Genomic DNA, 71,247 nt, shown 5'->3' with positions numbered 1-71,247 from the left:
ACTTGCAGAAGCTAACGAGAGCTACTCCAATATGTACGCTGATAACTTCATGAAGTATGGAAACGTACAAATTATAAAGTATAAGTCAGAATGTTTGAAAGGTTCAAACAAAGTACAAACCGAAGTAAAGAATCATTTTGACAAGAGAGTTTAAGTCATCCGATTAGATTGGAGTGGTAAAAACTTGAGTCAAACATTTGATAACCATCAAAGGAGTTGAGAAGCCGATTCCCAACTCGCTCCATGGAACACATCTATGGGATGGTGGATTCAGTGGGAGTAATCGAACATTTCTATGCATGATTCGATCAAAGATGGGTTCAAGCCAGTCTTCCGAATATTTTGGGATATAGTCTAGAAACGATTGTTTTCACACTTACCAAAGTCCGTCTAACAGCTAAGCTTGTAAACGCATTACAAAAACTAGCTAATATCTGACGCAATTTCTTTTAGAAGAAATTTAGGATTCTTCCACAACCAATCAAGAGAACAAAGTGTTTGTTGCTCATGATAGTATTCTTCTAATAATTAGCACACCTAGTAGTCTGGGAGAAAAGCACTAATTGTTACAAGAATAAGTGGGAGAAAAGTACAAGTCAATTTAATTTGGTCATGAGAAGAATCATGAAGAACAATCATGAAACTTGTACAAGACGATTAAATTCGACCAAGAGCAACAAACTGCGGCTCCTCGGAAAAGGAAAGGTTAAAGATATGATCTTGTAAACCCACCGCACAAAAGCGAATGTCATTCGCAGGAGAACTCTCAAAGCGAGTGAAAGTGTCTCTAAGGGAATATATCAAAATAGTTGAGAAAATTCCAAATTGTTGTTCAAAAGCCCTAGAAAGGTCAAAATAAAATCTTAAAGACTCAGAAAATAAAGGTTATTCCTGAAGAGATAAAAGACCTGCGCAGAAACGGAAACTGACTCTAGATTTTGGCTAGAAGCCAAAATCATCGTGGAATCCATATCTCGTCAAGACATGAAGCTTGATAATTTAAGTCAACAGAAGACCTAAATTGGTTTTCCAAAATAGAAAACTGAGAAGGATGGAAACATTCATGTTTCCCGAAACTAGACAAGAAGAATGAGATTCTTCCAATCAAGTTATGTCCATAAGCATGCTTCAGAAATCCATCGACGGATTAAAAGCACTCAAGAGTTAGAATCTTCGATTCAAAAGGCAATCAGAGAAATTTGATTCCTGGAGAATGAAGAAAAATCTTGAATCGCGAGTTTCAAGAAGGTAAGTGGGAGAAACAAACCTTCCGGGTCTGTATGCTGAGTACATACAAAAGATTGAGTACGACATAAGATGTTGTGTAACAGTAAACACACTGACTCAATAAAAGGACCACACACAAGGATGAAATGTCATTTTGGGCATCTGAAGATCTATAAGCATAGATCAAAAGGATGATAGGATTGGAGAGACTCAGTACGCTGAGATGCTTGAGATCCGAAATAGAAAATCTAAGACTCGGAAAGTCTAAAAGAATTTCGACCCAAAACTCATGACTAAGAGCGTTGCTAAATCGGAGTTTGAAAAGACACCGATGTAGCAAACAAGCATGAGAGAGAGATTTATGTTCGAATACATAAAGTCAATCATATTGGATATGATTAGCATTTGAATATCCAAATTCGGATTTGAAAACCAAAACACTACTTAGAAACATCCTAGAAGGCTAAAGGATGAAGTAGTACAAAAGTTAAACATGTCATCGTAGCAAACTTCCAGACATGGAAGGAAAGTGGGCTGAAAGTGTTTTAAGTCGGGAACTGTTGCAAATACTACATAAAGAATTAAAAGCCTTAACTCTAGTAAAAGTTACTAGGAATTATCAAGGTTGAAGATAACGGTCTTCAAATTAATTGATAATTAGCAAAGTTTAAACGGATTACATCCGTAGTCAAACTAAACTGTCACCTAAGACAAAGTATGAGAGTCATACACGAGTCTAAGGCATGAGGTATAATTTTAAACCTCGACAAGTAAAACTGAGTGAGTAAAAAGAGTTTTACGGAAGAGGCTCAGATTTACAACTCTCGTTATCAGAAATAATAGAGTTATTTCACAAGTCGTCTAAATTTGGTTTAGTGTTTAAACGACAGTCCATTGATGATAAAACATTCCGAATAGGTTTGTCAGATACGTGATCTGATGAATGAAACCCTATTAAGTGAACTTGGAATATTTATTATCGAATCCCTGGTCCAGGTCATTGCATGGACAACAATGACTCACGAAGACTAGCACGGGAGTCGATGGGATAGCGCAGTTTCATGGGCTATAGGAATAGTATATTCTATTCGACTACGTGGGTGTGTAAAAGGTTTATACACTGGATAACCCTCAAATGAGAAGTACATCACTCGTGATGAACGTCAATACTTCTCATAAAGACAATTGGAGAGATTCCTCAAAACATGAGTGCTCCACTCATCTTATGAAAGGAATGTCCGACTTTGGTTCCGTCAAACGCCGCGCCGTAAAAGGAGGTTATAAAGACGGATACTGGGAAGGACAGGATAGACATGAAGTTAAGTGGGAGCGCAAGAATGGATTGTGTCACCTAATCACATTAGGTACAAAGTGTCTCAAGGCCACTTGATGAGTAGCAATGAAAATGCGTGGCCGCGCTCAAACGGATTAAAAGTTAATCGTTTGTCTTTTACAGTTGTACTCGGATATCAAGAAAGTCTGAATGACGTGACGTATCAGATGGAATACTAAATTGACACGGGAATCGAGGCATTGCACTTGTTCTAAGTCCAAGTGGGAGTCTGAAGGAGTTGAAGGAGATGTCCTTCGACCAAGGTGACAATGCGAACAATTTGTCGGATAGGACAATTGATGTGGAAGATCATCAAGTCCGATTGATTTAGGGATCGTAGAGTTGTAGCTAGAGACCAACTACGATCGTCGAATTACGAAGTAATTCGCGGCTAACTTCGATCGGATCCTACAACGGGTTACACATAAGAGTGACAAATTGATCTAGGATATGAGTAGTGGGAGTGAGATATAATCATGGGAGTGTCCCATAAACATATCTCATAGGCCTAAAAAGGAATTAGGCAAAGATAGTACAAAAGGCCAAAAACAGGGTTTTTGGGCCTAGACCGGTTCGGGTACTTCTAGGACTCGGATTGGGCTGATTTTTGGAGGGACGTTTCCTTATGTTATGAACATTAAATCTGCCAATTTTGGCTGGGTTTGGACGTCATCTCCTTAGGGAATTGAGAAAATATCAATAGTTGCTATTTTCGACTATTTCCATAAATCTTATTCTAAAGGGTGTTTTAGGAAACCTAAAAGGAGGTGGATTCTCATTAGGGTTCTATATAAACACTCTTAGGGCAGAGAATAAGTGTGGAATTTCTCTCTAAGCTTTCTTACTCTACCACATCAAGTAGAGAGGAGAAAGTGAGCTAATTCCCATTACTATCAATCTAGTCAAAGAAGAAGGTGTTCTTCTATCCAACCACCATTGGTGTGCTAGCTATAAAACAAGGTGGGAGATCAAATTGATTGCTCGTGTCCCAAGTAGAGGAGCTACACTTGAAGCTCTTGATCTTCTCATAAGCAATTGGAAAGGTTCGAGGGAAAAGCGATTAAGGTAATCTACTATCTCCATTAGTTTAATTACTAGTTTTGCATGATGATCTTGGGGATACTAGTGTTAGACATTAGATGTCATTATCCGCTATAAACACTAGTATAAGGGTTTAAATCCCTATAAGAAATGCGTCTACATCGGAGAAATATCTGGGGGCGCAGCTTTTCATTGGTGCTAATAAAACTAATGCGTTCAAGGATATTCTTCAACAGATCCGGAAAAAACTAGAGAGTTAGAATCACTCATTCCTCTCTCAAGCTGGGCGCACTATCGTTATAGCGACGATAGTTGCTGCTGTACCCCGATACCAAATGCAATGCTTCGCCATTCCTAAAGGTGTAAGCAAACGCATTATGACTTTACAAAAGTCATTCTGGTGGGGTAAGTCCAGAGGCATTTGCACGAAAGCGTGGTCGTCCATTTGCCTTCCCAAAGACCTGGGAGGGCTGGGAATTCATCTTCCCGAGCTTGATAACAAAGCTATGCTAAGTAAACTAGCTTGGAGGGTTAAGGCTGAGCCTAATGCGATGTGGGTGCGGTTCTTAAAAGCAAAATATTTTCCGCTTACAGATACACCGGGCCCAGTCAAACCCTACCACTCTTGGACTTGGAATAGTATTAGGAAGCACATGTATCATATAGAGGACCTTCTGACTTTGGAGGTTCATAATGGTAATAATATTAATATTTGGAAAGATAGTTGGATTCCGGAGATTAATACCCCCCTGAATCATAGCAATGAAGCTAACATAACGAGAGTAGCACAACTCATTCATAATAATGATTGGAATGAGGAGGTTCTTTCCAGAATCTTCGACTCCCAGACTCAAAACTTAATTAAAGCAATACCTATAGATGCAGAAGGGGAAGATGTGAGGAAATGGACGCTTAATAAATCGGGTAGGTTTACGGTCAACTCTATGTATAGATACTTGTCCACCAGTATGAATTCTCCTCCTATCCTCAACCCAAACTGGAAATTCATCTGGAAGCTCCCGACTATCCCGAGAATCCAAACCTTTATATGGAAAATTTGTACTAAAACCCTTCCAGTTAGGAAAAGAATAGGAAAATTTATAGATGGTAATCTGAACTGTCCCAATTGTGTGGAAATTGAATCTATTGAGCATGCTCTCTTACAATGTCCTTTAGCTAAAAATATTTGGTTCTATTTTAACATAATCTCTGAAAATATCATTAATGTGGCGGATTGGATCTTTTCTTGGGAGAACACAACCCCTCTTAACGACCGGAAGAACCAGAACCTTTTAGCTACGATCCTTTGGATCATTTGGAAAATTAGATGTGATCATTGTTTTCAACATGAAATAAATGATCTATCCCATATAATTAAGATGATTCAAAACTTCCCAAAAAATGATCCCATGAATGTTAATAAGAATAAACCAGAGGAAACTAAATGGATTCCACCAAAACAAGGTTGGTTGAAAATTAATGTAGATGCTTCATTTTTGAATGTTCATGAAATAACTGGTACGAGTCTGATTATTCATGACTCAGACTCTAAATTTATAGAAGCTCACACTTCCATTGCGAGGAACAGAAATAGCGAAGAAGGTGAGGCAATAGCTATACTAAATGGCCTGGTTTGGGCGGTTGAACATAACTATAAACATATTATCATTGAAAGTGATAATATCAATATCATCCAGAACATCAAAAACAGTAAACATGTAATACAATGGCAATCCTGCATTCACATTCAGAAAATTAATGAAATCAAACGTAAGTTAGATAGGGTCACTTTCAATTTCACTTGCAGGAAATTTAATGCTGCGGCGGATAAGCTCGCTAAGAGGGCTCGAAAGAAGCATAAATCAGAATCTTGGAGTAGAATTCCGTATTTTATTTCAAAGTTGTATTGTAATGACACTCTTATCACTTAATAATAGTATACCCTTTAACAAAAAAAAAAAAAAAAACATTCTATAACCATCACCAACAAAAAAAATACATTTTTTTTTTTCATCTTACTGAAACAGATCATAGATCTGTTTGATCAAACGGATCAAAGGTTGGATTCGTCTGATCAAACAGATCTGACTCAAGCGAGTGAAAGATCTGTTTTAGAAAGTCTACCTCCCTGAGAGCTCCTTGAAGCATAGGAGGCACAAACCACTTATCATTATCAATACACACCTTGACTTTAGTTGCACCATGAAGCCTACTATCAAATCTGAAAAAGCGACTCAAATAGTGATAGAGAACTCCCATAGGATGTCAAACATCAAACCATAAATCAATGGTAGCACCATTACCCACCAAGACCTTAGCCATCTAAACCATGTTCCCTACATTTCAAAATGCATCTCCAACTCCAAGAAGCTTCTTGAGGAATCCCCATGGTCCAAAAGCTCTTATCTTTAATCTGGTTGGTCTTAACCTAAGACACTCAGAGAGTATCTTTTCCAATAAACAACTCCCAAACATGCCTAAGGTTAGCAACAGTATTTAAAACTACTAAACCCTTCAAATTAAGCCCCCCTCTTCATGAGGAAGATAAAGAACTTCTCTTCTAAAAACAACTCTCGTAGAGTTAATCTCATTACCAGCCCATAAGAAGTTTTTGATAATGGAGCCAAGCTTTCTAAACACCCTCATAGGCAGAACAAATGAACTGATCCAAAACAAAATCATACCATTTACCATAGAACCAATAAGGGTGACTTTACCAGCATAAGAGAGAACCAATAAGGGTGACTCTACCAGCATAAGGGGGACACCCAAGTAAATAACTGGTAGAGCAGCAACATCACACCCCAGCTGGGCCTTAATCAGGTTCAAAGTATTCTCATCAATCCCAGCAGCAAAGATGGACTTCTTCATTTTGTTAGCTTTCAGGTCAGTGCAAGTAGAAAACTGCTCCAAAGCCTCAGCCAAGGCAGCAGCAGACTCCACATCTCCCTTTAAGAAAATCAAAAGATCATCTGCAAAACTAAGATGAGTAATAACAAGGTTAGCACATTTAGGATGCAAGTGCAACCTGCCCTCATGGACCATATGAAGCAAGAAAACATTTAGAACCTCCATAACCATCACAAAGAGGTATGGAGACATAGGACACCCTTGCCTCAAACCTCTCTTCCCCTTGAAGTAACCATAAGAGCTACCATTCACCATGATAGAGAATCTGGGAGTAGACACACACATCTTAACCCAATGGACAAACCTTTCAGGAAAATAAAAAAGCTGCATAATCTTGAAAAGAGTATCTCATTCAATTGTATCATAAGCCTTCTGGAGATCAATCTTAATAGCACATCTAGGAGGTCCTCTATACCTATGATAGTTCTTAATAAGCTCGTGTGACAAGAGAATATTATCCTAGATAACCCTCTATGCAATGAAAGCAGACTGACAAGGACTAATCAAACCAAAAATAACCCTCTTCATTCTTAAGGTCAAAATCTTAATAATGCATTTATATATGACATTACAACAAGAGATTGGCCTAAAATCAGTAACCCTAGAGGCATTAGGAATCTTAAGAACCAAGGTAATCAAAGTGGAGTTAACTTCACCTAACAATATGCAAGAGGAGAAAAATCTGGACTCGGTATCACAAAAATCATCCCCCACTATATCCTAACAGAACTTGAAAAAGTAAGAAGGAAACCCATCAGGTCCAGGTGCTTTGTCAGAACCAATATTAGACAGAGCAAACACTATCTCTTCTCTAGTAACTTTGCATCTACTCCTCCGCCTGCTCCTCAGATAAAACCTGAGCAAAACAAACCTCTTCAAGCCTACTAGAAAACTCACCATCTGCAGAACAACCAAACATGTTCTGAAAAAAAACCAACACATTTCTTAGCCACCTCTTGACAATTCACCACTTTTGCACGATCCTCATTATAGAGAAATGGTATGTTATTCCTGGATCTCCACTCCTTCAGGGAATAGTGAAAAAACGTGGTATAACCATCCCCAAGATGAATTTCTTGACTCTAAACTTCTGCTTAAGCATAGCCTCTTCAGTCCTAGCCAATCTCACATACTTATCCACTGCCTCTCTCTCAGCCTCCCTCATATAGGAATACCTTGGTTCAGAGTAAAGTATTGTCTGAAACAAGTCCATAGATTCCTTGGCCTCCTGCACTTTTCATAGAGAAGTTATGAAATCTATCTCTCTACCAAACATTGAAAGAGCCCTTCCTCTTTTTTAACTTACTCACCGATCTGTACATGGAATTCCCCCATAACCTCCAAACCCAAGCTTCTTTCACCAGCTTAAGAAAACCTTCCTCCTCACTCCAACAATTAAAGAACTTGAAAGGTCTAGGGAAAGCTCCACCATTCTCAAAGAAAGATACCACACAAGGGCAGTGGTCAGACATACCATGATTCAGAAATTCAACCGTAGCATTAGGGAAACTAGAAATCCATTCAATATTAGTCAGAGCTCTATCTAGTTTCTCACCTATAAAACCTTCACATCGCTGTCCATTAGACCATGGAAGAAAATGGCCAGAATAAGTGCAATCAAACAAGTGAGCATCCCACAAACAATCTCTAAAATCCACCACATCACAAGGCCTAACAGCATTCCCATCCACCTTCTCTTCAGATTCTAAAACAGTGTTAAAATCCCCCAAGACCAATCAGGCTCTATCATAATTCACAGCCACCATGCTCATTTCATTCCACAATCTTCTCCTAGATACCCCATCATTATGAGCATAAACAAAACTCAAAAGAAAATCTTACCATCCTTCAACTTAACATAGCAGTAACCATCTGGTCTGACATAGAGAACACAAAAACTGAGCTGAAAGCTGTCCCACATCAACCAAATCCTACCAAATCTGTGCAACTCATGATCGGTCACCCAATCCCAAGTTGGCATCAACTTCCTTCTTATTACATCCTTATTCTCCATAGAAACATGAGTTTCTACAATCCCACACACACACACACATTAAACTTCCTTACTAACTCAATGATTTCTTTAGCTTTGAGGGTATCATTCAACCCCCTTATGTTCCAACAAGCTATATTATCCATATGAACCACTAGTAAAGGAAGACTTACCCTTACCTCTATTGGCTCTCTTACCCGAAACGGAGTTTTTCTTGAAGTTGATTTTAGAAATCATAAAAGATAAAGGAACGCACCATTAGTCGAATTCTTCGAATTTAGACTTAAGGTTCGTAATAGGACATGTGATGTCGACAAAAGTGCCTCCCAAGATAATCATGCATATATAATTCTTAGCCTTAATATATTATATGGGTGCATATTTGTAATTAATTGTAATTTCTAGTTTATACGATATGCGAATCGTTAAAGTCTTGTAATTAGAGTTTAGGGTCTATGAGTCCATTGAAGAAACTCAAGGAAGGAATCCAAAGGCGAGTGGGAGAAATCAATGGAGGTTCAAAGATTGATATCTAGACGAACCAAAAGGCGAAACAAGAAGCAAACCAAAGGAGATTAGATCTTCTAGGTCAGGGGCCATACTAGGATCCATGTCTGCTTGATTTATTTTCTCACGCGCATTTACTTATTTTTTTACGCTTTATGTCGTGGATGTTAGTTAGGCTAAATTGTTCGCTATAACAAACGCCAGACTAGCGTAAAAGTCCACAAAACGTAATCTTGAGTAATCGCCTATCCAGATTAAGACACTCGTTGCGCCCTTGTTCGAGGAAGGTAGGTCGGCCTTCGCAGAGTGGCTCCTCTACCTTGGGATAATGCGGGTAGGTCTATAGAAGAGGCCTACACGTCTAAATGGTTCTACTCAACGAGATCAGCAAGAGAGTCTTGGATACTCGAGGCAAAAGGATAGATTAGTCATTCATTAATGAAATCTATCAAGCAAGAGTCATAAGGTATGATCAGTGAAGTAGTTCACTCACCCGGAACGACGGAGTCAAAGGGTAGGGCCTTCGTCCGCTTTACCCTGAAGAACTGGGATCTTGGAAGCACTTATTCAATCGGGGACGATTTTTATTGAATAATGTGGGAAAACTAAGTTTTTCAAAACGATAACGAGTTTTAAAACTTTGCCATTTCTTTTATGTAGTTTAAAGATGACAAAAGATATTTCCAACTTCCGCTCACTTCTCGACAAGGAAAAGCTGAATGAGCACAACTTCCTCGACTGGGAGAGGAACCTAGGAATAGTTCTCAGGATGGAAGGCAAGCAATATGTACTAGAAACTCCAATTCCTGTATTGGATGATACTTCGACTAAAGAAGAAACAGATGAAGAAAGGAGTGTGCGGAAAAAGGCAGAACCTGTAACTTGCTTAATGCTAGCAACCATGGAACCGACTCTGCAAGAGCAGTTCATAGACATGGATGCTTACTCCATGATGCGACAACTTCGAGAAATGTTCCAGAAACAGTCGAGATTGGAGAGGTTTGAAACCTCTAAAGCAATTATGAACATGCGCCTTGAAAAGAGAAAACCAGTTGGGCCTCATGTTCGTCAAATGGTCAGGCTCATGGGCAAGCTGGTTAAACTAGGTTTCCCTTATAGCCAACAGACGGCTACCGACACTATCCTTCACTCCCTCCTTAGTGGTTTTAATCAGTTTAAGATGAACTACAACATGAATGGATGGGAAAAAACGTTGGAGGAACTTCATTATATGCTTCTAACAGCCGAAAAGGACGTCGTTATAGTGGAGACTAAAAAGGACGTTCTTATGGTACAAAAGGACAAAGGGTTCAAGAAAGGTGGAAAACAGAAGAAGAAAACCGCGTCAAACGGAAAAGGCAAGCGGGTTGCCAAACCTAAAGACAAAGGTTTTCCTCCTGACACAAAATGTTTATACTGTGATGGCAAGGGCCACTGGAAAAGAAACTGCCCTAAGTTCTTGGAGGACAAAAAGAATGGAACAGTGGCTTCCAATTCAGGTATAAACAGTTAACTTATAAAATACTACAAAATTCCCAAACTTTGGTATATGATACCTAAAATTGCCCTGTCATTGTGAATGTACAGGTGCAGCTGGGAACTGAGTATTTGGCTAAGGAAGACAAGATCCAAGAGGGAGCAGAAGCCTCAACTGCTAAGGATGCTGAAAGAGATCGAAGTCTACTTTAGGCACTAATCTAGATTAAGCGATTTTCTAGTTTTTAACATCATCTCTGTACTAAGTATTATAGAGAATCAATAAAGAACTTTATTTCTAAATTGAGATGTTATTAAAAGTGCTAAATTAAACAATCTATACCTAAGGATTCTAAACTTGGTTAAACACCTACAAGATAGGTTCAAATAACCAAAACATGAATCAACTGACAAGAAAGAAAGTCTTGAGTCAGAAACAGAGATTGAGCATCAAACGTACTTCTAACCTATCCATATTTGGAGTGTCCAAAAGGAATAAGATGAAGAACACGAATCAAACTCTATCCTCCAAAATCCACTAGTCTAGACATAGCTTCCCACAGAACTATCAAAATTTCGTCTAAAGCTAAAACTTGTAAAAAGCGTTAGAAAACTAGCTAATATCTGACGCAATTTCTTTTTGAAAGAAATTTGGGCTTCTTCCACAACCAATCAAGAGAACAAAGTGTTTGTTGCTCATGATAGTATTCTTCTAGTAATTAGCACACCTAGTAGTTTGGGAGAAAAGTACTAATTATTACAACAATAAGGGGAGAAAAGTACAAGTCGATTTAATTCGATCATAAGAAAAATCATGAAGAGTCATGAAGAACAATAATGAAACTTGTACAAGACGATTAAATTCTACCAAGAGCAACAAACTGCGGCTCCTCGGAAAAGGAAAGGTTAAAGATATGATCTTATAAACCCACCGCACAAAAGCGAATGTCATTCGCAGGAGAACTCTCAAAGCAAGTGAAAGTGTCTCTAAAGGAATATCTCAAAGTAGTTGAGAAAATTCCAAATTGTTGTTCAAAAGTCCTAAAAGGTCAAAAGTAAAATCTCAAAGACTCAGAAAATAAAGGTTATTTCTGAAGAGATAAAAGACCTGCGCAGAAACGGAAACTGACTCTAGATTTTGGCTAGAAGCCAAAATCATCATGGAATCCATATCTCGTCAAGACATGAAGCTTGATAATTTAAGTCAACGGAAGACCTAAATTGGTTTTCCAAAGTAGAAAACTGAGAAAGATGGAAACATTCATGTTTCTCGAAACTAGACAAGAAGAATAAGATTCTTCCAATCAAGTTATGTCCATAGACATGCTTCAGAAATCCTTCGACGGATTAAAAGCACGCAAGAGTTAGAATCTTCGATTCAAAGAGGCATTCAAAGAAGTTTGATTCCTGAGGAATGAAGAAAAATCTTGAATCACGAGTTTCAAGAAGGTAAGTGGGAGAAACAAACCTTCCGGGTCCGTATGCAGAGTACATACAAAAGATTGAGTACGACATAAGATGTTGTGTAACAGTGAACACACTGACTCAATAAAAGGACCACACACAAGGATGAAATGCCATTTTGGGCATCTGAAGATCTATAAGCATAGATCAAAAAGACGATAGGATTAAAGAGACTCAGTATGCTGAGATGCTTGAGATCCGAAACAGAAAATCTAAGACTCGGAAAAGTCTAAAAGAATTTCGACCCAAAACTCATGACAAAGAGCGTTGCCAAATCGGAGTTTGAAAAGACACCGATGAGCAAGCACGCATGAGAGAGACGTTTATGTTTGAAAACATAAAGTCAAGTCATGTTGAACGTGATTAGCATTTAGTATGCACACAAAATTTCGTGGTGTTTGGACACCTCCTCCTTAGGGAATTGAGAAAATATCATTAATTGCTATTTTCGACTATTTCCCCTAAATCTTATTCTAAAGGGTGTTTTGGGAAACCTTTGAGGAGGTGTATTCTCATTAGGGTTCTATATAAACACTCTTAGGGCAGAAAATAAGGTGTGGAATTTCTCTCTAAACTTTCTTACTCTACCACATCAAGTAGAGAGGAGAAAGTGAGCTAATTCTCAAGCTATCTTCTAGTCAAGCAAGAAGAAGGTCTTCTTATTATCAGACCACCATTGGAGTGCTAGCGAGCTTTCAAGGAGGGAGATTTAATACCCCGTTCGGTGTCCTAAGTAGAGAAGCTACGTTTGAAGCTCTTGGTCTTCTTTAATCTATTCAACTAGCTCGAGGGAAATAACGATTAAGGTAATCTACTATCTTCCTATTAGTTAATTACTAGTTTTGCATGATGATCTTGGGGATACTAGTGTTAGACATTAGATGTCGTTATCCGCTATAAACACTAGTATAAGGGTATAATACCCTACAGGAGGGCTCCCTCTAGACTACCTCACGGCAGTTTGGAGGATTGCAAACTGCCTTACGGCAGTCTGGAGGGGTTTCCCTCCTAACTGTCGTGAGGGAGTTTGGAGGGAAATCCGAACTAACTTACGACATCCTGGAGGGGTTTTCCCTCCGAGCTACCGTGTAGCTCGGAGGGCGTCTCCATTTTTCCGTGAGGAGGTTTCCGAGGGCGTTAAATTTTTTTTTTACCATAGTCTCGTGGATGGGTCGATCTTGTATTCGACCTCTTAAATTCGAAGGACCATTTTTTTTAAAGGTCTAAAACCAATGTGTGAAACAAATACCTTTTTTCTGGGGTAGTACACTTGTCGAAATCCGTGTTTTTGTAGTTGATGGAATTTTGGTCATGAAGTTGCCTAAAGTAGTCTAGGTTGACTAAGTGTCAGCTCGCTCTGTAGGCGTTATGGTAGCGTTAGACGCCTAACCATTTTTAGTTTAGAGGGATTTTAGTTACTCTAGAGAAACCAAACATAGTCAGGTGGACTAAGTGTCGGCTCGCTCCATTCGATGAAATGGTGGTATTTCTAAATCTTTAGACTTCATATATGTTGACCAGACCTACCAGAGATTGTATTTGTCACCTTGGAGACTTGAAATGATCATATCCTCCACAATTTTAATCTTAAATGTTTATGGAGTTAACTACAAAGTCTATACGGACTTAGTGTCGGCTCGATCCATTTAAGGGATATGAAAATACTTTTAAAGCTTTAGACTTCACAAATGCCACCTCATTCGAACTGAAGGAAGTCAGTTTCATAGCTCAAAGATGTATAAATGCGTAATAGATTTATTTAGTCAGGTGATTGACATACCTCTTTGTGTTAGTGTAGGTTGTATCTCAGAATTTCCATGCTTAAAAGGTCATCTTTGACTATAAGAAGTAGATTGTTGAGATGAAGGCTCGAGTTGAAGATCGCCAATGCAGGGTTCAAGGCAGAGCATAGCACATCCAAGGTGGAAAAAATGGGATGTAGAAGGAGAGTTGACACTCTAGAGAGTGTGGCAAAGGACCCATGGGGATTATACTTTATTTCATTTTCTAGACATATATTGAACGCGTTCGAGGTATGTATGACTTCCGACGCCCATGGGGCTTTTGTAGTGTTTTGTTGTTGTTCTAATCACACTTTGTTTATATTCCTTTAATAGAAGTGTAGTGTTGAACTTCTGAATATTTCAAAAGATGGTACTCTTCCATGAAATTCATGCGTGAAATTACATAGTTTGAGCATGTTGAGTAAGAAAATATTACAAGCAAGTGATTCAGACTCGAGGTTTTTCGTCTCGAGCCTAGTCACCAGAAATTTGAGGGTACTCTTTTCGAGGTTGAACTTCGAGTCTCCTCTGTCATCTACTAAGTTGGACCTGGAGATACCATTCTTGAATAAGGCCATTTGGGATGGCAGACTTTCGGCACCATAGTTGACTTTCAGAGAGCTCGAGGGTGAATTCTTTCAAGAAGAGAGTGAGATCTTGAAGCCGTTGTGTTATTTTGATGACTTTGATGTCTCGAGCTTTCCTTCTCTTTTGGTAACACCCGAGGTATTTATATTCCCCAGGATGTGTCTATCTCGAACCTTCCTTAAGCCGGGTGGAGTCTCGGAGACGTCTCGACCCGCTACATTGTGTAGAATGAGTTGTAAAAGAGTATTAGAGGAAGGGAGACTAATGGCGCCTTGTGTGGATCATGTGGGGGTACAAAAAGGTATGTAGTATTGTAGTGCTCCCTTTAAAGCCAATTGGAGTTCGAGCGTGAACCTCGTTGCTTCTTTTGAAGCGACAGTAAGCTTCTTAGAATTTTTCTTTTTTCGTCGAAGTCTTATGTTCTTCATCTGAAGTATGAGGTTGATAGCTCTAGTGTTCTGTGTGGCTATGTTGGAAGTTTAAGCTTGCATTTCATGGTATTATTTGCCCCCTGTTAGGCCAGTTGGAGCTCGAGCGTGAACCTTGCTGCTTCGTCGAAGCGACAATAAGCTTCTAGAATTTTTTTGTTTTTCGTTGAAGGCTTATGTTCCTCGTCTGAAGTTTAAGGTTGATAGCTTTAGTCTCCATTTAGCTTTGAGGGAATTCGAGCTCGCATTTTAGGCACCATTTGTCCCCCCAGCCTAAGTGTAGAACATTGTTTTTCTGGACTTAGGTTGATTATTTGTCGGCTAGCTTCGGTGGATGGGTGAAGGTTGTGTTTCTCCTGTTTGTCCACGAGCTTTGACCGAGCTGCACACACAAAAGCGAAGGTCGATAGCAACGCCATCGGCCCTCCGACGCACAAATTAGTAATTTTCTATCAACAAGGAATGATAGAAATAATGGGTGAAGACATTCAATACTTCCTGTTACCTGTTATCAGTATGAGAGTCGAGATGAACATCGTTTAACCATGTGTGGAGTCCAGAATAGTGCAAGATTCAAGTCTGGTTCCAGTTAGGTTGTGCTCCCAAGGGGTTATTTGATGTAGGTGTAGAATGTTTCGTGCCATTTAGCCTAGAAGTTGAATCAACTTTTCCAGACTGTTGTCTCTAGAGTCGACTAAAGTTGGTGGATGATGGAGGTGTTTTTTCAGCCATGTTTATCCCCCAGTCGGTTTGTAGTCGCTCTGCAATTAGAGAGAAAGAGGAGACCAACAGTGGAGCTATATGGCCCTCCGTTGCTACAATTGATTAGTAGGGTTCCGAGACAGTGTAAGCTTGAGTTAGAGTTTTAGAAGGTTAGAGATACACCTCTGGCGAGTCGTCTGGTTGTCTAGGTGAGATGCTCTAACCTGCAAAAATTCGAGCTAAAGGGTTAGTCGATGGCATAGCCACCGACTCTCCGATGCTTAAGTTAGTAAAGTATTTGAGGTGAAATTTAAACAAAAATTTTAGAGTTTAGAAATGATACAACTTTAGATGTGTTGCCTTTCAGCGGTTATTAATGTTGAGTCCATTTTTGACTTGTAATTCGCATGCACCTGGCTCTACTATTCAGATGGTTCGATGTTCATGTTGTATTATGGAACTCTGGTGCGAACTGGTCCGTTCGGCAGTTAGACCTGGTGGATCAAGTAGTTTTCTGTCGTCTCGGGCTTGATGTCTCCTTGATGTAGTGTAGGGCTCTAACGTCTATCATCTGACCTACGATATGTTCGTCTCAAGCGATGTTCTCGAGACCGCTCGTGGCTAGGGTAGTGTCTGCTTTGATGGTACTCGTCTTCTTCCCAACTTATTTCTACCTAAGCTCGAGCGAGGACATCCTCCATGGTGATGCAGTTGAACTTGGTGAGTTCTTTATAGAGTTCACTGTCTGGAAGTAACCCTTTTCGAAATGCATCCACTGTCGTCTCTTGGTTGCAATAGGGTATCGAGACTTTTTCTCTGTTGAACCTCCCTACATAATCTCTAAGCGGTTCACCTCTCCTCTGGCTAAGTCGGTAGAGGTCTCTAGAGAGTTTCTCTAACTTCTTACTACTCGCGAACTGTTCAACGAACGTGTCTGTCAGCTGGGCAAATGAGGCAATGGAGTTGTTCGGCAGGTTGGTGTACCACTGGAGAGCTGGGCCAATGCGGCTCGACCCAAAGCTTTTGCACATGCAAGCCTCTCTAAGGTCCCTGGGTATGGTTGCAGTGAACATCCTTTGCTTGTAGGATGCAATATGGTCGTCTGGATCTGAGGTGCCATCATACATTCTAATACTTGGGAATGAGAAATTCTTCGGCATCTTCACTAAGGCGATGGCGTCGACGAAAGGGGAGTCTGCATAACTCTGTGGCAGACTCTTTCTAAGGGGGATTGGGACTCCTGGAATGGGAGTGATCAGAGCCTCCATCTCCGCCAATTTTTTAGCCATCGCCTGCTCCAAGGGGGTTCCTGCAAAGCCAGAGTTCAGACCATCAGTCAACAGACTAAAGGGTACACCAGTAGGTAGTAGAGTAGGAGTAGTAAATGAGGATGAGAAAAAAGGGGCGTCATCGACTGCGATTGTTGATTGATTTGAGCTGAGCTTTGGAAAGACGATAACAACGTCGTTGCTGGGATCGTAGTATTAGTCACTGGATTCAAAATCGAGACGCCAATGGTGACAGACTGGACGGTTGGATGGCTGGAGGAGTTTCCTGCTCCAAGGGTCACCAAAGATTGCATCGAGTTGACTGGAGTTCGGAACCTGGGTCCTGTTGGATACACCATGGCGAGTTCGGTAACTTTTTCTTGGAGTAGTTGATTCTCTGCTCGAACCAGAGCATTCTCCTCCTCCAAGGCCTTAAATTTTTTGGCATTTTCTTGGATCTGAGCTATGAGTTCAGCGATCTGGGTCGAGACATCGTTTGGTGAGGCTACCATTCCTTCTTCCACTGATGAGGTCCTTTGAGATGTTAGTTGAAGGGGCCCCACGGTGGGCGCCAAACTGTTAACGGTAGAAAATCACATAATTAATAGATCGTCGATTGGTGGGCTACCGACAACTTGGGCTCTAGACCTCGAGACGGACGAAGTTCCGGTTGGACCTGTAGACAGACAAAAACGAGCAGAAACCGTGAAGTCTTGGGGACACCGGGATGGTGTCTTGCCAAGGGCACTCCGACGGTCAAGTCAGCAAACTATAAGTGAAATAAATATAAGTCGATTGAATGTTGAGGGTGTCACCGTGTTGTATCACCGGAGGATGGCTCGACTCGTAGAGTGGTCGGAGCTTCGACTCTACGGGATATTTGGTCGAATTGGTCTCCTGGAGTAGGTCGAGAGGTCGTCTCGATCGGAGATTCTGTGTAATGTAGTAAGATGCAACAGAGACTTTAGGAGGACTTCCAGAGTGATGGACCTTGAAGGGTATTCAGTAATTTTCAAGTAGGTATTCGATGCCTTTCGAAGTCTGAGTCTCCTTCTATTTATAGGCGAATGACAGACTCGTGGAGTCTATCAGATCTGAAATGCTTGGTATCGAGGGTGACCCCGAACCCTAAGGGAGACTCGTTCTTGGTCGTCGATCTGTCGTCTAAAGTAACTCGATCGTATGATTACGCCTCCTCGACTGTAGACCCTTCATAGTCAGAGATGACTTCGAGATATTTGTGGTGACATGGGGTCTTTGACTTACCTAGTCAAGTGGCATGTGGCGAGATCTTCTGAGTTGAGGTTGAATCGACAACTCGCCGGCTCGGTTGAGGGCAGCCAAGGGGTGCTTCGAGCATTATTACTTTTGATGGGTTATTGTTTGACTAGATGGACGTTTACATGGGCTTGGACCTTCAGGCTTCTAATGGGTCGAATTCTTAGTTGGAGAGTGTCCAACCTGTAGACGAGTGGGCTAGGCCCAAGTGACATTTATTCGAAGAAGGTTGGGTCTAGGCGGCATTTAGACGAAGTAGGCCTAGTACGATTTTTTGCCACTACACTATGGTCTGATGAAATAAACATTTCTATTAATTACTCAGATTCGCGTATTATACACTCTACTATCCAAGAAACGCAGTTGAGTCACCTTGGGACCTATTCACTATTTATGGCCCCCTAGAATTCAAGAACATAATTATTTTTGGAGTAATATGCTTTCAACTATTTCTCTTACCACTAACCCGTTATGTTGTATATATGACATGAATGTGATAGGTTCACTCTCATAGAAAAGGGCAAGATCATCTACAGTGTCTTTTATGAACCATTTTCGTAATTTCATTCAGCAAGGTAGACTCATAGACCTCGGTTTCAACGATCCTGCATTCACATGGACAAACAATAGAGATAGGTTTCATCTCACATAAGAAAGACTTGACAGGGATTTGTGTTCAGCTGATTGGATACTCTAATACCCAGATGCAGTGGTATTTCATCTTCCCAGATATGCAAGTGACCATGCCCCCATTTTATTGAAATTGGATGCGTTTTTCCGAAGCTTGAGTACGGAGCGAATGTAACAATCGTAAAAGAACAGATAGGAAGATCTGGATCGCCACACTTTGATGAAATTGCCACCACAAAGTGATAAAGAAACCGGTTGAGCTAACACCACACCTGGATTAAGTTGCCAGCACCGGATGATAAAGACGCTCGAAATCCACCACCCATGGCTCTTCCAAAACCAAAGGATACAGGAATTGATCTAAACAGATCCAAAGTCAGAAAAGACTCTTTAAATTCTCAAATTCGTTTTCTGATTTTTCCATTGATAATAAGCCTCATTATATAAAGAATAATACAATAAAAGGCAATAAAGGCCAACCTACATGCATAATAACTAGATACACTGTAAACAGATTAGTTGAATGCATGAATGTAGAAATAAGAGACTAAACTTAATGCACCTTTGACTAAAATGAAAATGACTCTTTAAGTCCCTCTAAATGCCTCCTCATTTGTCTTTGTTTAATTCTAGGCCCACGTCAGCATAGTAACACTCAGACCACGGGTGGGAGTGTTGTCGTATTCCAGCGCTGCTTGTTCCAGCCCCGTTTCATGTTCCAGAGTTGTTCAGGTCAACACCGGTTGATCCAACTTCGTTGCTCCCGCATCAGACTCTTCGGGTTGGAAAGGATTTGCCCTCAAATCTGGCAAATCCTCGTCTTCAAAATATGGAGAAAGATCACCTACATTAAATGTAGCTGAAACACCATAGTCCCGTAGAAGCTCAAGTTTGTAAGCGTTATCACCAAACTTCTCAAGTATCTTAAAAGGACCTTCTGCCTTTGGCATTAGCTTCGACTTGCGCTTGCATGGAGACCTGTCCTTCCTCAGGTGTAACCAGACCAGATTACCTGGCTTAAAAGACTTAGCACGTCTATTTTTGTTAGCCTTTTTCTTGTACCTCTTATTAGCCCTTTCAATCTCTGCCTGAACATTCTCATGCACCTTCTTCATTGTGTTTACCCTTTCTTTTGCTTCAAAATCTACCCTAAACCCCAAAAGTATTGAAATCAGGTCAATGGGAGTAAGTGGATTAAGACCATACCCAATCTCAAAAGGCGAACGTCTAGTAGTGTAACTTATGGACCGATTATAAGCAAAATCAGCTTAAGCTAGCTTTAAATCCCATTCCTTCAGGTTCTTTCTTATCAAGCCTCTCAAAAGAGTAGTTAATATTCTATTTGTTACCTCTGTTTGATCATCAATTTGTGGATGACAAGAAGTACTAAAAAGGAGCTCAGTACCAAGTAATCGCCACAAAGTCTTCCAAAAGCAGCTCAAAAACTTGGAATCGCGATCAGACACAATACTTTTGCGAATCTCATGAAGGCGTACAACTTCCTTAAAATACAATTCAACAACCATCAGTCTTGTGGCAAGAAATAAAATGTGTCATTTTGCTGAATCTATCGACTATCACTATGACAGAGTCTTTTCCCCTCTGAGTTCTTGGTAGTCCCACAATAAAGTCCATGCTCACATCATCCCATGGTTGAATTGGAACAGGTAAAGGTGTGTAAAGACCTGGTTAGAAATGACTTTTCATCCTTTGACACGTTGCACATCTTTCTACGATCGAATGAACATCTCTTACCACCATGGGGCAAAAGAAATGCTCCTGAAGCGTGCCTAATGCTTTATTAATTCCAAAATGACCAGATAGACCTCCTCCATGTGCTTCACGAATCAGCAACTCCCTCACAGAACTCCTTGAAACACACAACCTGTTTTCTTTAAAAAGAAATGCATCTTGCAAATGGTACCGATTTATAACTCCCTTTGTGCACTCATTATAGACTTCAGCAAAGTCTAATTCTTCCTTATATAGATTCTTCAAAATATCAAATCCCATAATTCGAGAATCTAGAATAGAGATTAAAGCATACCTCCTTGAGAATGCATCAGCAACAATATTTTTTTTCCAGCCTTGTACTTTGACAAAAATGAGAAGAATTGTAGAAATTCTACCCATTTAGCATGTCGGTTGTTTAACTTGTGCTGGTTGTTTATGAACTTCAACGCCTCATGATCAGAATGCAAAACGAACTGACCTGGCCTCAAATAATTCTCCCAATGAGTTAGAGCTCTCATAATTGCATAAAACTCCTTATCATAGGTTGAGTAGTTTTTCTGTGCTCATGTAAGCTTCTCAGAGAAATAAGCAATGGAGCGTTGTCCTTGGATAAGAACAACTCCTATACCAACTCCACTAGCATCACACTCAACTTCAAACACCTGATTAAAATCAGGAATTGTTAAAATAGGTGTTTCGCACAAAATTGTAAGTCTAATGGGGTAAACTTAATTAAAAATTATTGAGGGGGATAACGCACTCAATTACCAATTAGCGTTGAGAGAGTAAAGTAAAAAAACTCATAACTCGTCAGAAAAAGAATTGAACAGTGGGCCACTCTCCACCGAGTACTTTGGAGCTCCACCCCTCCAAGTTTAGTACAATTTGGAGGGATGGAGCTTCCCTTAGAGATGATCTTCTAGTGGTTTATGGAATAAATTGATAGAAGATGAGAGGGGGGGGAAAAATAATTTGGTTTGCGACAAGTTAGTTAAAGAGAAAAAAAAGTGAGAGAACAATATTAGAAAAAGAGAAATATGTGGAAAAATGAAAATTTACATAAATGATACCTCGAAAAATTTATCAACCATGACAAAAATGAGAAGGCAAAACAGTAAACAATGTAATAAATTTGTCGGAGTTTAGGTCTCTTTCATGTTGTAGGGCTTTAGGCCTATTTCATTTATGGTTAAAATTAGGCGGTTATCGTGCGTATCACATCTTCATGATGTATCAATGCCTTGTAAAGACTAACGTAGGTCGCAGTCGAATTCTAAAACAAATAAACAAATTGGAGTTTAAATTGGAATTACCCATATTATAGTGGAATAAATAACCAAAAAAGCATACCTTCGGTAATACTAATAAAAATGCTATTTACTCTGAAAAATAAAATCGACCATGGGCAATAGGCTTATGTAGGTGGCATCGATTAAGCCGGCCATGGAGAGAGAAATGACCTCCCCAACTAGTGTGGTCCACATTAACCTTTGGCATGTGGAAGTCTTCAATTTTGGGCCCAAATAACATTACTCTACCAACAAAAGTTTACAAGGTAGTAGCGCTGACACAAGGTCGACATGGCAGGGACGCGCTAGACAAGTACAACCCAGAATCCAAGACCAAGGTTGGACATGGCGCGGTCATGGGCCAGGCAAGAAGCTCGAGGCAAGGCACCCCGACTGAAGATACACTAAAAGCATCTCCAATGCAAAACTCAAGAAACCTCTATCTATCCTATGTGTCAAGGAGATTCTCACTCCTAAGTGGCAAAAATAGAGATCCTCAGTTTTTTTGTGTCTGCAATGCAAAATTTTAACTTATCTTATTTACTTACGTGGTGAAGTTATTTTTGTACAGAAATATTAATTATTTAGAATATATAAAAAAACTCGATTTCTATTGGTTGAAAATCAAATGTTGATGAGTTGGACAATTAGAGATATCTCAAGGGGACACTCTAGAAAGGGTGTCCTCTTGAGCTATCTCTAGTCCACTCTCGACACGTCATCTTAGAGATCCAAATAGAGTGTTGCATTGGACAAAGTTGTTGAGAGAAATATGGACAAATTGAGAAAGATGGTCGTTGGGAAAGAGATTCTTAGGGGGGAGGAGGGTCAACACTTTCCCCTATTTAAGGGAAAATTCGGAAATATTTGTAATGTGAGTGAAATTTTATGATCCCAAAAAGCTTAACAAACACATGAAAATCTAAAATTTTAGAGAAACTATTTCTATTTTCTCCAAGAATCTCCCAATCAAACACACCCTTCGAGTTTTTAAGATTGGATGTTGCATTGGAGATGCTCTAAACTAACCTGAAAAAATTATAAACTCTATGAACTTTCTCTTTGATCTTTTATTTCATTAAAAAGTAAGTACAATTAGTGATTCGATCACTTTATATAGCTAATACAAGTATTTAGAGAGAGAGAGAGAGAGTTAGTTATTTCTAGAGAGAGAGAGAGAAACATAAAAACTAACTCCTAACTACTTTAACAGAATCTCAAAGTGTTAGTTATAATCTAAGTCTTAACAGACTTGATTATACTTACACCACTATTACGCTAATGTCTATAGGCACCTACAAGGCTTGAAACTTCACATAAGTCTTCATAAGCTATCCTTTCTCTAATATTCCCCCTCAAGCTGAGCTTTCCTCAAAATGCATCAGCTTGTTCTTCAAGAGAGTAAAGGCAGGAGAGGGAAGACCCTTGGTGAGTATATCAGCTAGATATTGATGAGTTGATATATACTGAATTTGGAGAGAATCATTGCTGACAAGATCCCTAATGAAATGATAATCAACCTCTATATGCTTAGTCCTAGCATGAAAAATAGGATTGGAAGCTATATGTTTAGCTCCTTGATTATCACATAATAGAATAAAAGGTTTGGCAAGAGACAAATGCAACTCATCCATTAAGTAGCTAATCCATAGAATTTCTGTGGTAGCAACACTCAAGGCTTTATAATCAGCTTCTGTTGAAGATCTAGCAACAGTAGGTTGTTTCTTAGAAGACCAGGAAAGAAGTGTTGAACCAAGAAAAATACAATATTCATTGGTAGACCTTCTAGTATCTGGGCATCCTGCCCAATCTGAATCAGAATAAGCTTTGAGAGAAGATAGACTACCTGGATTGATAGTAATCCGTGAGCCAACAGAGCCCTTCAAATACCTCAAAATCTTCTTGACTACAGAGAAATGAGAATCCCTTGGTTCATGCATAAATTGAGTAGCATAATTGACTGCAAATGTGATATCAGGCCTAATAAGAGTCAAGTATTGTAATGCCCCAACTGTGCTCCTAAATATGTAGGAGTCATGAAGTATATCACCATCAAGCTTAGACACCCTTGAACCACTAGCAACTGGAGTCTTGCTTGGTTTGCATTCCAACATTTCCAACTTCTCAAGCACTTGAAGAGTGTACTTCTTCTGAGTAAGTAACAAAGAACCAGAACCATTTCTAGTTACCTCAATACCCAAAAAATAGTGCAATGATCCTAGGTCTTTCATTGCAAATTCAGTGCTTAATGTCTTGATAAGAGAAGAGATTAGAACACTTGAAGAACTAGTAAGAATTATATCATCAACATACAGTAAGAGAATAAGAGATTCACCATGTTGAAGCAAGAAGAACATGGAGTGATCTGTTGAGCTCTTGACAAAACCTAATTGCAGAATAAAATTTGCAAACCTATTGAACCAAGCTCTTGGAGCTTGTTTTAGTCCATATAATGACTTATGAAGTAAACAGACATGAGATCTCTTATCTGAGCATATAAAACCAGGAGGTTGGGACATGTATACCTTCTCATCCAAAACACCATGGAGGAAGGCATTTGAGACATCAAGTTGTTTTATTTCCCAAGCTTTAGTGACACCAATAGCAAGTATTAACCTTATTGTAGTAGACTTAACCACTGGACTAAAGGTGTCATTGTAATCAATTCCATCCTGTTGGTGAAAACCTTTAGCCACTAGCCTAGCTTTAAACAGGCTCCCATCAAACCTAAGCTTGACTTTATAAACCCATTTACATCCTAACACATTCATAGACTTGTCATAAGGAACCAGAGACCAAGTCTTGTTTCTTTCAAGAGCTGAAAACTCTTCATTCATAGTTGTCATCCACTGAGGTGACTTTGAGGCTTCCTTGAAAGTTGTGGGTTCAGGATAAGTGTTTAGTAAGGCCATAAAAGCTGATGAAATAGGATGACAAACTGTGTAATTTGCTACAAAGTCAGGAATAGACTTAGGTTTATGAATACCATTTCTTAGTCTAGTAAGCATAGGATGTGTCCTATGAGAAGCATCTAAAACAATGGGTCTAGATGGACATTGAGAAGAGATAGCAGTTGACTGAATGGTAGGTGGAGCAGAAGAATTACTAGTAGTAGGATGAGTTGGTTGTTGTGAGTGAGTGATTGGTAATACATGTGGACTGAGTTGTAAGGATAAAGGAAGTACCACAGTGGACACAGGCTTGGGTAAAGAGTTGTCACTAGCACAATTCTGAAATGGAAACCTAAGTTCATCAAAGATAACATTTGTAGAGATATGTAATCTCTTTGACTGAACTTCATAGCATTTGTACCCTTTATGTAGAGAACTATAGCCTAGGAAAACACATTTTGCAGATTTTGGACTCAATTTGTCCTTTCTAGAATGTGCAAAGTAAGGATAACACAAGGATCCAAAGACTTTCAAATAAGAGTAGTCTGGACTTTTGCTAAAAAGACACTCGTATGGTGACTTGTTATTCAAAATAACAGTAGGTAACCTATTTATAGTGAAGGTTGCAGCAGAAAATGCATCAAACAAATAAAATTTAGGTAAAGAGGCTTGGATGAGAAAAGTATTACCCATTTCAGTGACATGTCTGTTCTTCCTCTCAGCCTTCCCATTTTGTTGAGGAGTGTAAGGGCATGAGCACCTAAAAATAATCCCATTTTCATCAAGGAACAACTTGAAATCTCCTTTAGAAAGTTCAAGAGCACCATCACTTTGAAATTTCTTTATCTTAACATTGAGAAGATTCTCATTTGAAGTCTTGAAATGTTTAAAGCAATATAAGCTATCAGACCTTGAGACCAATGGATATATCCAGGAGAATCAGCTATAGTCATCAATGAATAGTATATAATATCAAAAACCATTTGAAGTAGGAATAGGTGCAGGTCCCCAGATGTCACAGTGTACTAATTCAAGTGGACAAGTTGATTTTAAAGTAGAGATAGGAAAGGGAAGACATTTACTCTTACCAAGCTGACAAGAATGACAAAGCTTCTCAAGATTATGAGAGTTGAATTGAATTTTATTTTCCTGCTTGAGTTGCATTAGAGCTGTCTTTGTTGGATGTCCTAATCTCAAGTGCCAAAGTGTTGGCTCTTCTCTTTTTGTAGCTGTGTTTGCCTCAAAAGAAGATTCTGACTTAGAGAAGTTAATGGGATATAAATCATTAACCATTGGACCCTCTGCTAGGATCTTATTAGAACATAGATCCTTGATGTTATATCCCCAAGGTAGAAATTTCACTGAACATACATTTTCTTTTGTAAACTTAGAAATGGATAAGAGATTCCTCTTTATATGTGGAACATGAAGAACATTATTTAGTTACAACTGTTGAGAAGAAGTAGAAAGAAGAGTGTTACCAGTTTCTTTGATTGGAAGAAATTTGCCACTTCCAACCATAACACCTTCTTTGCCATTATACCCTTTTGGATTGCTAATGACAGACTGATTATTTGTCATATGACTTGAGGCACCAGTGTCTGCAAGTCATGGAATAGTTTCAGCTAGAAGACATTGCTCATTTGACTTTATCATCATCATCATCCTCTGCTTGGAGTGAAGAATCACCAAGAACAACAAGATTACATTCAGCAACAACAATGTCTTCCTCATCTTCTTCAACAAAATGTTGTGATTCTGTCTCATCTATACCTTCTTCTTCATCTTCTATATGAAGACCAGCAAATTTTTGCTGAGAATTTGAAATATCATTTGGGGGAGCATACCTAAAGAAACAATTAGGTGCTAGATGACCCCATCTTCTACAAAGTCCACAAGGAACATTTGTGAAATCGAAATTTTCTGCCTGTTGACCCAATTTGGATCTATCTATCTGCGTTTTGCCTTTATTGGAGGAAGAAGTCCCCAATTTGACATATCTGTTGAATAATGACCATTTGTGATCTTATCCTTGTAATTTTGATATGATTTAGCATGAGCTTTCTGTCTATCTTGTTGAGATCTATGTTTGTATTGTGCTCTATTTCCAAAGAATGCAATTTCTGGCTCATCTTGTGATTCATTTAAAAGCCATTGTTCATGATGTAACAGTTTGGATCGAAGTTCAGGAAAGGTAATCCTTCCTTCTCTATTAGTAATTGAAATCACAAACTGGCGAAAATCTTTGCCTAATCCTAATAAGGTAATTCGACAAAGTTCTTTATCACTAACCTTATCATTGACATCCGATAAAGCATCTGCAAGAGACTTGATCTTCCTTAGATATTCACTAATGGAAGACTTTCCTTTCTTTATAGAATGAATCTAAGCACGAAGAAGATCCTTCTTGGCCTTAAATTCCTCTGTGTAAATAAGATCAAGATAAGACCAAATCTGAGCTGAGGATTTTAAACCTAACACATCTGACTTGACTTCTTGTGAGAATGTCGCCTTCAAACAGGATTGAACTATACTATCTTGTTTCTTCCATAACAAAAACTCAGGATTCATAACCTCTCGATCATTTTCTGTTATAAACTTCTGTGGTTCTTCAATCGATCCATCAACATAGGAAATAAGATCAGCTCCATAAAGAATCATCTCAACCTGATCTTTCCAAACAAGATAGTTAGATCCATCTAAGAGCATCTCCAATGCAAAACTCAAAAAAAACTCTAATTAACTTATGTGTTGAGTCTCAATTGAGATTCTCTTTCCTATGTGGCTAACTTGAGTGTCTCTAATTCGAGTCCTTCTCCAATGCAACACTCTAAAAAACTCTAATAGATACACATGTCATACATACATTTAATAGGAAAAAGTGGTTGAGAAAGAAAGGTTTTCTATTGGTCCAAAAATTAAATTTGATGACTAGGACACTTAAGACTCTCAAAAGAGATCTCAAAAATAGAGTTTCTAGTTGAGACATCTTAAAACTTAATGCTTCCACATCATCTTAAGATCACAATTGAGTTTTGCATTGGAGAGGTTTTTTCTCAAAAAAAACTCTAAAGTCCTAGGTGGCACTTAATATTTTAAGATTGAGTCTTGCATTGGAGATGCTCTAACTGATCAGAACAAAATTAGAAATATGAGAGATTGATTGATTGATTATGGCGATTAAACGAAGAGGAAGCTAAATTCGAAGCTTGATTCATTTTGAAACTCTGAAATGTGATACCATGAAAGAATTATAAACTCTATGAACTTTCTCTTTGATCTTTTATTTCATTAATAAGTAAGTACAATTAGTGATTCAATCACATTATATAGCTAATACAAGTATTTAGAGAGAGAGTTAGTTAGTTATTTCTAGAGAGAGAGAGAAACAGAAAAACTAACTCCTAACTACTTTAACAGAATCTCAAGACTTGATTATACTTACACCACTATTACACTACTGTCTATAGGCACCTACAAGGCTTGAAACTTCACATAAGTCTTCATAAGCTATCCTTTCTCTAATATGAAAGAATTATAAACTCTATGAACTTTCTCTTTGATCTTTTATTTCATTAAAAAGTAAGTACAATTAGTGATTCAATCACTTTATATAGCTAATACAAGTATTTAGAGGGAGAGAGAGAGAGAGAGAGAGACAAAGTTAGTTATTTCTAGAGAGAGAGAAACAGAAAAACTAACTCCTAACTACTTTAACAGAATCTCAAAGTGTTAGTTATAATCTAAGAGGGTGTTTGATTTTTTAGCACTTCTAAGTGCTACCACTTACTAAATAATCACTTAGAGGGTGTTTGATTTTTGCACTTATTAAGTGATTTTCACTTAATAAGTGCGGGCCGGCAATTTTAGGCCGTTTGTTTTTTCACTTAATAAGTGAATATCACTTGTAAGTGGGGTCAAAGTAAGTGCAAAAAAGTAAGCTCCAACTTGGAGCTTATTTTTTTGCACTTACTTTCTAAGTGCTAAAAAAGACATTTCTATCCCTACCGAATATAATAATTACCAATGTAATTATAACTAAAAAGAAAATCTTAAACAATTTATAAGTAAAAAAAAAAATCTTTTTATGACTTTATCAATGACCCTTTTCCTTCTTCACTCATCCTTCACCTAAGATTTTCTCTTAAATTTTTTTCGCATCTCTTCCTTCATTAATCACGGAACCACACAAACTCCATGATGCAACGTAAGTTATTTCTCCTTCATAATTTTTAATTACTTGAGGTTAATATTTTCGACATAAAGCATTCATAAATCGTAATACTCTTGTATCCAAACTCGCGAGCATAATAAATAGTATGAAATGCTAATATGTAAATACTTTAAGGTCAAAATAGACAATTTCTCATTTTTATTACGTTTAGAGTTAATATAAAAACAAAAATCAAGCACTTACAAGTGATAGAAAACAAACGCCATATCACTTACAAGTGATATCACTTACTAAGCTCCAAGTTGGAGCTTACTTTTTTGCACTTACTTTGACCCCACTTACAAGTGATATTCACTTATTAAGTGAAAAAACAAACGGCCTAAAATTGCCGGCCCGCACTTATTAAGTGAAAATCACTTAATAAGTGCAAAAATCAAACACCCTCTAAGTCTTAACAGACTTGATTACAGACTTGATTATACTTACACCACTATTACACTAATGTCTATAGGCACCTACAAGCTTCAAACTTCACATAAGTCTTCATAAGTTATCCTTTCTCTACTATAACCCATACGAGAATTGAAACCCCAATCGGGATAATCTATCTACACGGGTTCAGTACGATTCCGAAACTTTAATCGTACAACTTGATAATTAACCCAAATCTACTTTTACTAATAAACAATTATATGTTAACCGAATTGCCCTGTTTAACTAACAAACACCCATTTTTACCTGGTTCATATCTTCAATCCTACTTCACTCTCTCTCTCTACCTTTCTCGCTGTTCTGTTAGATCTGCAACAAAATAAAGCTCAAACTCAAACAATTGCTTCGCTCGAATTTCATTAAATCAATTTTAGCAAGATGGGTTATTCGTCCTGGCCTTCTCCAGACGAGGTAATATCTGATTCACTGGATTCCTTTAATGTTCAAATCTATTGGGTTTTTGTCTTTACTCACCAATTTGAATTTGTTCTAAGAAATGACTGTGATTAGGGATTTCTTTCTCTGGGTTTTACTCCTGTTATTTCTCAATTATTATTCATTTTGGGATTTCAATGTATAATATGGGCATTGTATCTATTTTGCTTGGGAAATGGTGGATTATAGTGGGATGAACTTCACATTTTTTCTTACTTCATAGATATAGAACTCAGCATTGTGTCAGATCTGCTTGTCCAGTCTCACATTTTTTTTATTGTGGCGGATTTATTTATAATCCAATTGAAATAAACACCAAGTGATAATTGAAAGTGCAGATTGGACTTTATCTCAGTTGTTGTCCACCTCCTTTAAAATCGAAGAGGTTGTCGATTTCACTCTTGAGACAGTGCAGTTTACCCACTTGAATTATCCCATATAATCTATAGGTGTAAATAAAGTATAAGATAGTTGGTTCAGTGACCTGTCTAGGGTTAGTTTTCATGCCATGTCTAGTGTTTTTTCTCTTGAAGTCAAGAAGAACACTTTGTACGAAAAGAAGTCCTATTTTGAAGGTGCCATTGTTATACATTTGATTTTTTTTTTTTTATGTTTAGTTATTTTTGGATGGTAATTTTGGTTGAATTTAGTGATTAAGTTGTTTGATTATTGATAAGGGTTTAGATGTAAATAGGTTGATGGAAGCATAAAACGTTTACACTTTACAATTTGGTAAGTAAGTAGAACTTCAACTAGAAGTTGTACCATAAATACATATGTTCTTCGTTAAACTACTAATCTTTTCACAAATTGAAAATAAATACATAAAACATATCTTGGACTGCTTATGCCATTCAGCCAGCTTGGGTATCTGTATATGTGGAGAACAATTGTTCTCGCAGTTTCCTAATTTGAATCTCAAACTAACTTGCTAAACAAGTCTTTCTTGTTATAAATAGAAAATCCTAATCAAGTAAGACAACTTTATAAAATTATTATTCTAAACTTAAGGAACAAGTAAACTAAGCGAAAGTAAATAAAATACACGTAACTAGATAGATCTCTAAACACTAACCGCGAATGATAAAGCAAGTCCTCGAATCTGCAAAATCATGATTTTGATTAGAGCCCTGATAGGTAAGTTGTTGTGGAGATTCATTAGGGACAAAATACGATGTGTGGAGAAAGGTGGTAGCAGCCAAATGTGGAGAATATTACTTCATGTAGGACAACAGATTGCGTCGTCATACAAGGTCTTTGTCTGGAGAGGAGTTCTAAATGGTTTGTGAGATTTTCTTTCGCTTTGTCGAATTCAAAGCTAGGTTAAGGGGACACGATTAATCTCGGAGAGGGTAGAAAATATGGGCAGAGTACTCTCATAAATTCATGTGATGACTCGTACTCTATCTCAAAGAAGAAAGGAGTCACAATCTAGGAGATGCGATATGAGGGTGTCCAAGGAAAATCATGTGATTTGGACGGAGTAGGAAACTCTATGGGTCCAGATTTTTTGTCCAGGGTAGGCAGCATGACGGATAATGCAGAAGAAGCATTTGCAAGAGTTTGGTTGTTGCGCGAAGAAGAGGAGTTCCCAGTCAGGTCTTTTACGATGACCTAAAGGGAGGACAATGTGCACCTGCTGCCATGTCTCTATGCATGGATCCAGTGAAAGCAAATGATCCTAAGAAAGTATAGCTTTTGTCTTGGAGGCTTGCCTTGGGAAACTACAAACCCGTGACCAAGGAATGAAATTTCGGTTTCGGTGGAAATTTCGGTCGGTCCAAAAGTGGAAACGTTTCGTAGAAACGTTTCGGTCAGTGTGGAAATCTTACAAATTTACAAAAATGATAGAAATATGATGCAATTATGTATAACAAGATTATTAAACCATAATGAAGCACAAAAATGACGTTTAACATTATCTATTAGTTTGAGGGAGTATTAAAAATTACATAGTTACTTCCAGGGGTAAATTGAATAACTTTTTGGCTATAACACCAAAAAGATTAACAATTTGATAATAGTTAATAGTTAACAAACTATGTTAGTTTAAGAAGGTATTGTCAATTAGTCAATTACACTGTTATATCAGGGGTATACTAAAATAAAATCAATTTAGGCCGTTAAGTCGTGGCGTAAAGCATTCAAATAGATTTAAAAAGCATTAAAAACATTATATGAAAATCAAGAGAGATCTAAGAGAAATGAAGATGAAAAAGACGAAGGAAGGGATATGTTTCTAGTATTAGTTTCTCCTGGTTTTTTGCTAGATTTCTACTATGTCGGTCAAAATTTCCATCATGTCGGTGGAAATTTCGATATTTCCAACCATTTCGGTGGAAGTTTCGATCATGTCGGTGGAAACTATGCAAGAAATAGTTGTAAGTGTTACTTCGTGCACATAATCTGATTTTCGGAAACGTTTCGCGAAATTTCGGAGAAATTTCGGGAAGTTTCATTCCTTGCCCGTGACAGGCTAGAGAGGATGGGTTTTAGTATGGTTAATAGATGCTGGTAGGGCAAAGGAGTATAGGAAATGGCATGCCAAGTTTTATGTGGTACCAGATATCTTCAGCAATGTGGAGACGTATTGGGGCTTCGCTCCATTAGAATTAGGTGGCGTCTGAGTTGATAACAGAAAACACCCTATCTTGAAAATGCTCAAGTAGATCTCAGGCAAAGAAAGCCATCTGCTCACCTTTTTCGGCATTAACTGGTTTACTTGGTTTGGAAGTAAAGGAACAGTAGCCTTTTTTAAAGGGCGGGCCATTTCACTCGAAGCATTTATCTTGGATATCAATTATCTTTGTGTGGGTTCCAGCCTTCCAGGTATAAGGAGCTTCATGAGTTTTGGTTTTTCATGTTTTCATGTCTAATTGGGAGGCTTTTCTCATGTGAGGAGTTCTCTTTTCATGAATTCGTTATTTGATTTAGTGTTCATTGAAAAATAACATTGGTGGAAGTTTAAAACCAATTAGAACTTTTTTCTTGTATTCAAAATAAAGGATAGTTTTTCTTTTTAGAAATGTGAAATGTCATCACGTTGGTAGGTAAATGAATGTTATATAAGCAAATTGGACAAACATTTTGGAATATCCATCACGCCCAAACAAAATGGGACGGAGGGAGTATATCAATAAGCAAAATAAAATAAAAAGACAACTAATGTATCAACATTCTCTGTGTTTAACAAGGAGTAGACATAGTCTATTAACAATAAGCTTTTCTTTTCTAAATGTCTGTTTAGTAGTTCTTGGTCGTGATTAATGGTATTTTTCTTTTGTTGCAGTTGGATGCAGTAAAGAAGATAGTGGCAGATATGAGTGGAAGAGCTTTGGAGGAGATTAAGGTTGTTGTCTCTCCTTATAGGATATGTCCTTTGGGGGCTCACATTGATCATCAGGTGAATATAGTTACTTTTATTCAATAATTTCTTCTTATTATCTAACTGGATTTTTGATTTCTCAAAAATCTAGTTTTCATAGTTACATAGGTGTAACTATATTATTTGGGCAAATAAAGTCAACTATTCATTAAGGGTCTTTAATACATAGTTATTGAACTTCACTTAGTCCAGGTGAGACTACTCTTAACAAATTTTTGTGCTTCGATTATTCTTTTACAGGGTGGAACTGTTTCAGCTATGACGATTAATAAGGGCATACTCTTGGGGTTTGTTGCTTCTGATGATCAACAGGTGACCTTTTCCTATAAACTGGTGGCTAGAAAAATCAAACAATTGTAAATATTCAGTAGTATTTCCATTTTGTATTAGTTTGATGTGAAACCTTAGCTTGCAACTAGTTCCGTCGTTCTTTTCCTTAAACAACCAAAAATTTGTTACATATTCTATTTCCTAATTATTAAAGGGGAACTCGTTATGTAGGTTTTACTTCGATCAGGACAATTCCGAGGTGAAGTGAGGTTTAGGTACGAATGTTCTGTTAATCTGTTGTGATTCAAGAATGATCGTTCAGTTAAAAGCGCACAAGAATCAAAATATCTTGAGTGTCCTGAGGGTGACAGTCCTTATCAAGGAGACCATCTCCACTAAGAATCAGTTTCTAGTTGATCTTCATTTAGTCACTATAAATCAGTTGGAAAATTGTTTCGAAGTATAAACTGGCAAGTTCATGGCGATCTTTGAAAACTTAACCCTAATCATTTGAGCTTTACGATTGTTACAGTAAATACTTCTGTAAACTTCTTAAGTAAGGCCAAGATCCAAAACTGCAAATCATCTCCGTAGTTAAAGCATGGTACTCCTAACCCAAGACTAAGAAACAAATAAAAATACTAATCCCTCATTACAAACACTTTCTTGTTTGTGTTTTGGCCAGTCACTTAAATCATAACCAACTTCAGTCATCTTACTTTTGCCGCGTATATAGTTTAATAAAACACAGAAGGTACCCAAATTATGGCTATCAAAATGGACATGATACATGAGGTTGAATATTTTGTTGCATTTGTATATCTCTAGAACAGATGAAATTCAGCAACCAAAGCCTGTTGTAAAGAAAAATGAGAAGGTCCTTGCCTGTGATCTACCCAACTATGAAGAATGTAGCTGGGGAAATTATGCAAGAGGAGCATTGTATGCATTGCAAAGAGGAGGAAATCAATTGAAGCAGGTTGGACATGCATTTGTTTCTTTCTTTAGGATGAATTTGTCCTTCACCGCTTCACAAGAAAATACCATTCTGGGTTTTCTAGAAAGCAGTATGTCCTCAATTGCATCAAAGTTATTCAAAATTTTCATTGTTAGCTGGGATGCCAGATCTAGATGTCTGTTAATGCTTATAAGTTAAAACAACTCACAAAACTAAACATTCCATGATCAGTAAGCTCAATGCTCAATTATCCAATTGTATGTGTATCTTAGATATCCTCTGATGGTTAACTAGCACATTTCCTTAGAAGAGCATTTGTAATTGTAACTACAATACGTTGTATTTGTTTCTCTTCTTGCAGGGTATCACTGGATACATTTGTGGTTCCAAGGGGCTTGATAGTTCAGGACTTAGTTCTTCTGCTGCTGTACGTTTGTCATTTTTCTAGTCTTCGCAACTTTTAAGCTGCATCATGTCCGTTGATGTCTTATGTATCATTTTCGTGCAACTTTCCTAATAAGTATATATATGAGTATGGGTGTCTGTGTGTATTCTGTTCGAGAAATGGTTCCTTGACATTAAGCTTTTTGTCCCGTTGCAGGTTGGAATTGCTTACTTGTTGGCTCTTGAATGTGCAAATGGTTTAACTGTATCACCTACGGAAAATATTGAATTGGATAGGTAAGCACCCTTGAAGCATTATCTTTTATTAGTCATGCTTGTTAAGTTTCTTGCATGTGCAAATGGTTTACCTGTCCTATGGAAAATATTGAGTTGGATAGATCATTGCTTTAAATATCGAAATATCAAACTGTATGCTCCCATATATTTTCAACTCCCAATCTTTGTGCGACTAATTTTGTAAATGAATTAACTTCCGTGCTATGTTGAAAAAGTCGGCAACGGGGACTAGTCGGCGGACCCAGGACTGGGCTTAGTCGTTAATAGTCGTATTTACACGGGACTAGTCGTATAATATAAATATATAATTTATTTTGTATAAGTAATTATTATAGGTATAAATATAAACATTTGAGACAAATTCAAACCAACCAAAGTATTCTAACATCATACTAGATGAAACGCTATGAAATCATTCAACAATCACAGATATATTCAAACCCTAATAACTACATTCCAAATTTCCAATTATAAACATGCTTTCAACTTTAAAAGACTAAAAAATCAGTCAAAAAACAACAACATATGGTCTCTAAAGAGCGAAAGAGTAGTTAAAAGAAAATGAAGAAAATAAAGAGAGAAACTAGCTTGAAGTCTTGTTTGAAGAGGAGGATAGCTTCAAAATCTACTTGAGTCTTGTTTGATTGATGTTTGGATGTGAGAAGATGAGTGAAGAAGGCAAAGTTTCAAACCCAGAGCAGTCTTCTCGTTGGAAAATAGAAAAAAAAAAAAAAATAAGTACATGCTGTCCCTTATAAGTCCCGACTAGTCAACTCGACCTAGTCGGGCCGAGTCGGGGCTTTAGGCGAAATTAGGCCCGACTAGGGTTTTCAACCCTAGGCGAGTCGGCAAAGTGGGGACTGAGGAGTAGTCGGGGACTAGTCCCGTCTTTTTCAACATAGCTTCCGTGCTTACCAATTCATCGTGTTTGCAGGCTAATCGAGAATGAATATTTAGGTCTGAGAAATGGTATCTTGGATCAATCCGCCATATTGCTTTCTAGCCATGGTTGTCTCACATGCATGAACTGCAAGGTACTACTTGAATTTCCATACTATTAGTTTTTTTTTCTCTTCTTTGGGGTCGATGATATAATTTTACCACTATATTGTTGCTTTAGTTAGGTTACTAGTTGAACTAATTCTCTGAATAAATTAGTAACCCTTCCTGTCTTGTTTGTGACTCATTTGTCATTTCATATTTCATATTTCACATTTTCATTTCTGCAATAAGGAAAATCATTGCGCCATGGCATTTTAGTTATCTATTTCTATTGATTTTGCATTTCAAGTTTGTGTTATATAGTGTTACTTGAATCCTGTAATTCTCTAAATTCACATAATAATAATAACTATTAACTCAGTTGTTTTTGCTGTTTAGACCAAGGAGCATAAGCTCATACATACATCAAACTTGGGCGAGAACAAAGAATACAAGGAGCATAAAAGTTATAAGATTCTTTTAGCATTTTCAGGATTGAAGCAAGCCTTGACGAACAACCCTGGATATAATCGCCGAGTTGCTGAGTGCCAAGAAGCTGCTAGAGTTCTTTTGGAGTACGTTACTTGGATTTAAATACGTCCCATAATCTTTGAAAACTTAACCCTTATTATTTGAGCTTTACGTTTTATATATTTCGAAAATCAGTGAGTGATTAATATTCGTTTTGATGACCTTAAAACCAACTGATCAAATTGATTGGACGGCCTATCCCTGATAGCTTGGTCAAGAACCTACTTACCGGTGCTATCTATCTCTCACTATTGTGTGGGGGAACTTCACTAAGTTCACTCCCTAGTCATTGAAATTCAATTGCATTTGAAGTCAACTGATATTTGTACTGAAATTTTAGGGTTTAGTATTACCTTTTTTTTTCGATTCTGCAGTGCATCAGGGAATGGACAAAAGGAGGCTCTTCTTTGCAATGGTCACTATCTTTTCCCCAGTTTTCGAGCAACATTGAGTTACTTAACTTTTTTTTTTTTTGCAACTAAGTTCAATTAATTTACTTTTTTTTTGTCAATGCAGTTGAACCAGAAACATATGAAACTCACAAGGTGCGTATATTTGACTTTAAATTTATAAAATGCATAGATCAACAGCAAAACCCTCTTCTCCAATGAACTCGTTAGTTATAAGTTAATGGAGTTTGTTACTAATTCTGTTTCTCTCTTCTTTTCCCCGTTCTGACTTGTTCTTCCACTCTGTAAGTTTCCAGGCTAAGTTACAACCGGATCTTGCTAAAAGAGCGGAACATTATTTCTCAGAAAATATGCGGGTTAATAAAGGTACTACAATTTTCTTGAATCTTTTGGACACTTCTTGAAATTACCATAGAATGCCCTTTTGATGGGTTTGAAAATGTACCAGGACTTGAAGCTTGGGCTTCTGGTAAAATGGATGATTTTGGGAAGCTCATTTCTGCTTCTGGTCTAAGTTCCATTCAAAATTATGAATGTGGTAAGATTTAATTCAGTTTTCTTCGATTTCTCTCTCATCTCTATTCCTATGTTAATTAACACCTGTGAATATAGAGTTCTAAAATATATGAACACCTATGAATATGATAGAGTTCTAAAAAATAGGAGAAAACTACGAATATTGTTTGAATACTCGAAGGTGGTGTATTTTTTCATTGTCTGAATCTGACTCATCTGAATCAAATGGATTCAAAATAAACCAAAACCCATCTTTCAGATGAGTCAGGCGTCACAATTCAGACATAAACAAGCAGTCTGAAATCTGACTAGAGTCAATTTAGACTTTGAATCAGATTTTATATCCGACTTTAAGAGAAAAAAAAAGAACCACGTAATGCGTACATATTGACAGTGTTTTAAACTGCTACACAGGATGTGAACCGTTGATTCAACTATACGAGACTCTGCTGAAGGCTCCTGGGATATTTGGAGCTCGGTTCAGTGGTGCTGGATTTAGAGGTTGTTGTCTTGCATTTGTCAATGCCGATCAAGCAGTAGAATCAGCTTCATTTATCAAGAGAGAGTACCGGAAGCTGCAACCCGAGTTAGCGAATCAACTAAACCAGGACACTGCAGTACTCATCTGTGAAGCAGGAGACTGTGCTCATGTCATCTTCTAATCATTCTCAAATTTTTCCTTCTCATCCCCCATGTATGTTGTTCTTTCTTCATAAATCGCAATTCATCAATTCTTTGTCTTCTTACGTGTAATTTGATATTCTTTTTCGCAATACATAAATATAAATAAAAACTTTTTTGTTGGATCCCATAAATTTTTGTGTTTGCTTGGGAGAAAAGAATGACAAGTGAACCAGATTTTCCTGTAAATACTTACAACTACTTGCTAGTAAGGCCTTGAATAGCAAATCTGAGACTCTTTGTGAAGCTTTTGCTTGATCAGGGACCTACTTCTTTATTTAATCTTTACTTTACCATTAGTGAATCATCTCACTAGAGTGAAGTCTGAACTGAACCTAAAAGGTGATGCTCTCGTCCCTGTAATGTGGTGTGTCCCCAAAATAGTAGAGTAGTTAGCTCTTACATATAGCTTTAGAATGCAAAACTCGAAAAACACATCATTAGTCCGATGTGTCAAATTTCAAGGAGTGATCCAAGCAAGTGAGTCCAAACCGTGAGTGACTTGGGAGGGGTGCTTGTAATCTTGTACTTGAGACTTCTTCAGGCAATAGAAGAGGTCCTTCCACCAAAGTGTTAGTGTCGTCTAGTAGAGCTTTCTTGCTTGTCCTCTTGAGTACTTCAGTAGCTTAGATCTCTTGTGTGATTTCGCCACCAAGTGATATTGTTTGCCTATAATTAAGGAAAGACTAACTTGTGCTCAACTGACACTGGTCTTGAAGCATCCGCGCCGCACGAATAATACGTGACATGCCTAATCATATTTTACTCCGTGACCCAAATTCTATATAGCACTCCAGAGTTTTTAAGCTTGCAACAAGCTTGAGTGTTGCATTGGAGATGCTCTTAGATTGTCTCTTTCAGCGTAGGCAAATTGTTCTTTTTAATAGAACGGTGCATTTCCTTCTCCCATTTACTGACTCGAACATGTAAATAGGTAAAACTCGATGTTTAAGAAACAATAGATAAAAATTTGAATTTGATATATATGAGAACAAATAGAAGTTTAGTCGTCGATAAAGTTACAACCAATCAGTCGGATTATAAGAATTCTGATGACAATTCCTTCCTTGATAATTAATTCTATTGAACTAGCAAAGAAGGGGCTGATCAGATCAGTCTGTTCCATAAATATACACTAATACACAAAGATGGATATCCATGTCTCTCTCTTCCTTCCCCACAGATCTTTGAAGCCCGCCAATTGAGACAGTGAGACTGCAAGTGAAATCTAAAACAAAACTACACCTCTTTCTGCTTCGTCTTCATCGAAATGATTTGGTGTGAAGACGGCAAAACCAACAGCAGACACCAATTCGGCATTGTTTTTAGACCAAGTAAGAGGACATGAGGTTCCAACTAATTTTCATATGAGAAGGCATCGGTGCTACAAAACGTAAAATGTCTGGTTTAGAACTGAGAGTTGGGTCTTGGTTCTTTGTGGATTCTTTACTCAAAACCTGTTGGAACTTGGCAACATTGGGAAGTATAAGTTCTCTACAATGTAGATGTAATAGAGGAACTTTCGATAAGACACTTCCTTTTTGAACATCCAAACCCTGTGGTCTCCTTAATTTGTATGGCTTCCCAGATATAGGTTCGATGTCGACACGAGGCATTTGCTTCCATCTTGAGTGCACATACCAACCGTACTTGTAGTCCCCCACGATGGGTGTGCCTAAAGCTTCCGCACAATGGACTCTCAGCTGCACAAGAGTTAGAGAGTGTCAAAAAACTAGTGTCAGAAAACTGTGTTTTCCGAGTAGTTGCTAACTGTGATTACGAAAGAGGGTATTTAGGCTATTCATGTTGCAATTTGTATGAACTTTCAGTTGTTGCCTTCCAAGGGGATAGACATGAAACCCCAGTTTTTTTTATTTTCAAAAATATGATTTTTATAGGACACGAAATTGTCTATTTGTTGGACATGAAAACCCAACTAATAAACCTCAGTAGCTATATTCCTTGTACCTGATGCTTTCGACCCGTAAGTGGAGATAGTTCAACCCATGAGCATCCATTAATAGTTGGACCGAGTACACGATATTCAGTTATAGCCTCTTGAGAAGGCTCTATTCCCAAAGGATTAGCTATTATGACTCTTTCAGTCTTACCATCGTCAAGAAGCACCTGCAGACCATTACTTACTCGATTAAAAAGACGAATGACTGCGTGATTTAACAAATTCGTCATATATGAAGCAAAAAAAACCATTATACCTTTGATAGCGGGGCACGAATGAGACCTTGCTTTTCTTTAGGACAGCCTATAACCAGTGCCCAATACCTCTGACTTGTCGCTTCGCAAGCTTCATCCCAAATCTGAATCATTGATTAGCGAATCCAAAAAACAAAAGGGGGTCAATGAGGGAAGAAGAAAAGAAGAAGTGATTGAAATGGGAAGTACCTTAGATGAGGATTTTGCTTTAGTAGTGTCACTAAACAGCCAGTGGAGTTGAGCAGTGCTTTCTTTCGTTCTTCCCATTAAGAGGATCCCACTGCTCTCTCTGTCCAGCCGATGCACCTATTTTTTTTGAATAATAACAATAAAGTTCACCCATACAAAGCACTAGACTTAATACAAGGTTATCAACATGATTCAATTGGTTTTACACCTAAAAGACTACGATGCATGACAAGGTAGCCACGTTTACTTTGAATCCTAAAATATTAGTTGTACGCTTTCTGCACTTTCTAGGACACAAGAAAAAGAATGTGGTTACATTTTGTGAAATAATGAGAAAGTAGGGACTATAGAACTACATTGAGGTTACAACACTGAGCCTGTTTTGGGACTTGCGAGCTGTCAAGTGTGTAGCAAGGGTGGCAAGTAGCTTGAAAAGTTCAAAGGTAATGCCAGCATATTTCCTTGAGAAAGCAAATATTTTTTCAAAAATGAGCTTCTAAAAGTTGATTACCTTAAATAAATTCTCATTTTCTTTTTCCAACTTGTGGAAGACAAAGCCTAAGGCTAGTATATAAAGAAAGACTTGTGGCATTAGGTTTTTTGGAGTCTAGTAAGGTAATCGTATTACCTGCTAGTCCTGCCAAAAGGAAATAACAAAAGGAAAGTAAAAGAAGACGCTGAAGATTACCAACTTGGGAGGCTCCTCTTTTCCATAAGACAATGCAGCAGCTGCCAAGGCATCCATGCTATTATGAACTGGTAGATTTCCCTAGACAACATCGTCATTTACAAAAACACTCAACATGGTAAAGCCTGAATGCTGGAGAGAGAGAGAGAGAGAGAGAGAGAGAGAGAGAGAGAGAGAGAGAGAGAGAGAGAGAGATGAAACAGACCTAACCTTGACTGGTAGTTTAGGCGGCTTATTTAGAACGATTATAGCAGAATCCTGAGATTACATAAAGAAGAAAACCATGAAACACTGAAAAATGTAGAAGATGGCATATTGACATGAAACAGACCTAACCTTGACAGAGTTTACAAAATAGTCCCTATACAAACGAGAATGTTGAACTAAGGACTGAAACTGTAAAGAGATTAACTGAAGGTTCTAACTAGCATAAATGCTAATTAACTGGGTCTGAGGACGATGCAATTGCATGTGTGAGTTAGTCGTTCTCCCTATGACAATATTGCACTGACACATGGCTGGTCGCTAACCGTACACGAAGTTCCGAGATTGTATCCAACAGCCTCCATGGTATGGAATCTTGATCGTTCGTGAGAAATCCCACGATGGATCTCGAATCCCCTTCGAGTATATATTTGTGAAACCCTAGGTCTTCCGTCAAAGTAGCTCCCAGTACAAACCCTTGCAATTCACTGTGCGTAAGCGGGCAACATAATATTTCGAAACTCCTCTCCGGGAAAAAATATTCATTATTCATCTAGACCCTCCACTGGACAAGCAATAGACAACATATTTCTCCCAGACCTTGTTAAGAATGCAAGGGTGACTCAGAAAGCTTAACGAGCATAGCTCATTTTTCATGCACCACCCTGCATCAACGGTAGGGTTGTAACTGCAGGACAGTAGACGTTCACAGGGTATTGGCACAGACCTGATAGTGCACCCCCCCCCGGCCTCATTTACATCCACAAAAATGAACGAAAAGATGCATACCTTGTACATTACAAGTCTTTGCAAATATTCAATTTCATCTGCATTTGGGTACAGAGTTCCACTTGGTATTGTATCAAATCTCTTTGAGATCTTACTCTCGCCTGCTGATACAGGTACAAATAACTTCATTCCGACCTCCATCACGTCATTAGGACTAACCTGCACGTATGAGGTGAAGACTTAAAAAACACAATCTTGAACATAAGTTTATACAAGATGACAAATACCAACAAATGAATCCGAACACATTAGGTAAAAACAGAAGCATGGATGAGCAATACCTTTCTAAAGGTCTGAAGTTTGCGTTGCTTTCCCTCGGATTGGCCAGTGAGATCTGAACATTCAATTTGAACCTAAAATGTAAACATATAATGAAAGTACAGCTAACAAATTCCACTCACAAATTTATTAACAGAAAAGCAATATACTCTATCCGAATTTCAGGGGGAATCCCCGCCACTATATACAAAATTAAAAGTTGGACACCGATGTTTTTACTAAAATTAGGGGATATGCTCAGGTACAGTATCTGAAACTGCTACAAGGTGTCGGGTAAAAAAACCTACAAAATCCCAAAGGCAAGGATGCAACAATCACATATTTTTTCTAAAGGTTATTAGATTCTTTATATTAAATTTTTTTCTTTTGGGTCAACCAGTGCTACATTATATTCAAATGGCATAGACCTGGAGCAGTATTTTACAATTTTTAAATAATTGTATAAAGCAATACCAATATGAATATACGAAATCTCACAGCATGCCCATCAAAGTGAGTTTCAAGTAATGCCCAAGTTTTCAAAATGAGTACCCATACCCGACAAAGCAAAATACATATATATCTAGCAGCCATGTTACGTAGGGGATAAGGTATATCAGGTATGTAATTGAACCAGCACGCATGTTAAATTTGAAACATTCTTTTGAACAAAGACAAGAACAATTTTACTCATGAAAAAGGTAATACATAGTAGTTCTATTTACAAAAGAAAATAATTTACAACATGATAAAAACCGCCTCATTCTTTTTCTTTTGCGTACTTAAACTTAGTGCAAGGACAATAATTTTGTTATACTAATTCCCAACTCAGCGATCACGTAAAACCAAATGTCCAGATTTGGCCAACATGAATTTAATTTGTATAGAAGAATGTTATTATTATATTTTTATCATAGAAGAAAATATATAGGTAGTGAGGAGCTAAAACTGAGAAAATTTAAACTCACCAACCCTTTATTGAAGTGGGACTGAATGACAAGACCAGGAATGTCATCGAAATAGTACTTCAGCCAAGTGATAGCAGTAACACGAGCATGTTGTCCGTGAAGACTATCCGGCTTCCTTCCAGGCAAAGGGTGACCAAAAGCAGGGAAGGCAGGCAATGAAAGAAGCTGCCTAGGCTTTGGACCATCTTTTACGCATCCTAACCGAGCTATGTTGTTGGTAACTCGAATGATTGGGGCAGCACGAGAAGGTGGAGGTGGATAAACTCTTGAAAAATGTCTTAATGAAAGCAGGACATTCTTAGGAAGTGGAGTTTTCATCATCTAACCATAAATCCTGAAGGGAAAACAGAACAAGTTTACATTGAAAAAATAAAGTTTCACCTCAACTCTTGTAAATTATTTACAGATAAGAATAAGAGTTGTTGTCTAGTAAACTAAATTTATATTTAGAAGTTAACCTTGAAATCATAGCGCATAAGTGTTTATTTAATCATCTCATCTTAAACCCTAAATCACAAAAGAAAAAAGAATTGGAAACAAGAAATTTGACGGTTTACTGAAACATAATAATTCAGTTCTATAATCTCCATCACATAAATTGAATTGAGTTGAACGGTTGTAATTATATCCTTAAACCCTCACGAAGAAACTTCTTTTTTCAAATATGACAAGCCATATCCCAACATTTATTCATTCTTTTTCAGTTCTGATAGATGAAACTCAACATTATGCATTAAAAGTGCTCACCTCCTATACAGCACAATGATATATTCTCTTGCAGTTTTGAGATCTTCAGAGTCTGGGCAATTCAACATACAAAAATAAGACGCTCCATCGACGATTCAAGCTCACGAAAATATAAATGTACATCCTCGTTCGCTAAAACCTAGACATAATCCACAAATAAAAGCACAGTTTTGTTGCATTCCTTAAACTAACCGCCCATAATCACCTTTCTGAGGGTTCAATGCTGAAAATCGGTCCTAATCTGATCTAACATTCCCAAGATTCAGGAGTGGAATTAGGAACTGAAGTATGGGGTTTAACCTAAAGTTAGTAGAAATTAAGCATCTATAATGTCAAGGACACTTTTTTCGGAATTGAATAGCACTTCGAATTGAATCATGAAGTGCACATATATGTTTCATGCAATGGGAATCCTATCTTTGCTTGGAAAACAAAAAGTTAAATACACAAGAAGGGAATTAGGCCTGAGTGCTGAAATCCAACAAACAGAAAATGGTTCATTCATTTCATCAAACATTTTGCGAACATACTTTGATCATTGAAGAGAGATTGTAAATACTTGATTGGATGCCAAGTTCCAACTTTTCAATATGAATTGAAGTACAAAAGATTGGGTTTTCTGACTCTGAGTGTATCACTGAAGAAATTACATCTGTTAAAAATAAGACTTTCTAGGTTTACAAAGTTTTAAGGAGAACCAGAGATTCTTAGAAAAAAGAGAATAAAATCATAGTAACTTTACGGGGTTGGTACCTGTGTCGGCAATCTGTAAACTCGAAGAACCACCTTCTTCACGGTGGTCGACGTCGGTAATCAAACCCCTCTTAATATTGGTGTATATTGGACAGCGATACTCCGGAGCTTGTATTAGACCTGAAGGCTGCTTGGTCGCGGCTTTGGGGAGACAAAGGAAATTTTGCTAGAATTTGGCGCTTTAAAGAAATAAGAAAATTGGTCGAGTTGAGTTGACTAATGTTTTTTTTTTAACTATTAGAGGGAAATAGTTTAGCTGCATCCAAAATTTAGATTTTTTTTATTTTTTGTCCCCTAATCTTCATCTCACCCTTCGCTCTTTCCCTCTCTTTATCTCTCTTTGTCACTCTCTCGCTCTCTAACATCGACTCTCTCACTATCGATCTCTCTCTAACATCAACTGCGTATGCTGACTCAAAAATCAACTACCACTTCCGTTCAGATTTTGCTTCCAGCGATTCAAAGGAAGATAAGATGAGGGAGATTTAGTTTTAGTAAAGAAAATAAGAATCGATTTTCGTAGGGTTCATTGTTAAAGGGTGTGGTGTTGGTGGTACAAGTCTAGCATGTGCAAATGATTCTCATCTGCTTCACACTTGCCATTAACAGGAAAGTTCACTGATCTCTTGACTTAACATGACGAATTTATTGTTCATGAGCGTTTTAGTTTTCAAAATCAAGCAGAAGAACTCCATCTTATCTATCTTTACTGTTTTCTTGTGGTTCTTCTCCGGATTAGATAAAAAGAGGGAAGGATTGAGGAGAGAGAGAGGAGTAGAGAGAGAAGAAGGATAAATGGAGGTGGTGGTGGATGGAGATAAGGAAAAAAAGAGAGGAAAAATGGTGGTGGTGGTCGGATTTGGTGTTAGTGGTAGGAGATGAAGAAGAAGAAGTGTTTTGTTTCCATTTAAAAGTTTGCACCCCTAATAATTTGTCGAAATTCACATTTTTCTTTTAAAAGTTTGTACTCCAGAAAATTATCTTATTTCCCTAAAGCGTCAGTCGTTTTAATTTGTATATTTTTCTTGTTGGAAAAAAAAAGAACTTGTTGATTTTGTCAAATTTTCTACTGCCTCAATCCTCATGGTTTCAGAAACAAAGGGGTAGGGTTTGACGCAAAACCATAAATGAGGATTTTCCTAAAACCCTTCCCTTTCGTCTGTGAACAAAGGAGTTCCGCCGAAGCGAACCATTTCCTTCGTTGTCACGGGAGAGAGAAAGAGATAACGAGAGTGAGAGAGAGGGAGAGAGAAAGAGATAAGGAGAGAGAGAGTAAAGAAGGAATTGAGAGAAATGATGGTGATGGTGGTTACAAGAGGACAGAGAAAGACCCAAAAAAAAAATTGAAGGTCGCTGACGATGACAGTTTTTCGACGACGTTTAACGAAGTGGAGAAGACATGGTAATGAAGGTTTGGGGAAACAAAAGAAAAATAAAAAATATGGCCGAAATTTTCTATCAAAAAATTTGTACCTCGAAAAATTGTCTTGCTTCCCCAAAGCAATGCCCATGTGGTTCGCGCTGCCCTATTTACAGTAACTACCCAATAGTTGGATTGCACCATACGCTCTCAAGGTTTGGTGGATGCTCAGTTTTGGTTATAGGAGGTATAAAGACTTTGACGAATTAAATTTGACATCAATTAGCTTACGAAGAAAACCAAATTTTAATCCCAAAAATGAAGGCGCTTGTATTTTATTCCCTAATGTTGATCTTCATTTACTTCATCATCACCAACTTCAAGCACCAAATCGTTTTGTTTTATTTTGTTTTGTCCTATTTTCTATGTTTAACCTTTCTCTCATCCTCTCATCTCTTTTAAGAAACTTTTTTATTTCTTTCTCTTTTTCCTTTCATTATTTCGCCACAAGGAACGGTTTCCTTCGTCCATCGTTCCAAGCAAAAAAACCTTTGTGATTTCAGAATATTTACTTGAGGAAAGTCATGGTCGGCCATGAAAAGACCACAGAAAGTTTCATGGGAGACCATGAATCGTCTTGTGGCTTCTCATAAGCTTCTCCGATCGAGAATATCAGGGTTCCAGGCAAAATCCTCATAAAAAAAAGAGAATTTTTTTTAAGAAGAGGGAGAAAAATGATGCGCAACGAAAACTGGATGCGCAAACCCATTAGGGTCAATTCCCATTGACAAAGGTCTTCATGCCCCAAGTAAAACTGGATGCGCAGACCTCTGGCACAAAGTTCTTACCAAATCTGCACCCCGGTAGAGCTACAACTCAAATTTAGAATATCCAAATATAATCAAAATTCAGAATTTAAATTCTCCCACATTACACACGAGTAGACTTAACATTAGAAAACATTTACTAGTAGAGTAGTTGTAGGCACAATATTTTCAAAATGCCTGGAGGTAGGGCTGGGAAAACGGTCCGAGACCCCGGGGTCCGGCCCGGACCGTTACCCGTAGCCTATCCGAGCCGGGCTTACGCAGCCCGATGGCTCGGGCTTATAGGGTCGGGACTCGAACAAGGACTCCAATCCGAATCCCGGCCCGATAAGTCCGCCCGATACCCGAGCCCGATATACCCGCCCGATTTGTGATGCCCGAAACCCGCATGATCAAACATATAAAGACTATGTTTTAAACTGATCCAAGGGGTAAAATTATTTGGCCTTCAATGAGCCTTGCTCCCATATCTTTGACCCAATAGTGAGGGACTTCAGAGATGGAACTTACATAAAATTATTGAAGATGTTATATATATAACCATTCCCTATTCTCCTTAATCTTTACCCCCAACAAGGTGGGACTAAATAGTTATAACTTGCTTGCAATTCAAGAAGTGTGGTTTGATTCATATAATCAAAACCCTACATGAATTCTTCTCTATATGTTCAATGTGGGACTAAGTCTCCAAAGAGAACAACAAAAATTTCTTAACTTTATTAGTCCCACATCACCTATTTACAGTTAGAACATGTATTTGAGACTCTTATTAAATAGAAAATAAAGTTCACTCAAAACATTAAATCACGACTTTCAATGTTCTGGCGTTTTTCTCTCCATCTGTCCGAACCTATGCCAGCTAGCCACATGAACCTTTGGCTTGAGGTCATCCCCCATTTTCGAGCCGAACAATATACTCCTTAAAAGAAGTTGGTATGTCACATTTACTAACCAAAACAGGAACACCAATTCAAAGAAGTAGAGGCCATAAATATCATATATAGTTCTTTAGTCCCATACCATTGGGACACAATAAAAGTAGTTCAAGTGAAGGTTATTTATATCTCACTTACCACTAAACAATCATCAGCCACTACACGTAATATTAACTCCAAACTAACCTCGTCCCCAGACTGACCAAGCACTAAAACCTGCAGCTAAACGAGCATTCACGAACATTAACTCTACCTTCCAGAAATATAGTTAACAAACCACGGAAAGACGCCTTCTGATGCAATTCATACTACCATGTTCAATATTAATTGTAGGTGACTGGTATTGTTTCTTATGAAAGAATACAAGTATATGAAAGAATACAAGTACCATGTTCAATATTAATTGTAGGTGACTGGTATTGTTTCTTATGAAAGAATACAAGCAGAACAAAGCAGTCAATGGTTTTCACAATTCCTGCAAACTAGTTATGCAAGAGCAGATGTTCTTTGTCGGTTTTCTCCTTAGCCCTTAGGGGTTGTATGATGGATCTCCCTTCCCTTTTTCTTATTATTTGAAATTATTCAAAAGAAAAGAAGAGCAAATGTTCCTGAGCAATTGTGCTTTGACTGCTTTCAAGGCCTGAGCTTGAGCACTTCAATTTTATAATAAACAAAATGCTAAACATCATTTTCCTTAACTAGTTATCACCAAATCGTTTAAATTTATATGATGAGTTTCAACTGCATTTCATGGCTTGAACATGTAAACTTCACATATTAGTAAACTTTGTGATCCTACCTTGTCACTGTCATCCCTTATGACATTAGTGGTTAAAGACATCGTTTTTTTCCTTCTATGCTCAGGCATCTCTAACAAGCTTATCTGCCACATCCGGACAAACCAACTAAGGAATACGCTTACAGATATAGGTAAATAGGACATAGTAAACACTACTCAAATATCTACTAAGCAAATGAAAAATAATTGGAAGTCAATAATAAAGTTGGCAAACAAACACATAGGGACACTAACTTTACATTCCAGAAATATCGTTATAAAGTCCCACATCTTCTATTTAGAATTAGAAAGGAGATAGAGACTTTTACTTAAGGGAAAAAATGATGTAAATTGAACTAAAACATATGAAATTATTAGTCCCACATTGCCTATTTAAACCTAAAAAAGTTATTGGAGACTTATATTTAAGGGAAGGGGTGGATGCAAAGTAATTTCCAACTTCAAAATCATTAGTGCCACATTGTAGGATTTATAATTAGAAAGCGGTTGGACACTTACTTAATGGAAGGGAAGGGTGCTAGTTTAGTTAGAATTTATAAAGTTAATTAGTCCCGCATCTCTTATTTTGAATGAGAGAGGGGTTGAGAACTTTTATATAAGGAGTGGGGGCATATGAGAAGGGTAAGTTAAATATTTTTTTGTTCAAATCACCCGAGCCCGTCCGGCCCGTGACCGCCTAAGCCTGCTCGGGCTGGCGGGCACGGGCGGGCTACAGGCAGTACATTTGAAGGATTTGTTTGGCCCGATCCGCCCGAATGTATGTCGCGGGCTTGATAAGTTGGTGCCCGATCCGTCCAAGTCCGGTTCTATTATGTCTGAACCCGCCCGATTCCCACTCGGGCTGGCGGGCACGGGCGGGCTACAGGCAGTACATTTGAAGGATTTGTTTGGCCCGATCCGCCCGAATGTATGTCGCGGGCTTGATAAGTTGGTGCCCGATCCGTCCAAGTCCGGTTCTATTATGTCTGAACCCGCCCGATTCCCACCCCTGGAGGGCAAAACTTGAGCTTTTTATAATTTAATTTTATGTTATTTCCAAACATGCATTGTAGGTTTCTTATTTCTAAATTGTCAGTTTCTCGTTTTAGCTTCTAATTTAAATTTTTAGTTTAAAATTTTTTGTTCCTTCTTAGTTGATAATTCTATAAAAATAAAAAATAATATTAGTTTTAAAGTTTTAATTCTTAATTTAGTTTTAAAATTTTGGGTTATTTCCCAAATGGCCCCCAACTTTGTGACCAGCTTCCTGCCTAGCCTCCTACTTTAGCAAATATTTCCATATGGCCCCCTTTTTCCGTTATCTTTAACTGTCCATTACTCTCACTCCTCCACCTCATTTCCTCTCTTTGCCAAGTCAGTTCAAACGCCACATCATCATCTTCTCCGTCAGGGTCGCCGGCCGGCCAAATTTCCGGCGGGCGACCTACAAACATAAAAAAAATTTCTCTCTCTTTAAAATTTTTTTTTTTTCCCTTTCTCTCTCTAGATCTGGTTCATCATGAACGAGATCTAGAGAGAGAAGGGAAAAATAATAAATTTTTCTTTTAGAGAGAGAGGGTATTTTTTTTTTTATGTTTGAAGGTCGCCGGCCAGAAATTTGGCCGGCCGACGACCCCTGCTGGAGAAGATGATGACGTGGCGTTTGAAGTGACTTGGTAGAGAGAGAAAATGAGGTGGAGGAGTGAGAGTAACGGACAATTAAAGATAACAGAAAAAGGGGACCATATAAAAATATCTGCTAAAGTAGGGGGCTAGGCAGGAAGCTGGTCACAAGTTGGGGGCCATTTGGGAAATAACCCTAAAATTTTATATTGCATTTAAATTCTACTTTTTGAACTTTTAATTTATCTATAATTTTAATATTTTATTTGTAGCTTTTGCTTTTAATTTTAGTTTTTGTGCTTATGTTTATATATTTTTTTCTTGTTGCAAATGAGGTGTTTATTGTTAGTGTCACAAAATATAATTTTTGTTTGGATTATATTTGTTTTGTGAAACATATTCATTTCATTATGTATGAATCAAATCCGGAGATCTTGTTGTGACAATTGGGGTTTAATATGACCGAAACCAAGTAATCCAAGAAAAGTAATAGAAAATAAAGAACAATCACACAGAACACAAGAGATTTACGTGGTTCGGTTGATGAGTCCTACTTCACGGCGACAAGGGCGCGATGATTTCCACTATGATAAGCAAACAAGTTACACGAGAGATTCGTGAGAATTAGACAACATATATCTCCTAGGGTTTTAGTTTATATAGCACTAAAACCCTACTAATCCCACCTACACACCGCCTCACCGACTTTTTCTTTCTAAATCCGAATTATACATGGCTACGCTAACACTAATGACCGACATAGCTCTGCTCCGCATTCCAGCTCTGTCTCGGAGTCTAGCTCTGTCTCGGAGTACTGCTTCGCATACCAGGCCTGTCTCAGTAATTAGCTTCGCTAACGAGTCCAAAATTCCGTGCCGAAACCACTTGTAAGCAAGTTGGCGGGTCGTAAACCGAGGAGATATCAACCCATATACCAGTCACTTTCAACACATCTTATATGACTTCGATTAAGTCATGAGATTACAAAAGTAAATACAACATAGATGATTGAGTGAGCATATACATAGTTAGTATCATAGATACTTGGACCTTCAAAGGTACCACTGAGACCCTTAAAAGCCATAGTAAAACTTTTCAAGGACAAAAGGACTCAAATTTATTCATACCATAAGTCCATAACACATTTTTATCGTTGAGCTATTTGTAATGGTTAAAGGAAATAGCAATTACAGGATTCGGTTTTAGGAAAGAAGATGAAATGATCAAGCAATAAGATGAATTTTTCACTTCATCAGTTTATTGATGCATCTAAGGAGAATTTATGATTGTCGTCGTCGTCATCATCATCAATTCTGTGAGTAAATGAAGATCTCTTAAAACAGATTTGGTCGTCATCTCCAATCCAACTTTCACTAAAACAGACATTGTCGTAGAGACAACCATACTTCAATTCCTGGTCTATTCTTGGAGAGCCCAACTGATCTCATTCTTATGATATCAAGGAAATGAGCTACAAGAAATCTCGTAAGTTGGTACCAAGTTGAACTTTCATATTTTTTTAACTAAACCGGGTTAGGCCACACTTTTGTCGCCAGGTCACCCGACAGCGCTGCTCATTTTATGGCCGTGCCAAACGGATCTGTAGCGATGCTGGGGACCTTTAACGGATCTGTAGCGAGAAACGGTGAAGTTTAGCTACATTTTATGTTCATCTTTATTGTGCTTATTCACCATCAATTGTACTTGGAAAAATAATTCTGAACAGAAGTTTGACTTGAGCATCCTAGGTTAACCAGGGTGTAGCACAATTCTCCTTTTTACACAATCTATTATTATAGAGGGAGTTCGGAAATGCAGAATTTGAACTCCAGAGTTCATGAGTACCAATGAGCTTGGTCGAGCTTTTCTCTAAAAGATTATATATCAGATATTTTCACAAAATTTATAATGTCAACCAACCTAAGAACGTTTCGGAGCATCTTCAATGATTGGATATTTTCCAAAATTTTCCTGCGATCTACACGACAAGGAGATCACTTGTATATATATATATATATGTATGTGTGTGTATCAGACTTGGATTTAAACTCCAATTGAATTCCTTCCGCGGCCAAGTAGTTGGGATTCGCTCTGAGTAACTAGGAGATCAAAACGGAACATTATGTAGCATATATTGATAATACCTGGCTATATATTATATATCTGGGTATGTTTATTGATAGATAAGAGGTAATGAAAACTTAGACACAACTTGACCAACTTACTCGGCATGGATCAGTGAGGATTGGGGATTAGCCCCGACCCAACCCAACACGATTACGGCTGCTACTGCTTATTAGTTTCTATTGCCATATCAGATGATTCATGAAATTCCCTCATCGGCATTTAAGTCATACCTAATTTGAACTCAAACACAAACTCCTAAACCCCAATAATCAAACATAAAAATATAACCCAAGAGCCACAGGAATCAAAAATGGAATCAGCTTATTACATTGGGATGCATCACTATAAAATTACCAACATAGGATGCACTTTATTTATCAAACATAATCAAACAAACAATATCCATATAGTCAAAACAGAAAAAAGATAATTAAACACAAGCCAATGCTTCAATATATTGATAAGCATTATACCTTTTGTATCGCCCACTTGTTACTAAATCTTGAGTTTTTTCATACTTCATGTTCTTAATATCATAAGAAAAAACAGCATTTTTTACCTGCAATACCAACTTCGGCGAGTCATCTTCATATTCCTCAACCATCAATATGGAGAAATTAAGATCATTGATTAATGAAGTACAATCAACACTGTATTCAACACTCCATCTACTGTAATCGCTCGCCATTTCCAAGATGTCGAAGCAACCAATCTTCGAACTGTATATCTCAATAAGATAAAGATGACCTCTATTTTCTCCGAAATAACCAATCTTCACTGAATCTGAGGTTCCAACATTAGTTGGTGCTTTCGGCATCGGCATTGTTCCAACCAATCCTTTACCTAAATCGAAATAAATAAAAGACATATTCCAACTAATCCAATGCAAATTACCATTCCAGAATACCCCAGAACCAGAAAATTCATCACATAAATAGGATGAAATCTGGGTAAACCTCCAAGTACCTGTTCTTGAAGAGTAGATTTCGATATCATAACTCATTCTACTATCTTGGGAAATACAAACAACTTTGTAATGGGGTGATTTGAGTTGATCAAAAGCTAAATTAATCGATCGAACTAAATTGTATCTATAAGGAGATGATAAAGGAAGGATCTTGAATTTTTTTGTTGAAGGATTATATATGTAATATGAAGTTGGGTAACGATGGTTTCGTGATTTTGCCGTACTGCACAAGAGAAGTCCATTACAAGATTGTAAGATTTCTATACCTAATGGGTCGTTCACAAAATCTAGGGTTCTTCTGAAGGGGACAATATCAGTTGTTTTGGTTTCATGCAGTAAGATGATTTTGTAAATTGGAGGTTTTATATAAAAATTCAACTTTTGATGTAAGATCAGAGCAGGAATTTGAAGTTTACCTTTCCATAAGAAAACAAAATAAGGATCAGAGATTAGAGAAAGCCATTGTTTTGATACTGATTTGATGATAAGCAGAAATTCTAGCGGTAAATGTAACAGAATTTTGATTAATAAATCACTGTTTCTACCTATTAGAGTTGCTGCTCCTGATGATGATGACCAAGATGAACTAGAACTTTGGGAAGGAAATTGAAGCATTCTGAAGAACAAGAAACCCTTGATATGATCAGAGATTTCAGCTTAAGACTTTGAAGTTGACCTAAATTTCTAAATAAAAAAAAAAAGATCATTTTAAGTATTTGGAGAGTTACAAATTTAGGATCCGTTTGATACGTGTGAAAATAGTTAATGTGAATTATTTGGTTTCTCATGGGAAAGAAAACTATTTTATCATGTTAAAATGCAAATTAAAGTGTAGGCACAACCTTAGATATTTAAATTCAAGTGTTTGGTAGGATTCAGAAGTGTGAAATAGTGAAAAGCATGGCATTCCCTTTCTCATACAACATGACGGGAAATTAGGCCAAAACTCCCTAAAAAATTATGACTTTGGTTAAAAAGATTCATCAATTTTTTTAGGCTTTACCTCCCTAGTGGCAATTAGGTAATTTTCTATGATAGTGAAAAGACCAACCTAACCTTATTCAGAAAATTAGAAACTCCCTCTTTCCCTATCATGTCTTTCTCTCTCTAACTAGAAACTTTGGAAACTCAAACTCCTTTCTCTCTCGTTTCTTCAGCTCGCTAGGGTTGTGCTGAGGCGTTCTCTCTTCTCTCCAAGGTGAATTCTTCTTCTAGTTTATCGATTCTTTTCGTATTGATTGTGATTATTTCATGCCTTTTGCGAAAAATGGAAGTATCTTGTAGATGATTTGAAAGCTAATTGGAGTGTCTGTTTCTATAGTGCTGAAATTCATTAACTAAGAGATTGAATAAATCTTGTATTCTTTAACATCCATTGACTAGTTATCCCAAATTAGGGTTTGAGTATTTTGCTGCAATTCCAGTGTTGATTATCGATACCCATGAACTACTTTTGTGAAAAATGGAAGCATCTTGTAGATGATTTGGAAGCTCATTGGAGTGGCTGCTTCAATAGTGCTGAAATTCATTAACTAGGAGATTGAATAAATCTTGTTTGGGGCTCTTTAATGATGCATCACCAGGTCGTTTAAAAGATGCACAAGAGTTGCTCGACGAAATGCTTCAATGACCTTGCAAACACTTTGCATAGCCTTGCAAACACTTTGCACTGCCTTGCAAACACATTGCACTGCCTTGCAAAGCCTTGCAGACACCTTGTATTGCCTACCAAATACCTTGCACTACCTTGCAAAGCCTTACAAACACCTTGCAGAGCCTTGCAAGAACCTTGTTAAGTTTAATTTATGCTCTATAATTATACAATCCTATAACATCTTTGTAAGGTTTATAATTTCTTGACTAACCATAAAATTCTTTTGATGGACAGTATGGGTAAAGCAGGAACAAACAAAAAACAAAAGAGATCAAATCCTAAAGCGATCGCAGAAAGAAAATTATCAATTCGGTCGAGCTTAAATGGATTATGCAACTTGGAGGAAAGTTAGTTCATGATATAATTTCTTATGAGAAATACTGTTGGTAATAAAAAATTAGAATTATCTCTTGGATATGAATATTTTGATGAATGAATGAGTATATTTGTTAATAGTTTGTTGATTGGTTGTGATATTGAATGTATTTTCATGTTTGTTAAAACTCCTTACAGTGTCTTGCAAAGTGATTGTCGTGCCTTGCAAGCACCTTGCAGAGCCTTGCAAAGTACTTCAACGTCTTATAAAATTACATATTTTTGTATTAATTTCTCCAAAAAGCTAGGGGCCCCGCCCCGAACTCCCATAAAAAGAAGGTTAACAACAATTACAATATATTTATACTATTAATTTCTTGGAAAATTTCTTCAAAAAAATAGGGCTCCGCTCCTAACTCCCGTAGAAAGAAGACGAACATGATGTGCATAGAGTTCATGGTTATTTCAAGTGATTTTGATCAATCCTAAAAAAAGTTAACAAAGCTTTACTAAAGCTTGGTAGGCTTTTGCAAACACTTTGCAGAGCCTTGCATAGCCTTGCAAACACCTTGCAATGCCTTGTAAAGTACATATTTTAAAGTTACATATTTTTTTGTATTAATTTCTTCCAAATTTTCTTCAAAAAAACGGGGTCTCCACCCCGAACCCCAGTAAGAAGAAGGTCAACGACAATTACGATATAAAGATACATATTTTATATTAATTTCTTGAAAATTTTCTTCAAATAAACGGGGGCCCCGCCCTTGAACCCCCGTAAAAATAAGATAACCATGATGCGTATAGAGTTCATGGTTATTTCAAGTGATTTTGATCAATCCAGAAAAAGTTTCCAAAGCTTTGTTAGAGCTTGGAAGGCTTTTGCAAACACCTTGCAGAGGTTTGCAAACACTTTGCATAACTTTACAAGCACCTTGCAGAGCCTTTCAAACACCTTGCAGAGCCTTGCAAACACCTTATAGAGCCTTGCAAACACCTTTCATAGCCTTGAAAACACTTATTGTAGTGCATTCCAAACACCTCGCAGTGCCTTGCAAATATCTTGTAGTGCCTTGTAAACACCTTTCAGTGCCTTCCAAACACCTTGCAGAGCCTTGCAATGAGCTTGCAGTGCCTTGCAAGCAACTTGCTGAACCTTGCAGTGCCTTGCAAATGGTTTGCAAATTAGTTTTTGAATTGATCTGTTACAAATTATTATATTAATAGAATGTTTTACCAAAAAACTAGCTAAATATCCTAAAAATTCATAATTGTCATTTTATCAACTCTAGCACCATCCTTTTACATTTCTTCGAAAAATTTCCAGGAAATTCTTAATTTGAACATAAGCACCGATCATGATTATCTAAGAGGAAGCATTTCTCAATCTAAGAGGAAGCATTTCTCAAAGGCATTTCATCAAACAACTTTTGAGCTATTTCAACCGACCCAAATCTTGTATAACCAACTAACATTGCGTTCCCAACAACAACATTTTTTATCAAGCATTTTATCAAACACATTCCTTCTATCAACTATACTTCCATAACTTTCACATAAATTCAACAAATAAGTTTGAATGTAAACATCAAAACTAACAAAACATCAAAACTAACATAGCAAAAAATTTACTTAAACCCGAAAGATTCGAAACTTGGAAATTGCAACTTTCTCTCTCTAGAATTTTTCACCAAAACTAACTCAAATCCTCAAAATCATCTTCTAACAACAAGTAAAGAGATTCAATCACAAAAACCTAAATAGATTGATGATCAAAACACAAGGAGATCGACTATATAGATTCAGCTCGGCGAAATTCACCAATTTCCCACGTTCGATTTTTTCATCGGTAGAAAAAACTTCCTAGTTTATTAAAAATTTATTTTTTTAGGTATTTTTCATCACACATTGACCCTGAAAATGTGAGTGCCTACAAAATTGTCCTCCAAGAATATTTTGAAAAGTTATTTGGGGCCTAACTGTTTAAGAAGATGAGATGTCTTTTTAACAAAAAAAAATAGGAAATTGGGTCGAAGGCCCAATTTCCTGTTTTAAAAATGACATGTAATCTTAGATAAGCAAAAAAAACAAAGATAATAAATAAAGTGGATACTCCATCACATTAATATTAAGAGTTAATTCCTATTTGGCCCCCTACTTTGGGACCACCTTCCTTCTTGTCCCCATATTTCTTGTCAATTCAAATTTGGCCCCCTTTTTTAAGATAAATTCCTTAACTACCCCTCCTACAAAATATATGTTTCAAAATAAAAATAAAAAACCCTCCACCTCACCTCCCTCTACCTCACCTCACCTCTCTCTCTCTCCCCACCTCTCTCTCTGTCTTCTTCGACCAGGTCGCCGACTGGAAAATTTTCCGGCCGGCGACCTAGAAAATTTTCCGCCCGGCGACCTGGAAAGATAAAAAAAAATTCCACTCTCTCTTTCTCTCTCTAAAAACTTCGGCGACCGATCTGGTCTGTTCACGACTTCGGCGAAGGAAAACCCCTTCGCCGGAGCTTTTAGAGAGAGAGAGTGAATTTTTTTTTATCTTTCCAGATCGCCGACCGAAATTTTTTTCGGCCGACAACCTTCTCGAAGAAGACAGAGAGAGAGGTTGGGAGAGAGAGGTGAGGTGGGGAGAGAGAGAGGTGAGGTGGAGAGAGCGCGAGAGAGGTGAGGTGGGGAGAGAAAGAGGTGAGGTGGAGAGATAGAGAGAAAGGTGAGGTAGAGAGAGAGTGGGGTGAGATGGAGGGAGGTGAGGTAGAGGGTTTTTTATTTTTATTTTGAAACAAATGATTTGTAGGAGAGGTAGTTAAGGAATTTATCTTAAGAAAGGGGGTCAAATTTGTATTTACAAGAAATAGGGGGCCAAGAAGGAAGCTGGTCACAAAGTAGGGGGCCAAATAGGAATTAACTCTAATATTAATACTCCAGTAATTTTCTTTAACTTCCCATTCAAAGAAACAAAAAAAAAAGCAACACAAATGGAGTAGAGTGCATCTATGTATCATGTCACCAACGGTACTCCTCCCACATGATTGTTGCTAACTATAGATTTCCTCAGGGTGACTATTAAGCTGACCTTTCGTATTTTCACAAGCTTCATTAACAACATCAATCGCCTTATCGGGTAAGGGACGACCTGAAAAATGAGAAAATACCCATTAAAAATTAGGAAGAAGGTAACCGAATCTCATCGAAATCATATCCAAATCACAACTTTATAACCTACATCAAATTATCAAAACCTCTGAATGAAGAAGAAACCAGTAATATATCGACACAGACAATTTAGCAGCAATGACAAGAGCAAAATCTTGAATTCGAACTCCATATGGCCTTTATAACCCATATCAAATAAGCAGAACCCGTGAATGAAGAACATACCCGTAATATATCGACTCAGACAATTGAGCAGCAATAACAATAGTAGATTCTTAAATTCGAACTCCATGATGACCTTCATATATTTCTTTCAATCCTCTAAGGGTACTAACTGTATCAGGGAAACTAGGTTTTCCAACATAAACTTGTTGAAACCTTCTCTCAAATGTTGCATCTTTTTCAACATATTTTTAATACTCTTGAAGTGTAGTAGAACCAATGCATGTTAGTTGTCCCCCAGCAAGCATTGGTTTAAACAAATTAGCAACATCCATTAATCGTTCAGTTTTACCATCTCCGAGAACTAGATTATTTCATCAATAATCAATACAACTTTTCCTTCAACTGTCTATTGTTGTTTGTTTTTTTTGTTTGTGTCTGAATCTGAATTCGCTGAACTGAATTGGTTGAACCTGACTTTGTTGAATAGTTTTACAAGTTAGCATGTTTGTTTTCAATCTGAATTATTAGGTCTGAAATGAATCTTTTACATTTATACCCTTGTGAGTAAATGAACAATTCCTTACATAAACTAGAAACTCAAATTCTTTTCCAAAAATTTACACTAATAAGTTTCTTTTATCTTAAGTTCAATGTTACAGAAAACCTAACTTCCTGTTAAATCTTCTTGTCACAACACCAACTACCAAAATAACAAGAAATGAACCCTGAAACATTCGAAAGAGACTTTTGTGGTTAAGATCAAGATGAACCCTGAAATATATAACCTTGAATTGATGAAGCTATCTCACCGTCTTGCCTCCAAAAAAACCTCTCGCGAACCACCTCCATAACCGCATTATGCTAGCTAAAGGAATTCAATGCTCACATACTACAAACACAAACGACAAGCAATAGAAATCAACATAAAAAAATGACTCCCTATGAAGTGCAACAAGTATTGATAATATCTTTACAACATCACAAAAGTTTTAAAAAAAAAAAGCTCATAATAGATAACCCTAAAAAACTGAACTGGTGAGAGAGACATGAACCATTCCAAGTTAATCTAACATGTGGTAAGAGGATAAATCGACATTGCTACACAATTAAAGGAACGGAAAAGAAATCGGTAGACACTGATATAAAGTATCCCAAGTTAATCTTATCTGGGCCAATGCTAAGTACTACAAAAGGTAAGAAAAACTAATGAACTCTACTTCTATTCAATTCCTTCAACTTCAAGAGGATATGACCATTATTTCTCGATGTGCCGCTTTAATGGTCTTATTTAGAGATAAACAAGAAAAATACTACAGTACTGCATCATGTCTAATCTAATTCTAGCAGGATTAAACAAGAAAAACAGATTTGCAAGTAAAAAAAGGGGTAAGAAAAAAAATCAAATTGAATCAAACAATCAAAGAAAGGTCAAGATTAGCTAGCTTCATCTGTTAGAATCAAACCCGACTATATTAAAACCCAAATAAGAGAAATAGAGTATGGAGTTATGGACAATCATACTGACATGAATTTTTATCTTGTTTTAGAGTTTAGATAGAGAAATTACTTCAAAGTACACATCCCCAAACAAAAGTGGAAAATACTCAGAAGGTGTGGAGTAATGTGAAGAAATGTTTGGATTGTTAATGGTTGATGATTAATAACCTAGTTTATAGGGCAGAAGACCTAAAAATTTCATAACTAGAAAGTTCATAACTAGCTCAATAGTTCATAATTAGTTCACAACTAGGAAGTTCATAACTAGAAAGTTCATAATTAGTTCATAACCTAACAAACTTATTGTTTTCTTTTGGTTTATTTCACATAACCAAGTCTAGCAGTGTTAAAAGAGAACAATATAAATGACATCCAAAATAGAAAAAATGTAACCAGATGAATTACGACTATAAGCCTAACCTTTTTTTCAATCATGAACCAACATATCCTGTTAACGCACTTCACTTACAACGTGCCAACAAACCTGTTAAACAAATTCATCGTAACTTGAATGTATTACTGATTGCCTGATGTAGGACAGAAATGGGAAAATGGAATTGAAGAAGAAAATAACTTGATTATATTATAGGTAGACAATAGAATCACACAAGTACAAGTTAGGAATCACTCCTAGAGCCCTTAGGCATCACACTTTTGGGATATTTGCATCATACAAATACATATAGCTTGAATAGTTGTTGGAAAATTCTCTGTCTCCTCAAACAGCAGGAATACAGGCCTTATATAGGCACAAAACCCACCCTTGACATCTTTACTTCTAGACTTTTGAACTTCTAAACTCTTAGGACACTAAAAGACATTAAAGAGACACTAAATGACATTAAAACTTTAAACAAAGTGGAACCATTTTGGATTAGGCCCACATTATTCAAGATTCCAAGTGGGACCTTCATCTAAGACATTACAAATTAGAATTTGGACATTGGAATCTTTCTTTTGACGCCTACGATACACCTTTTCTGGTTGTTGTTTCCATTCATCTTTATCAACTCTCTCTCGCTTGAGAACACTCGACCTCGACGAGTTAATTGCATGCAACTTCTCATAAAGATCTTGGTTGAGTCTTTGAAACTCATCATCTATAATTCATGTACAATCGAAAAGTGAACGTCCACTCCATTTAATCAAATACTTTTGATAACCACTGGCTCTAGTAGAAACAATTTGATGATCCACGACGTCTTCAATTTGATGCTCTAGTTGGAAAATTATCAGGGTCGGGCCCACATAGGGACCCATGGGGGCACGTGCCCCCACGAACCTAAATGTGAGTTCCTTTAGTATTAAGCCTAAGAGGTGCCTCTAGTTCCTGCCCAAATTAATTGTAACCAGTCAACAGTAACTTTGAAGACCGGGTCACCATTAATGTTGTTTAAACTGATTAAAATGGTCCATTAATACCATTAATGAGTTAGACTAGTTACACCCACCATTAATTCCAAGCTGACCCATTATTAGTTTTTATTTTAACTTTCAAAGAACCACTTACGTTCCTCTGTAATCGTGTGCATTGATATGCAGTGAGGCGTGAGCAACATCCACCCATTAATTCTTTCTTTTAATGGATGGTTTTACTTAATTCTCACATTCTTTATAACTACTAATTCTATTTTACTTATAACTTTAGATTGCCTTCTATTTTAATTAAAATTAACTTTCCACTCCACCGTTACATACCAATTTAAACTCTAATTTCAACCCAAATAGAAAACAAACAAGGTTAATTATAAACTTTGGTAGTCGGGTTTTCTTACAAATCCCAATCTCATCTTTTTTCTTTCTTGTGACATCAAAGAAGACAGGTATAAGGTTTTTCTTTTCTGTTCTTATCTGATTTAAATCAAACTTTTTATTTTTGATGAATTCATTAAAGTCCGTAAACTAATTCAACTTTATAAATATGTTACTTACATTCCCTGAAATCCATGAAAATAAAAATTTAAACTCTAATTCTAACCCAAATAGGAAACAAACAAGGTTAAGAAGTTACTTCCTCCGTCCCAAATTAAATGACCTAATTTCCTTTTTGGGTTGTCCCATTTTAGTGTCCCATTTCTAAAAATAAAGAAAAGATTTTTTGCTCTTTCTAATAATACCCATTACAATAAACTTAAGGACAACTTTATTTAAATGTAAGTTAAATTTTTTTATTGTATTGTACGAAAGTTAATGAGGGTACAATTGGATAAACATGTTATTTTTTAAAGTCAAACTCTAATTAGTGATGTTCCCATAAAAAGTTGGGTTTTCAAAATAGGTCATTCATTTTGGGACGGAGGGAGTATAAATTTTGGTAGTCGGGTTTTCTTACAAACCCCAATCTTATCTTTTTTCTTTCTCGTGCCATCAAAGAAGACATGTATATGTTACTTACATTCCCAGAAAGCCATGGAGAGATATTTTAAGAGAAAAGTTATGGATGAATCTTCGTCACAATTCAAGATTCTTCGTAATAGTTCACAAGAAAATGACAAAGACAAGAACTTGAAAGAGCGAAGGTTTAGTCCGACTTGGTTTAGTGATTATTCTAATTGACTAGAATATAGTATATCTAAAGATGTTGTATTCTGCTTGTATTGTTATCTATTTGTTGATGGTGGCGATTCGTTTGTTGAGGAAGGATTTTCAAATTAGAAAAACAAAAGGAAGGTTGAAAGTGCATGTATGAGGTCACAATAGTGCTCATAATAATACAGTAAAAACTGGTAAGGATTTATTACGAGAGAAACAACATATAGGTACGTCATTATGCAAACATCCCGATGGAGTTCGAAAGAATTATAGAGTTCGTTTGAATGCATCAGTTGATTGTGTTTGATTTCTTTTAAAGAAAAGTCTTCCATTTCGTGGACATGATGGGTCTGAATATTCGAGTAACTGAGGAAATTTTGTCAAACTATTGAAGTGGTATAGGGATAAAAACGAGGATATAATAGCCGCCACCCATGAAAAATGCTCTAGAAAATATGAAATTGGTGACATATGAAATTCAAAAGGACAATGCAAATACAATTTCATTTGAAATCATCAACGTAATTGTTAGAGAAATTGGTGAGTCTAGATTTTACATTCTTGTTGATGAATCTCATGACATATCTACAAAGAAAATGACTATTGTATTACGTTATGTGAATAAGGGTCAAGTAATTGAACATTTTGTTGGTATTAGACATGTTAGCAGTACAAAATCTGTCTCGCTTAAGGAAGCTATTGACAACTTCTTTTCCAAACACGGATTAAGTATTTCAAGATTGAGAGGACAAGAATACGACGGGGCAAGCAATATGCAAGGTGGATTTAATGGTCTTAAAGCGTTTATTTTAAAAGAAAATGAATGTGCATATTTCGTTCACTGCTTTGTTCATCAGCTTCAGTTAGGGGTGGGAATCGGGCGGGTATGGGCGCCCACAGGCCAACTTACTTCAGGCTCGGGCGGGTCGGGTAGATCAAGAGCTTGGCTATTAGGGCTCTCGGGTAAGTCGGGTGGGCAATTTTGAAAATTTGTATGCCGATTGCCCGCCCGTACCCGTTAAGAGGCTCGAGTATTTCGGGTTTGGACAAATCGGGCTTCGGGTATAGCATATACATCAATTCACAAAGACTTGCATGCCTTACCACTCTTTGGCATTTAAGCTACCAAGCCTTGCTAATGGAAGTACAATATCTCTTACCAATTTATAGAATCTTGGAATACCCTTTTCACTTGTAAGTGACCGGTGTGGGAGGACTATGTCACTATGGGAAATGAAGTTTTTGAGTGTTAGTTTTGTAGCCCCACATTGAAAGTACATAAGAAATCTTCCAAGGGGTTGAGTTATAAATTAACTACCCAATCTCTCCTAAGTCAAGCTTTGAGAGCTTCTTGGGCTGCTCTACTAAGTAAACTTATGGCTTAGAGAATGGGTTTAATAGAACCCAAACTCTTTAAATACCCAACGTAATTCTTACGAGCGCTTGTCGGGCACATCTTGCGGGCTCGGGTGCCGGTGGAAACACGGGTGAGCTTTTTCATCTGAGCACGCCCTCTATTTTTCGTCGGGCCGGGCGGGATGTGCCCGTTGCGGGCATGGGCGCCAACGGGTGATTTCGGACCCGGGTGCCCGCAATGGGTAGCGGGCAGCCGGGTGAAAATCCCACCCCTAGCTTCAGTTAGTTGTTGTTGTTGTGGCAAAGAATCATAAGGGAACCAACATTTATTTACTTTGGTTGTTAATATTGTTGGACCATCACCAAAACGTCGTGATATTCTTCGTAAGAAGCATGCTGATGTTATTTAGAGTTCGTAGGTAATAATGAACTTTCTAGTGGACAGGGACTGAATCAAGAAACAACTTACAGGAGCTGGTGATACACGTTGGGGATCACACAACAATAATTTATCATGAGTGATTAAAATGTTTTCATCTATAATAGGTGTACTTGAGACTGTGACCGATCACAACAAATCTAACCACAAATTTATAGCAAAAGTTTTATTAAGTTCTACTCATACATTCAGTTTTGCTTTATCTCTCCATCTAACAAAAATATATTGGGGATCACAAATGATCTGTCACAAGCATTACAAAGAAAAGACCAGGAGATTGTGAATGCTATGAAGTTAGTTAAAATATGGAAGTTACGGATGCAAGATATGCGGAATAGTGGTTGGGATTCTTTGCTTATTCAAAGTGACTTATTTTTGTGAGAAACACAACATCGAAGCCCAGGAGATTGTGAATGCTATGAAGTTAGTTAAAATATGCAAATTACGACTGCAAGAGATGCATGATAGTGGTTGGGATTCTTTGCTTATTCAAGTGACTTATTTTTGTGAGAAACACAACATTGAAGTTCCCAATATCGATAATGTGTTCAGACGTGAAGGTAATGATGCATATTTGGGATACTAAAAAAATCACAAATATGCATCATTACCTTGTTGAGTTGTTTTATGCAGTCGTTGATATGCAACTTCAAGAGTTAAATTACCGATTCAATGAGGTGAAGATTGAGGTGAAGATTGAGTTGCTTATTTGTCTAGCTAGTATGAATCCTGTCAACTCATTTGCAGTATTTGATAAGCAAAATTTGACCCGTCTTGCTAAATTTTACCTACAAGATTTTTCTAATACAGATCTTATAGTGCTCGAAGACCAACTTGAGAATTATATAATTGCTATGAAGTCTAGCGACGAGTTCAGGGGATTGAAAGGGATCGCTGATCTTGCAAAAAAAATCGTAGAGAAAAGAAAAGATGAGGTGTACCCGCTTATTTATTTATTTATTATTGACATTGGCATTAACACTTCCAATTGCAACTGCTACAGTAGAAAGAGTGTTCTCTAGTATGAGTATTGTAAAAAACAGATTACGGGATCGAATGGGAGACGGATGGATGAATGATAATTTACTTGCATACATTGAGAAGGATGTGTTTGATGCTATTAGTAATGAAGTTATTATGCAACGATTTCAGAAAATGAAAACTCGTCAAGGAGAACTATAAATATGTAATTAGGTAGAATTTTATGAATCAATAGAAGTCACTCTTATAGCAGGTGAATTTATTATTTCAATATACTTAAATGTGCCCCAACATCAAAAAAATCATGGCCTCACCACGACAAATGATAGGATCCTTGTCACAATTGTCGTGTTCATGTTACAAAGTAAGATCCGACCTCAATGTTGAACACGTTACTTATGCTCATATCTTTCGATAAGTCGAGAACATATGCATCAGAGCTGAGCTTCTTAAGAATCACATATGGACCAACACTTCTAGAGTGAAGTTTTTTAAAGTACCTTTAGGGTACTGCCTGATTCGTACCATAACCATGTCTCCCTCGTTAAACTCGACAAACTTCCTCCTCGAATTGGCATGTGCTTTATAATTTGATTGATGATTGCGATCGTTCGTCGTACCTCATCATGTATGTCACGAATGTTCTTACTAAAAGCATTTGCTTCATTATTAGGGCATGGTTCAATTGGTAAAAGAACCAAATCAATAGGTTTCTTTGGCAGTATACCAGTTATTATTTCAAAGGGGCTGCAACCAGTAGAGTTGTTCACTAAACTACTACAGGCAAATCCAGCCATAAGAATGACCAGATCCCAGCTAGGGGAATGTTCAGCCACTAGGCAGCGAAGTAAAGCACCCAAACATCGATTAACAACTTATGTTTGACCATCAGTCTGTGGGTGAAAAGGAAAAGAAAATTTTAGCTTTGTATACAACAATTTCCATATAGTACGTAAAAAAATAACTCATAAAATTCACATCACGATCTAAGACAATGGTTCCACGCAACCCGGAAGTCGAACAACTTTCCTAAAGAGGAGCTTAGCAACAGAGACAACATCAGCAGTCTTTGTACAAGGAATAAAATGTGTCATTTTCGAAAAGCGATCCACAACCACATATATGGAATCATGGCCTCTAAAGGTTTTTGATAATCCAAGGATAAAGTCCATGTCTAGGTCTTGCCATAGTTCATGAGGGATAGGTAGTGGCATATATAAGCCAATATTTTTCCGCCTTCCTTTTGATGTTTCACAAATTCGACAACGAGAAACAACTTTGACAACATTTCTTTTCAAGTCAGACCAATAAAATTGATCTTCAACCATCACAATAGGTTTATAGCCCCTCCAAAGTGGTATGCTGCTCCTCCTACATGTAATTCCCATATTACTTGCTCTTTAAGTGATGTGTCGGGTAAACAAAGTTGTCCCCTTGAACAAGTAGCCATCGTGTATAAAAAATTCAGTATATACTCCTTTTTGTCCAGCCAACAAGTCAGCATAGATGATGCTGAAATCTTTACAAGAGGGGTAGTCATTTTTTAGCAAATCAAAATCGACAACTTGGACTTGCATGGAAGATAGGATATGAACGACTCGACTTAAAGCATCAACAACCTTGTTTTCAGTACCTGCCTTGTGCTTGATAACAAAAGTATATTCTTGTAAGAAAGAAACCCACTTACCATGACGACGATTTAAATTCTTTTGAGAGTTTATATATTTGAGAGCCTCATAGTCAGAGAATAGCAGAAACTCTTGAAAAAGTTGATAAGTCTGCCAATAACGAAGGACTTGAACAACAACATAAAATTCTTTGTCGTACGTGGAATACTTTATCTTTGTCTCATTTAGTTTTTCGCTAAAAAATGCAACGGGATGTCCTTCTTGACTTAAAACACCTCCAATACCCACATGTGACGCATCACATGTAACTTCAAACACCTTTGAAAAGTTAGGAAGGTGCAAAACATGAGCTTCCGTCATCCTTTTCTTTGTCTCTTCAAAAGCTATTATTGCTGCCTTCGTCCATACAAATTGGTCATTCTTCAAGCAATTAGTTATAGGTTCCATGACGGTACTAAACTTTTTTATGAAACGCCTATAAAATATTGTCAAACATGAAAACTTCGTACATCATGTACCGTACTCGGAGTTGGCATATTTGTGATAGCTTTTCCCTTAGCCGGGTCGACCTCTACACCTTTAGTTGAAACAAGAAAGCCTAAAACAAGAACATGTGTGCTTCTGAAGGAACACTTTTTCAAGTTAACATACAGTTTTCTCTTGGCATAGAAACCTCATAACTCGTTGCAAATGACGAGGTATTCCTCTTTTGTTTTGTTGTATATAAGGATATCATCAAATAAAACAACTAGAAATTAACCAATAACAGGTTGTAATACCTGAGTCATGAAGCACATGAACGTGGTAGGGGCGTTAGATAGGCCAAAAGGCATGACTAGCCATTCATATAGACATTACTCGTCTTAAATGCAGTCTTCCGTTCTTCCCTTGGCCTGATGCGTATTTGATGGTACCCACTTTTGAAATCTATCTTGGAAAATTTTAGAAAACCAACCATCATGTCTAACACATCATCAAGTTTAGGTATTGGGAATTGATTGTAATCTTATTCATAGCACGATTTGGCGTTAGCAATGCGGGGAGAACACAAGGGATTAAACTTTCATGAATAAAATCATTGGTTAACAACTCTTTCACCAGCTAATTGTAACTCAACATACTCACTTAGATTCTTGCGATAAGCTGGAAGATTATGTAGTTGTGATCCTAGAACCAGGTCTATTGCATGTTGAATAGTACGCATAGGAGGCAGTTGATCAGGTAGTTCTTCAGGTGCCACATCAGAAAAATCAGCCAATAACTTCGATACTTCCGAGGGAATAGAAGGGGAATGGACAACAACAGTTTTATCAACTTCTTTCTGCACTATAATATACACAAATCCCGATTCTTTAATGTATGATTCAAATTCCTTCCTGGTAATCATGTGAAGGGACTTTTTATTGTTTGCAACAATATTTTTGTTGTTGAATGTGAAACTATATGTGTTCACCTTCCTGTGATGGTGTACATTACGATCATAAAGTCATGGGCGTCCAAGAATTATGTGGGCAACTTTCATAGGAATCACGTCATCCCAAATTGAATCACTATAAGTACCACAAGAAAGTGAAACGATGTAGCGATGACTTACCGCGAGTGAGGTATTGCCTATCCATACCACTTTATAAGGATGTGAGTGCGGTTGGGCAACAAGCTTAAGGTGTTCAACTGTGGTTGTTGAAACAACATTCATGCAGCCCATACCATCGATAATAAGCTTTTTAGCTTGGTCACCACAACAAACCAACATTTAAAAGATCGAAGTACGTCGTCAATCTTCTTTCTTAACTTTTGGAGATGCTAGGATGCGCCTAACAACAGATAAATGAGAAATATCTTCTTCATCTTCTTTTGAGTCATCGGGGTTATATGTCCGTAATCAAACAAATTTTGATTCTCCTCATCTTCTTATAGAGCGACCACCGTTTCGTCTTCTACACCAATATATAAGTTCTTCTTAGGGCATTGGTATGTCAAATGACCAGTCTACCCATATTTGAAGCACTTATTTCCTGAAAAGGGTTTGCCATTAGAGTTATCTCTCGTAGAAGAACCCCTAAAAACTTGAGATTTGTTTGCTTGTGGATTTGGTATTGTCCCAACTCCATAATTAACATCATTAGACCTTCGATTTGTTGTTTCCATGGCATGACTCTCAAACTTCTTTGTCATAGGGTAGCTTAGGTACTCGTCCTTGTCCAATGCAAGTTGGAAAGCATGTTCATGATCGTAGATGATGTCGAAGTAATTCCCTACTTATATCAGCTCTTAGGCCTGCTTTAAATCGAGCAAGGGCTTATCGAGGATCTTCCATCACTTCACTCCTAGTTTTAAGCTCATCAAATTTCTGCATGTATTGTATCACTGACATGCTGTCGTGCTTTAAGTTAATAAGTTGATCACACAATTTGTCATGATAGTTAGCCGACATATATTTCTCTCGTAGTTTAATCTTCATTTCTTGTCATGTGTTGATTAATGGCAGTCCCTTTCATCTGATATCTCCTTCAACACCATTCCACCACACTTTTGCTAAGACCACCAGTTTCATCTTAGCAAATCTAACTCGTCGCTCATCATTCATATCAAACCAATCGAAATACACTTCTATTGATGTAAGTCAATTTGAAAATAGAGTTGGGTCAACCTTTCCTTCAAATCTGGTACTCCAATCCTTACTTTCTTTGTAATACCACCAGTTGCATCATTTCTGGTTCTCTCATTTTTCTTAGTGGTTCAAAAACACGAGATCTACATCTTTGGGGACTGTTGTGGGGCCGATCGTCTTGATTTTCCTCATCATCATTACCAGTTTGGTCATCTTGTCCCGCAACTTTAGAATTATTACCTGGATGGCATGTTTTAGTTTCCATCTCTCTTAGTCTGATTTCCATATCATTTAGTTGATTTAGACTTCAGAATTATTACCTGGATGGCGTGTTCAAGTTCCCCCTCATCATTACACCTTTAGGATATTTGATTGCATAAACATATATAGCTTGAATAGTTGTTAGAAAATTCTCTCTGTCTCCTCAAACAACAGGAATACATGCCTTATATAGGCAATAAAACCCACCATTGACATCTTTACTTCTAAACTTTTTGAACTTCTGGACTCCTGTGACACTAAACAACATTATAAAAGACATTAAAGAGACACTAAAAGACATTAAAACTTTAAATAAAGTGGAACCATTTTGGATTAGGCCTACATTATTCAAGATTCCAAGTGGGCCCTTCATCTAAGACATGCTAAATCAGAATTTGGACCTTAGGATCTTCCTTTTGACGCCTCCGATACACCTTTTGTGGTTGTTGCTGCCATTAATCTCTATCACTGCCAATCATAAAAGAAGAAAAAGAAATGAAATACATTACTAAGCCACAAATCAAAATAGAATAGAGTAGTTGAAGTGAATATATCTACCTTGTTGTCGGACTTCAGACTTTTATCTTCTGTTAGAGTCGGTCGATCGAGCAGCAGATAACACAAGTCCATTTGCAATTTCATCCCCTAAATTAACCATAAAGTTTTTTCATTCTAACCAAACATGTGAGGTATATTTAGTGGAGGGTCCTCTAAATTTGCATCAAACTATGTCTCTTTGAGTTTCTAAACTATAACAAGGCATTCTCTTTAAAATTGAAAATCTAGCTTTACGTACCCCAAAAGATCTTTCAATAACATTCCTTAATTTAGCATGAGCATGATTAAATACTTCTTCTTTACCTCTGGCGCGAGTTCCACATCGAAAATTATTCAACTAATACCTTGCATTGCGATAAGGGCACATAAATCCTCTAGTGTGTGGGTATGCAGCATCACAACGATAATACATATCTCTAACATCCCGATCTTTCGGTGAAAGAATGGAAATGAATAAGTTGCTTTAGGGGTTGTTTGCAAACGAACAAGGTTAAAGTCAGGGACTAAATGTACAATCGCGTCAGAACAAGGGGTTTGTTGCAGACATATCAAAATCAAGGACTAAAGTGCTATTACATGGGATTTTGATCCCAAATCAAACCAG

General features: G+C 37.4%; 6 protein-coding genes across 11 annotated transcripts; 2 read left to right on the top strand and 4 right to left on the bottom strand.

The window, feature by feature from the left end:
* Window positions 1-7,231: 7,231 nt before the first annotated feature.
* Window positions 7,232-8,525, bottom strand: LOC147531713 (uncharacterized). Its single transcript, XM_086649805.1, has 4 exons — window positions 8,354-8,525; window positions 7,822-8,216; window positions 7,569-7,739; window positions 7,232-7,411 (listed from the first exon to the last, which is right to left on the bottom strand). The coding sequence occupies exons 1-4, from the start codon at window positions 8,523-8,525 to the stop codon at window positions 7,232-7,234; spliced, it is 918 nt and encodes a 305-aa protein (XP_086505931.1).
* A 7,602-nt stretch (window positions 8,526-16,127) lies between these two features.
* On the bottom strand, window positions 16,128-16,742 carry LOC147531712 (uncharacterized). Its single transcript, XM_086649804.1, has one exon. It carries the CDS (start codon window positions 16,740-16,742, stop codon window positions 16,128-16,130), a length of 615 nt encoding a protein of 204 aa, XP_086505930.1.
* Window positions 16,743-29,282: 12,540 nt separating this feature from the next.
* On the top strand, window positions 29,283-38,191 carry GALAK (galacturonic acid kinase). Its single transcript, XM_086648941.1, has 14 exons — window positions 29,283-29,620; window positions 32,934-33,047; window positions 33,270-33,341; window positions 33,531-33,574; window positions 34,128-34,278; window positions 34,619-34,684; window positions 34,859-34,938; window positions 35,873-35,972; window positions 36,319-36,494; window positions 36,825-36,865; window positions 36,967-36,995; window positions 37,157-37,226; window positions 37,309-37,398; window positions 37,791-38,191. Exons 1-14 carry the CDS (start codon window positions 29,588-29,590, stop codon window positions 38,036-38,038), a joined length of 1,314 nt encoding a protein of 437 aa, XP_086505067.1. The 5' UTR covers window positions 29,283-29,587; the 3' UTR covers window positions 38,039-38,191.
* Window positions 38,192-39,018: 827 nt separating this feature from the next.
* LOC147531710 (Pseudouridine synthase family protein) lies at window positions 39,019-45,660 on the bottom strand. 6 transcript variants are annotated; one of them, XM_086648162.1, is made up of 12 exons: window positions 45,297-45,660; window positions 44,868-45,239; window positions 44,115-44,166; window positions 43,368-43,701; window positions 42,423-42,494; window positions 42,142-42,300; window positions 41,359-41,406; window positions 41,149-41,229; window positions 40,461-40,577; window positions 40,274-40,375; window positions 40,026-40,184; window positions 39,019-39,760 (listed from the first exon to the last, which is right to left on the bottom strand). In XM_086648162.1, exons 4-12 carry the CDS (start codon window positions 43,686-43,688, stop codon window positions 39,383-39,385), a joined length of 1,437 nt encoding a protein of 478 aa, XP_086504288.1. In that variant the 5' UTR covers window positions 43,689-43,701; window positions 44,115-44,166; window positions 44,868-45,239; window positions 45,297-45,660; the 3' UTR covers window positions 39,019-39,382. The 6 variants fall into 6 exon arrangements, with proteins under 6 accessions (XP_086504288.1, XP_086504290.1, XP_086504287.1 ...); XM_086648164.1 differs by lacking the exon at window positions 45,297-45,660 and adding an exon at window positions 43,826-43,874 and having other exon boundaries at window positions 44,868-45,076; XM_086648161.1 differs by having other exon boundaries at window positions 44,868-45,660.
* A 7,159-nt stretch (window positions 45,661-52,819) lies between these two features.
* LOC147531709 (F-box protein At5g07610-like) lies at window positions 52,820-54,176 on the bottom strand. Its single transcript, XM_086650685.1, has one exon. It carries the CDS (start codon window positions 54,097-54,099, stop codon window positions 52,948-52,950), a length of 1,152 nt encoding a protein of 383 aa, XP_086506811.1. The 5' UTR covers window positions 54,100-54,176; the 3' UTR covers window positions 52,820-52,947.
* A 10,885-nt stretch (window positions 54,177-65,061) lies between these two features.
* LOC147531708 (uncharacterized) lies at window positions 65,062-65,786 on the top strand. Its single transcript, XM_086649803.1, has 3 exons — window positions 65,062-65,164; window positions 65,238-65,541; window positions 65,648-65,786. Exons 1-3 carry the CDS (start codon window positions 65,062-65,064, stop codon window positions 65,784-65,786), a joined length of 546 nt encoding a protein of 181 aa, XP_086505929.1.
* The last annotated feature ends 5,461 nt before the right edge of the window (window positions 65,787-71,247 follow it).

The sequence above is a fragment of the Eschscholzia californica genome, unplaced genomic scaffold (assembly GCF_041429995.1).
Source record: "Eschscholzia californica isolate CP2 unplaced genomic scaffold, dmEscCali1.0.p SCAF_6, whole genome shotgun sequence".
NCBI lineage: Eukaryota > Viridiplantae > Streptophyta > Magnoliopsida > Ranunculales > Papaveraceae > Eschscholzia > Eschscholzia californica.
This window is presented reverse-complemented; position numbering and strand designations above follow the sequence as displayed.

Excerpts from the sequence above, each read along its gene's own strand:
- LOC147531713 (XM_086649805.1), bottom strand. The coding sequence starts at position 8,525 with ATGGAGAATAAGGATGTAATAAGAAGGAAGTTGATGCCAACTTGGGAT. Across the intron at positions 8,217-8,353 it reads CTATGTTAAGTTGAAGGATG|AATCTGAAGAGAAGGTGGAT; the intron begins GTAAGATTTTCT and ends ACACTGTTTTAG. Across the intron at positions 7,412-7,568 it reads AGAAATTCATCTTGGGGATG|ATGGTGAGTTTTCTAGTAGG; the intron begins GTTATACCACGT and ends GTTGTTCTGCAG.
- LOC147531712 (XM_086649804.1), bottom strand. The coding sequence starts at position 16,742 with ATGGCTAAAAAATTGGCGGAGATGGAGGCTCTGATCACTCCCATTCCA.
- GALAK (XM_086648941.1), top strand. The coding sequence starts at position 29,588 with ATGGGTTATTCGTCCTGGCCTTCTCCAGACGAG. Across the intron at positions 33,342-33,530 it reads TTGCTTCTGATGATCAACAG|GTTTTACTTCGATCAGGACA; the intron begins GTGACCTTTTCC and ends CTCGTTATGTAG. Across the intron at positions 33,575-34,127 it reads CGAGGTGAAGTGAGGTTTAG|AACAGATGAAATTCAGCAAC; the intron begins GTACGAATGTTC and ends GTATATCTCTAG.
- LOC147531710 (XM_086648161.1), bottom strand. The coding sequence starts at position 43,688 with ATGATGAAAACTCCACTTCCTAAGAATGTCCTGCTTTCATTAAGACAT. Across the intron at positions 41,407-42,141 it reads AAAGACTTGTAATGTACAAG|GATTCTGCTATAATCGTTCT; the intron begins GTATGCATCTTT and ends ATGTAATCTCAG. Across the intron at positions 41,230-41,358 it reads CGCCTAAACTACCAGTCAAG|GGAAATCTACCAGTTCATAA; the intron begins GTTAGGTCTGTT and ends GATGTTGTCTAG.
- LOC147531709 (XM_086650685.1), bottom strand. The coding sequence starts at position 54,099 with ATGCTTCAATTTCCTTCCCAAAGTTCTAGTTCATCTTGGTCATCATCA.
- LOC147531708 (XM_086649803.1), top strand. The coding sequence starts at position 65,062 with ATGCATGATAGTGGTTGGGATTCTTTGCTTATTCAAGTGACTTATTTT. Across the intron at positions 65,165-65,237 it reads TAATGTGTTCAGACGTGAAG|TCGTTGATATGCAACTTCAA; the intron begins GTAATGATGCAT and ends TGTTTTATGCAG. Across the intron at positions 65,542-65,647 it reads GAGAAAAGAAAAGATGAGGT|ATTACGGGATCGAATGGGAG; the intron begins GTACCCGCTTAT and ends TGTAAAAAACAG.